Below are 72,089 nucleotides of genomic sequence, written 5' to 3' on the forward strand. Positions count from 1 at the left end.
GTTCCCGCCGGTGAAGGCCCTGCCCCGGCGTGGGAGCTCAACGTGGTGCTGAGCAGGCTCATGGGGCCGCCATTCGAGCCTCTGCACTCGGCACCACTGAAGTAACTATCATGGAAGACAGCGTTTCTTGTGGCCATCAGCTCCGCACGACGAGTGGGAGGGATCCAGGCCCTCTCCTGCAAACCACCCTACCTGACATTCCACGAGACGAGGGTGGTGCTGAGGACGCAACCCTCCTTCATGCCAAAGGTGCCGTCGGACTTCCATCTCAATGAGCCCTTGGTGTTACCTGTTTTCTTCCCGTCGCCTTCGTCGCCGGCCGAGAGGACTTTGCACTTGCTGGATGTGGCTAGAGCGCTGAAGTTCTACATGGACCGCACGAAGAGTTTTCGGAAGACATCACAGCTGTTTGTGACTTTGGACCCGTGAACCAAGGGAAGGCCCTCTCGAAGGCTTCCATTTCCAGATGGCTCTCCAGCTGCATCATGCACTGTCACTGGTTGGCAAACCGACCGTTGCCCAGCCGTCCGAGAGCCCATTCAACCAGAGCGATTGCTGTCACCACGCCGTTCCTGTCTGGTGTGCCCTTGCTGGACATCTGCAAGGCTGCTACGTGGATGTCGACGCACACCTTCACGAGATTCTACTGCGTCGACTGGGATTCCAGGGAGGAGTCCAGAGTCGGCCAGGCAGTGCTGCGCAACCTGTTCGTCTGAAGGTGGGCCCGGTAAGGGGGTAAGAGATGCTTAATGTTGAGTTGATGTAATTGCTTAATGTTGAGCCTTGCCACCTCCAGTGGTTGTGCATGTGTGTACTGCTATGTATTCTTGTATTCATGAGCATGTGAATCCATGCCAGATCCCATGTTGGAGAAGGAACAAGTTACTTACCTGTAACTGTTGTTCACCAGCATGGGTCTGGCATGGATTCACATGCGAACCCTCCCTCCTACCCCTCTGTGGCTCTTCTCTTGGTCCTACTGCCACTTTACGTGCTACCAAATCTGAAGATGGCTGCCAGAGGAGGGGCTTAGGTAGAGGGCAGTCATTGGCTGGGGGCAGTATGACCCAGAGACCAGTGATTGGTTATTAGGAGAAAGACAGTTCAAAAACGAAACTGAAACTTATTTTTTCTTTACCGAGGATTCCCAGCCTGATGACGGGGAATATTTGTGAGCATGTGAATCCATTTCAGACCCATGCTGGAGAACAACAGTTGCAGTTAAGTAACTTGTTCCTTTCTTCATCTGCGAGTTAAGAGCAGGAAGGAAGTGGCAGGGCTAAGAAGATGGGTGGTGCTTGGGCCAGGTGACCTCGATCCAATTGAACCTGCTCCCCATCTGCAAAGGAAAAGAGGCTGGAGGGCTCCTTAAGTAGGGAAAAAGAGCGTCAACCAGGAAGACACCAGGTGGGCGGGGCTTGCTAAGTGGGGAAAAAGAGTGCCAACTTGCAAGGTGTCAGGTGGGCCGGGCTTAGGCCAGGTGACCTAGATCCACTTACACCTGCTCCCCATCTGCAGGTGTAATTTGAGTCACAAATGTATTCCAACTCATCCTGAGAGTTTCCCATAACATTTCAAGTCTAGTTCAAAACTCCTGCAATAATTATATTGCCATTGGTAGTTAAGGCCATCCATTGTAAAATATATTAGGTAAGATTGTCAAGAAACAGTCGCAATTTACATTTACCAGTGTGCCATTAGATGTTAATCAGTAAAATGTGTCCGGTTTGCGAGGCTGGCAACATTTCTAGGATGGCAGCTAACACACCCCTCAGAATACTACACTCTTTCTTAATTGAAATAACCACACTAGATTTAATGGATGTAATTAATCCCCCTGAAGGGCGATCCAGTCTGCCCGTTAACGCAGGTTGGAAGGCAGTAGCATAACCATTGAAGAGGGGACAGCTTTCCTGTAATAAAATGACCATGTGAGCCTTAAGGGTATGCCAAGAGACTGATTTGTGAACAGGTGTTCCAAGAAGCTATATTTAGGGGACCCAAAGGACTCACTAAGTAATCATTCCAATAGGAGCCTGGACAGTCTTCTTTTTCAATGTGAGGTTGTTTTTTGATTTATGACATGAGGACGCAGAGGTTCTTGGTTTTTGGCAGATGGAAAAGGCCCCATAAAATTTTCCAAATTATTTGTATCCCCATACCTTTCAGGATACTATGCGCTTTTCCCTGAAGAAGTACCTTATTTAACATAAAACCTACTGGCTCCTGATGGCGTTCGTCCTGCTAGCTTGCAGCATCCTTAGGAGAGACGTGAGAGGTTCAAAGTTGTGTCAAGTTCAGGTTGTGTCAGGTTCAAGGTCTGACAGCCAATCAAGTTCTTCCATCTACGTAGAGAAGAGCAAATGTCCTCAGTAACAGAACCACACTCCACATAAATGTTTTAGGTACCGTGCGGTAAGTCAGCTGATGCCAGCCTCTTTTGTTTAGCTTTAGCATTTTGCTTTCACTGGGTTGATAGAAACAGGCGTAGGGGTGGCTATGGTAAAATGATGTTTCTTAAGAATTTCCTGGATGTTGTGACGATTCACGGGATCACGTCACTTCTCCCAAGAGGAGAGCCCTTACCTATGAGGCTGACAATCCACCTAGGGGCGGCGGAAAGCGGGACCTCAGAGGGAGATACTCCCCTCAGGGGGACAAGGACTCCCATTACGTGATGGAACTCCCCAACCCCCTTGCCTGTGAGACCAAGAAATCCTTGAGGACCTCCAAAAACCAAACTGAAAGCACTACTGTTTGTTACTGCAATATTCCTTCCTTTCCTCACTTAAGTCTTAATACTACCAAGACTAGGAGGAAAATGCAGAGTGATGCAGATTGGCACCTGGAATCACTTGTGTATAGTCACCATACAAATGACCAATAAATAAATGCGAACTACTCCTTTTCCAAGTCTAGACAGTGCTGAAAAGAGGTGGTCCCAAGGAGGCATGAAGAATACTCCATTGATACAAACGAAGGACTATGGCATTCTGCTGGGGAGGACCCAGATACAGAACATAAAAAGCAAGAAGGGGGTCAATGAGAAGAGAACCCAGAATGAATCCTGTCAGCCATGGTAGGTTCAAATCTGGGAATGAGGAAGTATGCATGAGAAACTGGTCCTCTGTCATGCGGACATCCTGGATGGGTCGGCAGAGCACTCTGTAGTTGGACGGAGACCCGACCCAAGCAGAAGCTTTAGAGAGGCCAACAGTGGTGTGACCTCGGGGTGGTGGACCATACAATCCTTCAACTACACTGACACCGAAAGGTCAAGAAACCCACTGAGACAGCACAGTGCAGCGGGAAGCAGAGAGAGAGAAAGAGAGAGAGAGACGCAAAGAATGTTCGACAAGAGCGAGCAAGACTAATGCCCCGGGAAGAACCGGTGACCTGCCCCCACCAGAGAGAAGCTAACATGAGCCACGGGAGCCCTTGAAGGGGTTTGGGAAAGAGTGAAGAGTGCTTCGGTAGTAATCTCCCTCGTCACAGTAATCACAAGAAAGATACAAAGAGTGAAGAGTGCTTTGGGTGTAATCTCCCTTGTCACAGTAGTTGCAAGAAAGATACCAAGAGTGAAGAGTATCTTGGGAGTAATCTCCTGTGTCACAGTAGTTACAAGAAAGATACCAAGAGTGAAAAGTCCCTCGGGAGTAATCTCCCTCATCACAATAATTACAGAAGAGACACCAAGAGTGAAGAGTGCCTCGGGAGTACTCTCCCTTGTCACACTACCTGCAAGGGAGATATCAAGAATAAAAATTATTATGGGAGTAGTCTCCCTCATGAGAGGGTTTGTGGAAAAAGCCAAGGACATTATGGGAGTGATCTCCCTTGTTGTAATGGCCAATAGGAGCATAAGGAAAGTCCAGCAATATATATAACGCTGAGAAAGAAAAACCTTTGGACATTTACCTAAGCCCAAAGAAGCTCTTGGGAGGAATTACAATTACTTATCAGAACTGTTATAAGAGACTATCAGAAGTCAGCCCTTAAGGCTGAACCAGTTGGACCGGGAGAAGGGAGTCATTCTCCTGGCTTTATTTCTGTTTGCTCAATACATCTGATTAGTGGTAACAGGTCCGAGTAGGATAGTTGGACAGAGGACAGATTCTTTAGTTTGACAACCACCCTGACGACAAGCACCTGAGTTAAAATTCAGTTAGGTAGGACAACCTTTCTAGTTATGGGGAAAGACTGCTCCTTTGCAAACCGGATCAAGAAACGACTACCAAACATAATCACACCAAGATAATCCAATGTAATTTAATAAATGCATGGTCAATGTCCAAACACTCAACCGAAATATACGACCGCTTATCAGACAGAGGCATCAACATCCTATTTGTAACCGAAACATGGCTAGACGACAACTACAAGATCACCCTTAACAACTGCCTGCCTGAAAACTTCAAATGTATCCAAGCAAACAGGAAAACCAAAAGAGGGGGGTCGGGGGCCTGGCAATCATACACAAGGAACAACTGGCTATCAAACTGGAAGACCCATTAAACACTGATAAATGCGAATCCTTAATACTGCGTCTAACAGTATACCCCAAAATAAACCTGAAATTCATACTGATATACAGACCACCAACCTACGATGCAACCTGTGTAGACGCCTTCACGGAAGCAATCACCATCCTAGCCATCAAACACAATCATCTGATCATCCTCGGAGATTACAACATCTGGTTTGATGAAGAAACCACAACCACACAGAAATCCTTAACCGACCAACTAGTAGCAATGAATATACAACAACTAGTGAAAGGAGCAACACACTCAGTAGGCCATACACTTGATGCAATCATCGCCAACGATAAACTCATTACCATGGAACACCCAATTCAAATACTGTAGAGCATCCACCTCATCATTCCATTCATAATCACAATGGCCATTCCAATAAACATACAACAAGACAAACCGCCGACCACCATGAAAAGAAATTGGAGAACCATCAAAAATTCCAACTTAACCGAACTCCTGGAACTTAGCAAACCACAAGCATCAATAATGGAAGAAGCAGACCTGGACACAAAAGTTGCTTTACTCCTTATATTCATCTTAACAACTCTAGACGACATCGCCAAAGAAAAAAATGTCGCTCCATCACGGAAAAAAACCACGGCAAAATAGTTCACCCCACTACTCAGCGCCATGAAAATAAAAAAATGAAAACTAGAATCAGAATGGAGTATCAACAACCACTCTGCTAACAAAGTGAAATTTCTGCAACATATTCACTCGTACAAAAAGGAAATTCAAAAAGCGAAGAGGGAACACTACGACAACCGAATCTTCCAAGCACCAAACACCCAAAAAGAACTCTTCAAAATCATAAACGAAATAACAACAACAACACGCCACCCCATGGATGAAACTATGCAATGACATAGGAGAACCCTTCAAAAAGATCACTACCATCCAACAAACCATACAAAGCAGACCACGCGATCACATCATAGACCCCACACATCCTCAGGAGGAACACACAAACAAACTACGAAGCTTCCCCGAAATATCAGTGGAGACTTTCGTCGAACTGGTAAATCAAAGCAACAAATCAGGCTCTCTGGAAGACCCTTGCCCCCCGGACATATACAAATCAATCCTCAAACAAGGAACTCCCATGGAATACCACAGAAACGTCCTCCACCTTTCAATCTCAACAGGTAAAGTACCACAGGCTTTTAAATCTGCGTACATCAGGCCGCTACTCAAAGACACAACAGGAAACGTAGAGGACTTAGCCAACTACAGATCCATCTCCAATATCCCATACATAGCCAAACTGCTAGAAACGTACGTTTGCAAAACAACCCAATAATTTTTAGAATAACACTGCCCACTAGACCTGGCACAAGTTGGATTCAGACCAATGAGAGGAACAGTATTAGCTCTCCTCTCAATATGGGAGGACCTAAAAACTAACGCAGACTCGGACTACAGCACCTCCCTCATACTACTTGACCTATCCGCAGCATTTGACACTGTCAACCATGACATCCTCATTACAAGATTAGAAGGACTGGGAATAACAGACACCGCCCTACTATGGATGAAATCCTTCCTAACAAACAGAATGGAAACCGTATGGATGAAACCTTTTCAATTCAACCCAAGAGACACCACATGCTGAGTACCACATGGCTCATCCTTCTCCCCGCTCTTATTGAACATCTACGTATATCTATTAATCAAAATCATCGAAGGACATGCCCTCACCTGCTACAACTATGCCGATGACACACAAATGATCTTCAAAATACAAGACACCCGGGAAGAAAACACAACACTAGAGCTTTGCCTCCGGGATACATTTAACTGGATGAACTTGAACCACCTCAAAATCAACCCAGGTAAAACTGAGATAATGATCGTCACAAAAAACGGAGGAGACAGTAACTACATTCCCTGGCCAAAAGAACTCGGCTCGACCCCAATGCCATCATCGATTGTAAAAAACCTAGGGGTCCCGATGGACAACATCCTCACTCTAGAGCCACAAGTAATCATTCTACTCAAGAAATGCTTCTTTCTCCTACGAGCGGCAAAAAGGATCCTACCGTTCCTGTCATTCGCCAACAAAACTCTCACCATCATCGCTCTGGTCATGTCCAGAGTAGATTATGCCAACAGCCTATACCCAGGCATGCCTGAAAGACTTCTAATAAAACTACAACGCATACAAAATGCGGCGGCCAGAATCCTTCTCAAACTACTGCGTCGAGAACACATCACACCTGCGCTAAAAATACTGCACTGGCTACCAATAAAACAACAAATAAAATTCGAATCCATGTGCATCACGCACAGAGAAATACACAACCAAGGTGCAGAATTCCTGAGACAAACTACGCCTACACCAGCCGGCAAGAGCGCTCAGATCAAGCAACGTCATACGCCTAGAACCGAAACCCTATAACAAAAGAAAACCTGGAGGATCCACGTTTTCTCACCAGGCACTGAAAACTTGGAATGACCTACCAAAGAATATACGGAACACACAAAACCACCTAGCATTCAGGAAACTACTCAATTCCTGGCTCTTCACCACGTAACTAGAAGACCACCCACAAGAACATCCACACCGCTTATCGACAATTAATAAAGAGACCGACCTCGACCCCCACAAAACAACTGAACTCGATCAGAATGCACCCGATGACAGTCCATAAAATATCTCAAGAGATAGTCACAAAAGGAGGACACTACAGACCAAACACATAGACCAAGACGAAAACACTCAGTCGACTCACCCACAGCATCACAACACTTCCCACTATGAAAGCTCAGGCAGACATTCTCACTTAGATGGTAGGATAAGAAGAGAACCCTACTCCTGCTCCACCACCCGAGGGGAGAACAGACACTCCAACCTCACTATACATCACTCACTAAAATACTACAGTAGACTTAGCTCATTAGAACGCAACAGGGAATGCGTCGCGAAAAACAAACAAATCACTGTCAGCTGTGGGCCTCCCTCTCGCCATGCGGGAATCTCGATTCGAACTGTATTTTGGGACTGCACTGAATTATTCAATTGTCTCCGAAGTCCAGCAAAGTAGGTTGCTATGTTCAGTTGCTCAGTTGGGTGTGGGCCTCTCCCTCACTGTGTGGGTCTCTCAAGTCTAGCCGTTTCTGCACTAGGCAGGAATCCCGAGGCCCAGGCATTCAGCCATGCTGTGATTGGCTGAAAAGCATTTAACCCACTAACCAAAAAGCTCTAAACTTTCTACATACTTATCTCACTCAAACTAACACAATCACCTCTCGCACCGCAATCCGCATGCACTTCACCACAACACATCAACCGCACCAACAGCACACGAGGACTGATATTAACTGATACTCGCACCAGAAGCTCAGCACCCGGTGTATACCGAGTTGAAGCTGCCAACAGAACACCACTCCTCTCACTATCCCACTCCCTCTTCACCCTACTAACCCATCCCACCTTCTCGTTTAACAGATCCGCCAGAGTGCCTGGGTACCAAAGCTGTTGGTGACGGTGAACGGTACAAATATCTTTAACATTTAACATTTATTATTTGAATAACACCTTGAGTTTGAAATGCCACCCCTTTGTCCGACTCCTTCTTCTGACTTACCACAATGCCCTCCGGTTTCCTTTCTTAGCTTTGATGTTTTTGCTGTTCTTCGATAAAGTTTGTCGAGACTTTTTGTGGTTCTGTGTAAAATGAAGGCATCATGAAGTAGACACAGACAACACGTTCAGAATTACTTCTCAAACATTTTAACTTAAAAGTCAGGATGGAATAAGGCCTAACTTGCCCTATGCTAAGGTGGGATTTCCCTACCTAAAGAAAACTAAGGCTAGTCAGTGTTAAGAAGTCCTAATCGAATGTCCGTCTGTGTCCAAAACCTATAACTTGCCCTCATAACTAACTGTATAGAACGTGTAGGGATCTCAGCATTAACATGAATAGTGTGCAAAATAAAGTTAGGAGCTTCTTCCAGCTCTTGGCTTATGATCAGCTTCCCCTTCCGCAAGTTCGAACAGTTCACAAGATTTTGGGGTTTCGTTCCCCAAGAGTTCAACTCTTCCAGCTTTCAGAAAAACAACACAGTTCCTTTGGACATTCACAGCTCTTTTGACATCAGTTCATGACAACATAATTCCATGTGATATTTCCCAGCTCTCCTGACACCAGTTCTGGTCACTGGACCACATATGTAGTCCTGTTTCTTGTCTTCAAAATCACATACAAAGTTGTTGCAAACCACAAGGTTCTTTGTGTATATTCATTGGCTTTTTCATAAAGATGGGTACTTGGTCTAGGCGCAGTTGTCGGACCACACAGTCCACCCATTACATGTCACGCCATTACATGTCAAACAACCAAAACCCCTTTTTGACTGCTTCCATCAACAATTAGTCACTGCTTCCATTTGACAGTGATGTTTAGTTGATTCCCCAGTGCCATACACCTCTGACACTGTACTCTGGCTTGGTTGTCCACCATACACTTTGTTACACTTTGCTGTATTCCTCTGGCGCTTGCCAATACAGGTTTCATCTTAACCTGCAATTCCTGATGCCCTTTTTGCTTTGGAACAATACTTGGTTTCTCATCTGATACCTTTCTTGGTATTCTCTTGACTTTTGTCAATACTTGTTTTCCATACAATATGTGTATCTTCTGTGGTATCTGCCACAAGTATCACTCTTCTTTCACTCCATTCTCAAGAGCTCAACTTGCTTTTTACTCTGTGCTGCATTCAAAACATGCTTACAAAAACGTTCAGTTTGTTCGGTATACAAAGTACTTGTTATGGCATTCAAAAGTACTTTCAATCACTTTCAGTTCATTCAGCATTCGAAAAGGACTTTATTACAAGTTACCGGAGTGCCCTGGTATGAGTATTTCCCTGTTTTACACTCACCGGTTGCACACAGCAGCTCCCTTCCGCTTGTTGTCCTTCGCGATGGGCCTCTCAGCTTTCTGGCTTCCCCAAGATTAATTCTCCCTTGCGGCAGCTACAGAGAGCATTGCTCGCTCTCCTGTTTTCCTGCGGCGGCTGCGGTTCGTGGCAGTGCACAACTTCTGCTGCGCGGACGCACTCAGGAGGGTAGCAGGACCTCCAGAGTCTTCTTGCTGCACCATACCTTGTGGCTCTAACCCATCTGCGCTACTTGTTGGAGCCACCGCTAAAGGTTTCATATTTGTTCGTCTTCATTAGCATATTCGTTCAGAGACTTGCCATCTCTAGTGGTGCGTTTTTAAATTTTAGCCTGAAGCTAGAGTGGAGCTCTTTACCCGAGTTCATAAGGTCCAATTTCTTTTTCAGGGCAAGTAAAAGAACGTCATGCAAGTTAACTTCAGTGTTAATGTTTTCATATAAGCTGACGAATTATGATAGCGCACAATTAAGCGTTGTCAGTGTTGTATGATTAATGTCACCCTTAGTATTTTGCTGCAACATTGAAGTAAAATCACCTCGATAAGAGATAAGATGAGAGGGTATTGAGCAAGAATCTGAATCACTGCTTTCAAAATCAGAGGGGTATTGAAAATAGGAGGGGTATTGAAATATGAGTCATCTTTAGCTTTAATCATTTGGTCACTTACGAAGACTTGAGAGTCCTGGTCAGAACAAAAGGATGTCCCCGCTACTTCCTCAGTTCGAGTGCCAGTCGGATCATGAAAGTAATGTGAAATTATCTCAGTGGGTACCAGAGCAGAAAAAAAGTTAGTTATTTTCTAAGCTTTCTTTGTTTTTGCCGGGAGATTTTCAAATGGCGGAGACACTTGCCTCGAATGAATATGGCTTTCTACCAGCGATTCCGGCGGTGGAAGTGCCGTGCCAAATCCTGAAGCGCTTTTTCAGCATTCATGTTATCTTGATTAGACTTGGTTCTTAAATTGTACATATGTGGAGAATATATTGACGACACTCACTGGCAACGTCTGTCAGCAGTCTAAAAGTAGTGCAAACAGCACTCGTTTGCACTCCCCTGCAGCGCTCTGCGCTGGAAGAGTGGTTTACGGGGGATTGGGCGCCCCTTCAAAGAAAATCCATCGGCAAACAACAGCCGAAAAGAAAAGTGTGTTCCACAGTGCTAACAGCACTCATCGGCACTCTGCTGCAGCACTCCACCTGGGAAGAGTGGTTTTCACTAGACAGGGTGCCCCTCCAAAGAAACTCCATCAGGAAAGAACACTCTACAAGAAAAGTGTCCTGCACAGTGCTGATAGCACTCATCGGCACTCTGCTGCAGCACTCCACCTGGGAAGAGTGGTTTTCACTAGACAGGGTGCCCCTCCAAAGAAACTCCATCAGGAAACAACACTCTACAAGAAAAGTGTCCTGCACAGTGCTGATAGCACTCATCGGCACTCTGCTGCAGCACTCCACCTGGGAAGAGTGGTTTTCACTAGACAGGGTGCCCCTCCAAAGAAACTCCATCAGGAAACAACACTCTACAAGAAAAGTGTGTTCCACAGTGCTAACAGCACTCATCGGCACTCTGCTGCAGCACTCCACCTGGGAAGAGTGGTTTTCACTAGACAGGGTGCCCCTCCAAAGAAACTCCATCAGGAAACAACACTCTACAAGAAAAGTGTGTTCCACAGTGCTAACAGCACTCATCGGCACTCTGCTGCAGCACTCCACCTGGGAAGAGTGGTTTTCACTAGACAGGGTGCCCCTCCAAAGAAACTCCATCAGGAAACAACACTCTACAAGAAAAGTGTCCTGCACAGTGCTGATAGCACTCATCGGCACTCTGCTGCAGCACTCCACCTGGGAAGAGTGGTTTTCACTAGACAGGGAGCCCCTCCAAAGAAACTCCATCAGGAAACAAAACTCTACAAGAAAAGTGTCCTGCACAGTGCTGATAGCACTCATCTGCATGCAGCGGAGTGTGATGCGCTTGGAATTTATGCAAGGGAATAATATAAAAACATTTGGCATGGCCTCACTTTGTTGAATATCTAGAACAGAATTTCATGTCCAGATATATTTAATAGGTTGTATGTGGTGCAGAGAGGAGACATTAGTGGATAGAAGAGGATACTCCTGGCACATTAATTATTATTTGAAGGAAATAAGCTGGATAGGACATTTTTAGGATAATGGAATGGTATCTCATAGCTAATGAAATTATTTTTTTGTCTAATCTTTTTATTGAAGATTATACATATATTCCTAACAATAACCAAAACCAATCCATAACCAAGTCATAAGAATTCATATACATGGTAACAACTTAAAATATGTTACCTATAAGTAATTGTCTAATGACTCTATATCTTGTCATATTTCTAATAATTGGCATTTAAAAACAAAGTTAAAAAAGCTAATGCAAATTGTGCATTGGTTTCATGTCAACATATGTGGAATTATGATGGTACAATATATTAAAAGTTTGTATTAACCAAATATATAATTAAAAAAGATAGGGGGATGAATGAGGATTGCACCCTTTCTTCACTCCTCTTCTTTCTAGTGAAAAAGCCCTTTGTACTATTAAAAACAGATGACCTCCTCAGAGATTTAGGAACCTGAAGGTCTCTGGATGATCGAGAATGGTCATTGTATTAGAAATTGACAGTGCTCTGACCTGAGGTTCAATTGGGGTACATGCCCTATTTGCTGGGTACAGGGCAGCAATGAAGCTTTGGGGCCTAACTGACCCCACGCCTGAGCAACAGTAAATTTATACTCTAGATTTTTTTTAATACATTGAATTGACTTTTGTAATGTATGCATTTTTATTCTGTTAACGGTTTATGGATAATTTGTTTCCGAATAAACTTTTATGATGATGATGAAAAACATTCCAGTATTTGGACATGCGTATTTTCCAATCTTAAGATCGATTCCTCGCTCTGAGTCTCCTGTTTTGTCAGGGCTGCGCAGGTATGTATGGCAAGGGGAGTACTTTCTGTTGTATCTGGTGGATAGGGTGGCCCTATTATAAATGGTGCTGCTCACTGGGTTGTTATACGTAGGCGGATTTGGCAGGAGCACGGTCCTAGGGCGACAATAGCCACACTCTGAAAGTAATTCTGAAAAATAGGTGTGGGATTCCAGACATTCCCTTTATAACTGGTTGACACCATTTGTGGTTGCTAAGTAATGGACCTCGCTTGAAAGGAATCCTCTTGTGACTAGGATGTGGAGGGAGTGCATGGGACCGTGGGCTGCAGTCCCGGTCAGGGAGTGGGTCAGGGAGTGGTCCAGGAGAGCACACCAGCCATGACAGTGATGGCCAAGAATTCAATGCAAGCCCCCATCTCTGTTGGCTCGGGCGGTGGGAGAACACGATTGCCTGAGATGAAGAAGCATAAGGGAATTAAGACATGGCGGGATAATGCATCGCTAATGATCGGTGATGCAATTAAAGGGCAGAGTAAGACGTTTATCCAGCATGGGGTCTGGCATGGATTCACATGCTCATGAATATTCCCTGTCGTCAGGGCGGGAATCCTCGGTATAGAAAAAATCAGTATCAGTTTTGTTTCTGATCTGTCTTTCTCAGTAGTAACCAATCACTGGTCTGTGGATCATACTGCCCCCAGCCAATGACTGCCCTCTCCCTAAGCCCCTCCCCGGCAGCCATCCTCAGATTTTTACCGCACGTTCAAGTGTTGGGAGTCCTCGTGCTTAGATCTCGAGCTTTTGCTGCGTTTTCGCGCTTTTTTCAGGAGATTTTCTCATTTTTTCGGTTAAAAGAGCCTCAAGCTCCACCGTTTCTACTTCCGATCAACAGGGATCCGTTTTGGAGTTTTCTACGCCCCTCAAGGGTGAAGATTTCGTCGAGTTACGCTTTTGGAGGATTCCAGAAGTTCCGAGGCCTACCCCGGACATGGCCGAGGAGAGAGGGAGCTTGACGCCCGGGAAGCTATTCAGGACCTGCCCTGGATGCCAGATTCAGCACGTTTTCAAGGAGGACGAGCATTCGTTATGCCTCTACTGTCTCCATGAGGACAAGACGCACAAGGAAAAGGACTGCGCGTTTTGTGGAAACATGTCGGAGCGGACCATGAAGGATCGCCACCTCCGTCTCGCCAACTGGCTGGAAGGTAAGAGCCCGCCAGGCGAGAAGAAGAAGAAGAAATCCGAGCGGTCTTCTAAGTCCTGTGAGGGTGCTCCGGCGACGGGGGCCCAACAAAAGGCTAAGCACTGCGAGTCCGTGGGCACCGGGAGCGCCGAACGGTCGGGCTCCTTGGCTGCCAGGCAGGGCGCACCCTCCCCGGCGCCATCGACCACGAGCCAACGCTCTGGCTCGGGTAAGAGGAAGTCCGAGAACCAGGCGAAGCTTCTGGAGAGGCCCTGGTCGATCTTGAAGACTCCGGCAGAGGGGGAGCGAGGGTCGGACCCTCCCCCGAAGGTGAAGGCCCCGGGCGTACAGAAGGTGACGTTGGCCGTGATTCACCCTGCTAGGACCTCGATTGGGGATGCCGCTGCGGCCCTGGCTCATCCTGTGGAGGCTACACCAGTGGAGGCGCCCTCAGGTACCAGAGTCTCCCTGCCACCGCGGAGGGAGTCGTCTTTCAGGTCCATCGAGAAGTCCCCACGAAGTCCTTGTTGGAAAAAGGGGGGGAGGGGGCGGTGGCCGTCGTGGATACGGACACGACCTCTGAAGAGGAGCTCATCCAAGTCGTGGAGGAGACACAGCCCATCGGGAGGGATCCCGACGAGGGCGACGACGAGGGCGACGGTGACGCAGACGAGGCTCCTCAAGAGCCCTCGCGCCCGTCGTTTCCGGCGCTGCAGGACACCTCGGCGGCCATTTTGTCAGCCATCCAGTCCTTATGCTCGGAGATAAGGACTAGGTTGCCCCTTCCCCCGACGGAGGAGCCTGAGCCAGACCCGATGGAGGATCCGGAGCCAGGACCTTCGGGGAGCCCACCGCCTAAGAGGAGGAGGGCGCATCCTAGGCCTCCTCTCCCGCCTCTGCGGCCTTCTCTGCCTTCCCCCCGGTCCACTACCCACGGGGATGATGCAGGCATGGACACGACTACGACGGGTACGGATGACGACAGAGGCGACGACGGGACATGTCCCTCCTCGCCCCCTGCCCGGGCGTCCCCGCCCGACGAGATTGGATCCTTCCATGCAATGATCTCCAGGGCATCCGAGCTCTTTCAGCTCTGCCCCGAGGAAAAGAAGAAGGAGGGGTTCCTTTACCAGCGGCGCGAGGCTAAAAGGAAGACGGTCCTCGCCGTACCGCTTCTTGATGACATCTGGGATGAGGGGCTCGCCCTCCTCAAGAACCCTGCCACGGCTCCTGCGAAGAGGGACCGGTACGAGAAGAAGTACCGGGTCCCCGACGCTGCCCCTTTGTGCCTTAGAGCGCAACCTACCCCGGACTCGGTCGTCTCGGCGGCGGCCAAGAAGAAAGCGGGGGGGGCTTCGGCCTCGACTTCAAACTCCCCTCCGGACGGCGAGGGTACGAAACTGGATGCGATGGGACGACGGGTCATCTCATCTGCAGCGACGACCATCAAGGCGGCCAACGCCCTGGCCATCGTAGCCTGCTACGACAGGGAGTTGTGGTTTAAGATCGCCCCTCTGTTGGACTTCCTTCCGGATGCCAAGAGGGCTGAGGCCCTGGAAATCTTGCAGGAAGGTGAGATTGCCTCGGACCACGCCATTACGGTGGCTACGGACATCGCCGACACCGGTTTCCGTCATTTGGGCAACGGCGTTTGCCTGAGACGACGAGGATGGCTCAGGGCGGCGGATTTCCGCCAGGACGTTCAGACCAAGGTTTTGGACATGCCCTTCGATGGGAACAACCTTTTTGGCAAGGCGGTTGATGAATCCCTTCAGGCGATCAAGATGGACACGGAGACGGCCCGTGCACTGCGGGTGCTCCAACAGCGACGGCCGTCCTTTCGGAGCTCCGGAGGCAGACAGGGTGCCTCCAAGGGAGCCGGCAGCAGCTCCTCTACTTACCGTCAAGCGGTAAGGTCTTCGTCGCAGGAGGCCTACAGGGGACGCGGCAAGTCAGGTGGATCCCGCCGTCGTCGCCAAGGTGGTCAAGGAGGCAAAGCGGCCTCCAAGCAGGATTGAACCGTCCGTCGGGTGGGGCCCCCGCCGAAGCACCCCGGTGGGAGGCCGGCTGACTAAGTTCGTCGGCGTGTGGGAGTCCAGGGTGCTGGACGCCTTGGCCCTGGGGCACGCCCTCGAGTTCCCGAAGAGGTGCCCCCGCATTCCTCGCGTGGCCAGGAAGGAAAATCACGTCCCTCAACTGCTGTTGGAAGTACGGGCGATGCTCAGGAAAGGTGCCATCGAGCTCGTCCCGAAGAGGCTTCGGGGCTCCGGAGTTTACTCAAGATACTTCCTCGTGAGGAAGAAGACAGGAGGATGGCGTCCCATCCTGGACCTGCGACGGCTAAACAAATACATCAAGGCACAGAAGTTCCGGATGGTCACCCTCCAGCACATGCTGGGACAGCTGGAGGAGGGCGATTTCCTGTCGTCGTTGGATTTGGAGGATGCTTACTTCCACATCCCTATTCTAAAGAGGCACAGAAAGTTCCTCAGGTTCGTGGTCAAAGGGCGGCACTACCAGTTCAAGGCCCTCCCGTTCGGATTAAAATTGGCGCCCAGGGTGTTCACCAAGTGCCTAGCACCGGTGGCGGCGCGGCTGCGCCTGCAGGGGATCCACGTCTACCCCTACCTGGACGACTGGCTCATACGGGCAAGGACAAGGTAGCTTGCCGTGGAACACACTGCAAAGTCCGTCCAGCTGCTCACGGACCTAGGGTTCTCCATCAACTTTCCAAAATCCCACCTGGTCCTGTCGCAAGTCGCCCTGTTTCTGGGAGCACAGCTCGACACAGTGGCGCGGCGGGCCTCACCGTCAGAGGAAAGGATAAGGACCATCCTAGGAAAGGTGCAACATCTACTGGCCACGGACGTGGCCAAAGTGAGGTCTATCAAGTCCCTCCTCGGAATGATGTCCTCCTGCATTTATCTGGTGCCCCATTGCAGACTTCGGATGCGGCCCTTGCAAGAATTCCTCGACGCCCACTGGATCCAGACGACGGGCAGCTTCGAGGACAGGATCTCGCTCGACGAAACGTTCCGTCAGGCGATACGATGGTGGGGTGTCCGCGCCCATCTGACAGCGGGAACAGGCTTCCTAGCCCCGGCCCACCAGGTGACGGTGACGACAGACGCCTCCCTGGAAGGTTGGGGAGTGCACACCGGGGGCCTCCACGCGAGAGGCCTTTGGTGCTCGGAGGAGAAGACTCTCCACATCAACATCTTGGAGCTCCGCGCAGTGTTCTGGGCCCTCAGGTCATTCCTTCCGTCCCTCAAGGGCAAGGTGGTGAGGATCTTCACCGACAACACCACCACGATGTTTTACATTTGGAAGCAGGGCAGAACCAGATCCCCTGCCCTGTCCAAGGAAGCCCAGGATCTGTGGCATTGGGCCATCGCACAAGGGATGTTTCTGGTACCCTTTCATCTGGCAGGGATAAAAAATACCATCGCCGACTCACTCAGCAGGGAGCTGCGCTCGTGCCACGAGTGGGAACTGCGCCAGGATCAAGTGGACCGACTCTTCCGATGATGGGGCGAACCCCAGATCGATCTCTTCGCGACGGCGGCGAACTCCAAGTGCCGGAGGTTCGCCAGCAGGTTTCCCCAACCGAAGAGCATGGGCGATGCTTTCTCGTTCCCCTGGGACGGCCTGTTCCTTTATGCATTCCCGCTGTTGCCGTTGCTACTCCGGCTCGTCAACCAGCTCAAGAGGTCCCGGTGCAGGATGATCCTCGTCGCACCGGCGTGGCCGAGGCAGATCTGGTTGCCGGACCTTCTGGACTTGTCAGCGTCCACACCAGTCAAGCTAACGACGGACGCGGATCTTCTCTCCAGAGAAGGAGGCGCCATTCTGCATCACGAACAAGAGTCCCTGAACTTGCAGGCCTGGCTCCTGCAGCACTAGAGTTTGGAGGATACGACATCCCGGCCGACTGCAGAGAGGTTCTTGCAAAGGCCAGGGCATCCTCAACTCTCAAGTGCTACGGACACAAATGGAAGAGGTTCTCTGTCTGGTGCCGAGCACAGAAGATTAACCCTCTGCGGATTACGGCCCCTCAAGTATTGCCGTACCTACTGTCTTTGGCCAAGGCTGGCCTATCTCACGCTTCCATCAAGGTACATCTGGCTGCCGTCTCACGTTACACCAGAACTACAGGACGGGCGTCCTTGTGGTCTCATCGTCTGGTGAAGGAATTTATGAAAGGACTGTTCCGATCATTCCCGCCGGTAAAGGCCCCTGCCCCGGTGTGGGAGCTCAACGTGGTACTAACTAGGCTCATGGGGGCCCCATTCGAGCCTCTGCATTCAGTACCGTTGAAGTTTCTGTCGTGGAAGACAGCATTCCTCGTGGCCATCACCTCTGCACGACGAGTGGGAGAGATCCAGGCCCTGTCTTGCAAGCCTCCATACTTGACTTTTCACGACACGAGGGTGGTGCTGAGGACGCACCCCTCCTTCATGCCCAAGGTGCCGTCGGACTTCCACCTCAACGAGCCCTTGGTGTTGCCAGTTTTCTTCCCGTCGCTATCGTCGCCGGCTGAGAGGACTCTGCACTCGCTAGATGTGGCTAGAGCGCTGAAGTTCTACGTGGACCGCACGAAGAGTTTCCGGAAGACATCACAGCTGTTTGTGAACTTTGGACCTGTGAATCAAGGGAAGGCTCTCTCGAAGACTTCCATTTCCAGATGGCTCTCCGGCTGCATCATGCACTGTCACCGGTTGGCAAACTGACCGCTGCCCGGCCATCCGAGAGCCCATTCGACCAGAGCGATCGCTGCTACTACGGCGTTCCTGTCTGGTGTGCCCCTGCTCGACATCTGCAGGGCTGCTACGTGGAGGTCGACGCACACCTTCACGAGATTCTACTGCGTCGACCGGGATTCCAGGGAGGAGTCCAGAGTCGGCCAGGCAGTGCTGCGCAACCTGTTCGCCTAAGGTGAGCCTGGTGAGGAGGTAAGATTTGCTTAATGTTGAGTTGTTGTATTGCTTGATATTGAGCCTTGTGCCACCTCCCGTGGTTGTGCATGTGTATACTGCTATGTATTCTTATATTCATGAGCATGTGAATCCATGCCAGACCCCATGCTGGAGAAGGAACAAGTTACTTACCTGTAACTGTTGTTCTCCAGCATGGGTCTGGCATGGATTCACATGCGAACCCTCCCGCCTACCCCTCTGTGGCTCTTCACTTGGTCATACTGCCACTTCACGTGCTACCAAATCTGAGGATGGCTGCCAGGGGAGGGGCTTAGGGAGAGGGCAGTCATTGGCTGGGGGCAGTATGACCCAGAGACCAGTGATTGGTTACTACTGAGAAAGACAGATCAGAAACGAAACTGATACTGATTTTTTCTATACTGAGGATTCCCGGCCTGACGACGGGGAATATTCATGAGCATGTGAATCCATGCCAGACCCATGCTGGAGAACAACAGTTACAGGTAAGTAACTTGTTCCATATTGCTGTGTTCCAATTACACAATGGTCTTGTGGTCCAGATGGGTAAACAATTGGATTTGCAGGAGGTCACTCACAATGAGGCAATGTTGTGTATGGGCACAGGCAGGCAGAACCGAGTTCCATCTCTGAGTTGGGATCCCACACCTTAGATAGATTAAAGAATATGTGGGAGGTAGATCTTGGGCAATGTGATAGGGGTGATTGGCGCAACCCTCTCGTGACACTGCTGGCTATCCTCTCCCGACTCTATTAAATGCAATTAAAATTCCTTCTGCTTATGATGTACAGTGAGAGACATCACACTACCTGTGATAGTGGAGTAGAAGATGGCAGCAAATCCCGAAGCAGTTTTTGCTTCGCGTATGGGCGGGAGTAAAGGCAAACCCATATACTATGTCCTTTCTGGGTACCTCTCGGTTTCCCCATTCCCTTTCTCACGTTCAGAGATGGTGAGGAAAGGGGGTACTTGCGTTTGACAGGGTAGCTGGGCCTTCCTGGCTAAAACGCTGACGTCATTTGGATTTTGTCCTAGATTTTCAACCAAGATCTTTGCCAATTTTGCTCACCTCTCAATGAGCATCAATGTCTCGTTCACACCCCCAATCGCAATATCCAGAGGTACCCTCCCTCCCCCAGGGATGCCCATTCCTCCATTCCATTTTGCGCTTTCATTGGAGTCATTTGCACAAGGGTCAGAACGAAGAGAGAACGAAGAATAAAATTTGAAATCTGCAAGGGGGTGGGTGGGATAGGTGTAGCCAGACCCATAATATCTCATTATATGCACATGACATTTTACTAGCCTAACAGAAGTCCCACAGGTCCCTTTCAGCTTTGATGCCCGAATTGGAAGTCTTTGAGAAAGTGGCAGGATACAAAATGGATCCTACAAAGTCCCTTGGACTAAATATCTCCCTAACACGAAATATGGCGACGGGCCTCGAAGGGAAATTTCATTTCAGATAGAAGACCACTCCGTGCCTGGAATATCTGGGAATCCATATACCGCCCTTGCTCAGCAATTTGCAACAAGCCAATGTTGAGCCACTCCTAAGAGGCCTTACGAATAACATGAAGAGGGGTCTTCACAAGAAAACTCCAGGATAGGCTGCATTATGGCCGTGAAAATGATCCTGATTGTCCAATTTTGTCTCCCTCTCCTCCCCACTCTCCTCACCTGATCGGTAATCCCCCAACTCTTCTGTATTGAGATGCCGACGTGAGCAGAAGTCTCTCTTCGTAGCCGAAGACACTTGTCTACCACGAGAGGAAGCCACAGTGAATGCTTGAAACAAGCAGTCCTGGGACTCCTCTCCCGTAGCAGGCGACAAGGGAAAAAGCCTTGACGGCAGAAAAAACCCTTGAAAGGAACGAGGCCAAACCGGAGTCTTCCAAGGAGATTGATGGTACGTCGGCTCCAGTGGTTGCAGAAGAGTGGGTAATCGGCTACTGAGGCTTGGAGGAGGTAGACGTGAGCTGATAGGGGCAGAGACAAGGAAGCCCTCGCCTCGCAAGAATGAGTAGCGAGAGAGACTCGAGCCGGCGGCCTGAGAGAGCCGCGGGAGCTGAAAGAAAGCCAAAGTGAAACTAAGGAGAGGAGAGAGAGAGGGGAAAAAGCCTTGCCAGAAGCTAGGAGAGGCGAAGGGAAAAGCACGGACCAAACCGCGATAAGGAGAAAACTAGCGTTCTCACCCAAAAGCAGGAAGCAAAAGCTACGGGGTTGCAACGCAGCGATCGCTGGGAGTGAGAGGCTGAAATACCTCCCAGCGACCGCCATGTTGCCGGAGAACTAGACCGCGGCTGCACGTAAGCGAAAGCAACGTGCTGGAACTACGGTCTGCGCCGGAGCCTCCAATGCGGAAGTATCCGCCAATCGGCCCGGCTGCGTATGACACTGATCCCTAGATTGCTGTACACCTGTCTGGGAGCACCTATACAATATCCCAATAAATCTATTTCCTGGTTGCAGCAAAATATTCTGTGGTTCATATAGCCGAGGAAGCACGAAAGAATTGCGGCAAAAATAATGTTGCGAAGAACAGGACAGGGGGGCCTGGGACTACCAGATGTTAAAAGATACATCTGGGCTACTCAAAAATTACGGATTTTCCAATTGAATAATAATAATTGTCGTCTGCTTTGGGTAGACCTTGCACAAGGGGCCCTGGAAATACAAATAGATACATAACCACACCTGAGGGCAGCGGCTAGATCATTCTGCGGATCCCCTTTAACGTCAACCCAGGCAACACGTTATTACTGGGACTCAGCCAATAAACTATGGAATAAGGAACGCAACCCAGGACCATTTCCCCCATCCTGGACAACCCAGATTTATCCCCACGATGGCGCAATCCATCCTTCGTAGAGAGTGGGAGAAGGGAGTGATGAAGCAATTAAGCCAACTAGTCAGACAATCAACCCCGCTAAACTACAAAGAATGTAAAGCCACATTTTCCCTTAGAGAAAAACAAAGATTTCAGTACACTCAAGTTCGTTACTGGGTTTGAAACCCACAAGTAAAAGCCGGGGAGCATGCCAACCGTCACCACTAGAACTTACTTCCTTAAAAACGAATTTCCAACATCTACAAATTGCTCAATAGATGAGACCCCACAGAGGCTCATTAATACAAGAAAAGTTGGGAAAAAGACTTTGGCACTCAAATTAGTCCTATGTCCTGGACCCATATTTGGACCAGAGCCAGCAGATGATCTCAGTGTATTACTAATCAGGTTTGCTTTCGCTAGTATCTCTCCCGCGGACGGATGCACATGATGTGGCCAAAGCAATCCCCAACATTTTGGAGAGAATGCGAAGTGGGCACGATGACCCACGCTTGGTGGTTCTGTCCCAAAGCATAGATTTTCTGCAAGGAAATGTTATCCAGAATAAAAGATATAGTCAGAATATCACTACCTATGGAGCCTTTGGTAGTGTTGCTGGCAGATGTTCTCGAAGGGAGCTACCCGATGTCTTGGAAATCCACTGAATGAATTGCCCAGCTCCTAAAAGCAGCCAAACCTCTTGTAGCTAGAAACTGGAAATGCCGGTGGGGCCCCTTCTTAAACATGTGGTGCGCGAAAGTCTGGGAAACAATATCACTAGAGAAAAGGACTACATTATGGTTAAGTCAATTTGACAAATAGGTTCAAGTACGGTGGCCCCTTTGCCTCATATTATGCAGAAAATCCTAAACACATTAAGCAAAGCTTGCCTCTACGCTCACTTCAAGCTGTTTTGAATATTAAATTCATTATTGCAAGGAACCTTTCACTACAAGATGTTATACCAGACCAAACCCTGGACATTTTTCAAAGAAGTAATGTTTACGACAGACACCCAATGACGAAGTTAGAAAATTAAGATATTGATTATGTTTGACTATAGACACATTTGTAAACAGGTGATCTAGTGTGTGAAACTTAAAATATATAATTATTCATACTATTGTTGTTAAGAACATTTTCAAAATAAAGGTATGCAAAAAAGAAAGGGAGTGCCTAGAGTTGTGGTTTTTGAGAAAATATTGCAGAGGAATTCTGAATGCACCCCAGACATGCACAAGTAGATCTGGGGAGGTTGAAAGGGGTTACAGTAAATGTGAGACCACTGAGATGATACAGAATGAACAATGGTAAGGGTTTGCTCTGCACACTCTCAGGCAAAGACAGAGGGTTGCTTCTGCAATCTGGTCACCAGATTATTCAGTGAAATTTCACTCTCTACGCTTCCCCGGATTAATTTGCACGATAATGGTTGCAGTAGCATATAGAATCCACTTCTCGTCACTCTTTGGAATATTTCCAATGTTGTTTATATATAAAACAAATACGGAATATGGACCCTGAGGTGCATAGCCAGCCATAAAAACAGTGACACCGTAGGGTAATGCTTTGACTAGAGTAGAAAAGAGGTAAGCGAAAAAGGGGCACCTGGCTATTCCCTGACCTTTCCAGGTACTACAAAGCAAATAGACAATTGGTCAGGGCTGCCCCGGTTTTGTAACAGACAACACTGAAAATGTAGATAGTGTTGAGACAATTTGGTGAATTTGACATACAGGGTAGTGTTGTGAAACTAACATATTTCTAACAAAAACCAAACAATGGGCCTCATTACACGGTAGGTGCTAAACCATGGTGCTATTAGCACCATGGTTCATGCCGGTAATTTACTGATTCCGCCATGGCGGAATGGGGAATTACCACCCCATTCCGAGGTTGGCGGGGCGGTAATTCCCCATGCCGCCATGGCCCTTCCCCATTCCCATTTTTGCCCCATAGGGCATAATGGGAATGGGGAAGGCGCTAATTACGGTACCGCAAATAGCGGTACCGTAATTAGCACCAAGGTCCCTTTGCGGGTCCCTACTTTAACGGCTGGTCTACACCAGCCGTTAAGGTCGGGTCCCGCAAAGGGACCTCGTAGTAAGGCGGTAAGGGTTAACGGTCACCGGTAGCATTACCCGTGACCGTTAACCCTTACCGCCTTCCGTGTAATGAGGCCCAATGTGTTGAACAGATTGATACATTTCAAACAATACAGTGATTGACAACGTGTAGCCCCTTGCATGTTCAAAGGGACTGTAATAGAGTAATCTTGAATAAACATCAAACTTTGTATGCCCACTGGACATAATTAAACATTCAGAGTCGATAAAATAGTGCTGTTGCCTTCTCTGGCTCTATGCTCCTTAAAGGATAACCAACCCTTGTGCTCCGTTCTCGATGTTCGTTTGCCTTCTCTTGATTGCCTGGGTTTTGACGTTGGATTGCTTGTTTCTCTTCTTGTTTTTCCCTTGGATTGTTTGCCTGGATTACTTGGAGTGTGACCTGAGATTGCCTGGGTTTGCCTTTTGGATTGTCCCTGGATTGGGTGTTTTGGATTACCTGGAACTTGATTCTGGACTGCCTTGTTTTTCCCCCGGATTTGTTTGCCTTTATTCTGCCTGGAACTTACCTGGGTTGCCTTGCTGCTATTTCAGAATTCTCCTTTTGTTGGGTTCCTTGTCTTGTTCCTCGCTTCCTGAGTTTTCTGAGGGGTTTCCACTGTTGTGTTTACCTCTCCCTTAGGTAAGCTTGGATCTGGGAGTGGGAAGGAGGAGTAGTGGGAGCCTGGGAACCATCTCATCTTGGATGTCTTTGTATGGACCTTACGGGGCACGCTTTCAACCCCGGTTGGTTATTTTCCCGGGGATGGCTGTGTGGCCAGGAAGATTTCTCACCCATCGGTAGAGGTTCAGACTCCTAGATACTTCTGTGACAGATTAAAGTGCCTCTATTACCTCATTGGTAATTGATGCTATTCAGAGCCTTCACCAACCCTTGCCCCTTGATGAGGAATGTGGTGATGCCCCAGTGGCGGCCTTACCTGCCTTTTGGGGTCTTGACCCCCTCGGGTAGGATACCTGCTGCTCCGGATGCTCCACTCTCAGGTCCCAGTTCACACTCACCCATCCCTTTCTGTTGGATTCACTGCAACGCTTTTTGGGAGAACCCAAGGCCTTTCGTACCTTTTTGAACCAATACAAATTGCATTTTCTCTGCAGACCATCAGCCTTCCCGGATGTCACCTCAAAGGTGGCTTTTGTTCTCTCATATCTGGTGAGGGATGCTGCAATGTGGGCAAATGCTCTCTTATAGGCTAATGATCCTAGTTTATATGATTTTTACTTACTTGTGGATCAAACAACAAAGGTATTTGATACCAAACATAAAGCCCAGTCCTCGGATATGGAATTCCTTGAATTTAGTCAAGGCCGCAGAACCCTGTTGGAATACGTTGCACGTTTCAATCAAATGGCCCCAGAAACACAATTTCCATAAAGTAGGAAAGCCACAGTCTTCTGTCATGGTTTAACCAACCCCTTTAAAGACGCCTTGGCAATGGTTCCCAAGGTTCCAAATATGTGTCCAGGGTTTTTGGATCTAGTCCTACAGTTAGATGCATGCCAGATCGAATATAAGGGAGAGCGGTGCCTGTCTACTTATTCTTCCTCTGCAGATGCCAAACCTTCCCCAGGGTCTTCTATTCAGTCAGCTCCAGAACCTTCGCAGATTTGTGGTATCAATAGCTCACTGACTCATGAAGAAAGGGAACGGCGTAGAAATTCAGACCTTTGTTTCTACAGAGGAAAGGCTGGCCATTTCATACGTGACTGCCCGAAAAGACCCAAGAAGAAGTCGGTAAACTCCCTGTCTCGCTCCTAGAAGAGGCTTCTCTGGAAACCCCTCTCTCAGAATGACCTACTTATGCTACCTCCAACCCTTCCATGTATGTTGAACTGCAGGTTACCCTCAAATTCCGAGGACTAGAACCCATTCAAACCACTGTGATGGTGGATTCTGGTGTGACCGGCAATTATATGGATATCATCTTTGGCTCGAAACACAGAATCCCTGTGTCTATCAAGACCATCCCAGAACCAGTGCGGGCGGTGGATGGATCTGCTCTGGTATCTGGATCTAGTGAAAGAACAGACCAACAAGCCGCTTATGATGTGTCATGATGGCCATACTGATTACATCACGTTCTACCTCATGGCCGCTCCACATTTCGGTCTGATCCCTGTGATGCCTTGGCTGCATACACATAACCCCTTCATGGATTGGGTTATGGGGGAAGTTGCTTTCATCTCTGAGCACTGTTTGACTCATTGTTTCTCCACTAAACCCACTAATCCTGCCTTAGATTTCGCTACCAGTGTTCACATGGTAGGTTTAGTAGAGATCGTTATACCGATAGAATACAGAACTTTTCTGGACCTCTTTTACACAGGGAAGGCCCAAACCCTGCCTCCCCACAGGCTGTATGATTGCCCATTGATTTACTGGCAGGAACCAAACTCTCTAACAATCGTATATACTCATTCAAACCAGTAGAAAACATGGTATTAAGAGAGTACATTCACTCAGATTTCCAGAATGTGTTTCTTCGTTCTTCTAGGTTCACAGTTGCCTCTTCATTGTTCTTTGTGCCTAAGAGAGAGGGAGGCCTGCCTATGGCCCTGCATAGACTACCGTATGCTTAATATCATAACAATTAAGATGTGATATCCCAATCCGGTTATTTCAGTCTTACTGGATCAACTCCTCTGCAGTGATATTGACCAAACTTGACCTCCGAGATGCTTACAACCTCGTGAGGATAAGGGAGGGTGATGAGTGGACGACTGCGTTCTGTACCAAATATGGGCTTTTTGAGAATTTGGTGATGCCCTCTCTTCTATACAATGCTCCGGTCACCTTCCAGCATTTCATGAATTACGTCTTCCGTGACATCTTAGACCATCCCAGAGGGTCGACATCATCGTCTATCCAGATGATATTTTAATCTTCTCTTAATCTGTTTTAGAACACATCTCAAATGTATGCAATGTGTTAAAGTGTCTACGAGACCATTATTTATTTGCCAAGGCAGATAAATCCCTCTTTCATGAATCTCGTATTGAATTCCTGGGCTATGTGCTGTCTCCGGATGGCGTCCATATGAGTGATGCCAAGGTCAAGGCAGTACTACAATGACCCACTCTGGCTTTCCGGAAGGCCTTGCAAACCTTTCTTGGTTTCGAACATTTTTATCGACTATTTATACAGAACCTTTCTTCTATTGACCTTCCATTGACCTTGTTCACCAGTACCTCCAAAACTATTTTGGCTGTCTCCAGAAGCGCAACGAGCCTTCGAACTACTTAAGGAAACCTTCGCATCAGCCCTGGTACTACAATACCCTAACCCGTAGGCACCCTTTCTGGTAGAGGCAGATGCTTCGACCTTCGCAGTGGGAGCAGTACTATTGCAAACTTGTCCTACTTCAGGAACACTCAATCCAGTAGCCTTTTACTCTCAAAAACTGTTACCAGCAGAAACTACTTATACTATAACAGAGAAAGAGTTACTGGCGATCAAGACGGTCTTTATATAATGACATCGCCATCTGTTAGGTGCATCCTTCCATGTGACCATATACACCCATCATCGGAATTTGCAGGTCATGGCAAGTGTAGCCTGTATCAATGCTTGTTTATTCCACTGGCACCAGTTATTTGCAGCTGTCAACTTCTCCTGTAAATATAGACCTGGCACCAGAAATGGTAAGGCTAACACACTATCTTGTAGCCTGGAGCGCAGCCCGCAACCTCATAACCAAACCGTGGCTGTTCCACAGCAAACCTTTATATGCGCATGCAATCCGTCTTTGACTTTACTAGGGAAACTGAAAACCTGGACTAGCACACTCACTCGACAGGGATACAGGAAAAGAAGATGCTTCTCTGTGAGGGGCTTGCATACATTCAATGACTTCTTTACCTGCCTATGCCTGATACTAGAACGGAAGCGATAGTTCTTTGCCATGGCACGCGTTTCTCTGCCCATCCCTGTCAGAATAAGACTCAAGACTTACTGATGCAATGGTGCTCCTGGCCTACCTTGCACGAAGATGTAATTCCACTACGTCAGCAATTGGGCAATATGCGCTCAGGGCAAAACCCAGCGAGGAAAGTCGGTAGCTGCGTTACAGTTGATGTCAGTTCCTAACCTCCCATAGATGTTGATTTCCAAGGATTTCATTGTGGAACTTCCCAAAATTGTGGGCATGCTAACAGTTTGGATTGTGGTCGACACCTTGACCAAGTTGGCTCATTTTATTCCCTGTGTACGTCTTCCCACCACTATTGGATTGGTTGACCTGTTCCTACCGCCTACACGGTTTTCTGGAGGGCATGATATAAGAGAGGGGCACTCAATTCACCTCTCACTTTAGGCAGGAATTGATGTCCCGTCTTGGAGTAGAGGTGAGATTATCCCCTGTTTTTGACAGATGGTCAGAACGAAAGAACTAACCAGTTGCTGGAACAATATCTGCGTTAATTTTGCCTACAATATCACAACTCTTGGCTTTCCTTGCTCCACATGGCAGACTTCGCATACAGCAACAGCGTACACTCCACCACTGGGGTTTAACCTTTTTTTGTCCTCTATGGGAGACATCCCAAGATTTTTTCCTTATCAACTCCTGTATCGATCACTGTCCCTGCTGTGACCAGTTGCCTAAAACACCATTCTGGCATTTTGGCAGATATACGAACACACCAGCTTCAGGAGCAACTATGTGCTAAGATGTACGCAGATCAGCAAAGGAAACCGACACCCGCCCTACCATGGTGCGGACAAAGTATGGTTGTCTGCAAAGCATCTCCCTGTCTTCAATCATCAATCCGGTTTCAGTTTGCCGATCTATACCTTAGCAATTGAAAATGTTTATTTGTATTTATTTTATTTGTATAGCGTGCCTGGCCCAAAGGCATCTGTGCACATTTCTTAGGTTACATGTTGTTGCAATGACATAGGATATATCGATAGAACATCAGCGAAAAAACAGAATATACAAACCAGAACAAACTTATAGGATCATTACATAAAGCATACTTACAGGATAATTACAATGTATTTACATAGAATATGCAATTAGGATACTAGTAGGCAGGTTTGAGAGTCATTAGTTGGTGGATTAGTGGCTAATGAGACCTGTGGTTTGCATGTCTTGATCAATAAGCCACAATTTCGCTTTGCTTTTGAAGGTGTGGAAGGAGGGTTCTAATCTAAGAGGGTTAGGGAGTGAGTTCCAAAGTTTGGAGGCAAGGACAGGGAAACTGGTCCTGCCAGCTTTCTGGAACTTGAATCTAGGAAGGGAAAGACAATGAGCTTGGGCAGCTCTCTAAGGACGGCATGAGTCGTGAGGTATGAACCGGCGCACCAGATAGTTGGGCGCATGGTTAGCAAGACATTTGTGCGTAAGAGCAAGTGATTTGAGGGAAACTGTTTGGGCTACTGAGAGCCAGTGTAGACTGCATCTGGTTTCAGATATGTGCTGATTCCTAGGAATATTCTGTGCTGCCCTGATGGCATTATTTTGGGTAACCTGCAGCTTGCAGAGATTTTGTTGACTTGTCCCTAAGTAGAGTGCATTACAATAGTCGAGTTTTCACATGATAAGGATAATGGCAAGTGTAATTCAGTTGGAGGTGGAGAGGAATGGACGGCAGGCTGTGATAAGTGTGCACGTATAAGCGGATGCTGAGTTTACAGCATTCGTTTGTCTAGAGAGTGATAGTGTGGAATCAAGGTAGATGCCAAGGGTTTTAGTATCGTTGGATACTTTGATGGTGTTGCCATCAATGATGAAGGATTTGAAGATGGGATCTAATTTGTTGAGTCGGTGGTGAGAGCCCAGAATGCGGAGCTCTGTATTTTCATCATTGAGACAGAGGTCATGTTGAGCCATCCAGGCCTGGATGACAAGATAGACATCCTTTAATGCTTTAGTTTCCAAGGTGTGGTCTCCTGTGATAGGGATGAGTATCTGGGTGTCATCTGCATAGTTCTTGTAGGTGACACCCAGACGGTCAAGAATATCGAAGAGAGGTTTCATGAACACATTGTAGAGTCTGGGTGAAACACAGGATCCCTGGGGAACCCCGCAAGGGACTGGTGAAGGATTAGCAGAGGCAGATGGGGAAAAGACCCTCATGGATCTATTGGCCAGGAGTTAATCCATGTGGTAGCTTTGTCTGAAAAGTGGGCTGCTGATTTTAGGTGCCGGCAGATAATTTGGTGGTTAACCAAGTCAAAGGCGGCTGATAAATCAAGTAAAAGTAGGCGGGCCAGTTTGCCGTTGTCTTTTAAATCCTCAATTTGGGTTTTTAAATCGATGAGGGCAGTTTCGGTTCTGTGTATAGGACGGAAACCGGATTTTCTGAGACCGAGTAGTTTGTTAGTTTCCAGGTAGTCCTGGAACTGCAGGTAGGCTTCTCAGTCCAAGACTTGTAGTAAAAAGGGAATGGTCCTGATAGGCCTGTAATTAGTGGGTATGCTGGGGTCTAATGCTAGTTTTTTAAGAAGGGGGATGACCCACGCATCCTTAAGGTTATCAGGGACTATGCCTGAGATGAATGAGGCATTGATAAAGGCAGTTATAAATGGGGCCAGTCCGTGGGTGGCCTCCTTGATGATAGGAGCGGGGCACGAGTCACCTTGGCAGTTGGAAGGTTTGAGTTTGCTAATAATGTTTTCTACCTCTAGGATAGTTAAAGGCATAAAGCTGAACGGTGTGTGTGTGAGGTATAGGGGCAGTATTCCCAGTGTGGAAACTAAGTTGCGAGTCAGACTATAGGCTGTTTTTTTTTGCGTTAATTTTGGATTGCAGTGTAGTGATTTTGTCGAGGAGCACCTTTTGTATATTAGAGCACCATGTACTATCTTTTCTACATGTGTCAGGGGAGATAGATGGTGATTCAAGTTCTTTAAGTAGCTTAAAGCGCTCTTTAGTATTGGATTCAGCTTACGTGATGTGCTTGTTATAGGTCTCTTTTTTTGGGCTTGAAAGATGGCCTCTTTATAGATGAGAGAAGCTATAATGAGGCTGTCCTTGTTAGCATCAGAGGGATGACTTTTCCAAAAGGCTTTCAAGTTTCTCTTTTCTTTGCGTAACACTCTAAGCTGTGGAGTGAACCAAGAGTTGAGGTGTGCACAGGGTTTGGGTTTCCACAATTTAATTGGGGCTATGGAATGTATTGCTTTGAGCATGGTGTGATTGAATGTATCGACTAGGACGGTGGGGTCTGTCCATGACAGTGAGGCATTGTTGAGTATGGGTAGGATGAGGGGGAGATGTTTCTCTCTTGTTATGTTTATTTCTAGTGTTTGTTGCAGGTGCAATGTCCTGACTAGGACATTGATCATTGGCTTTAATGTTGAAGGAGATTGTGTGGTGGTCAGACCAAACGCACAGTGAGTTAGCCACCAGATTGATGCTGAAGTTCAGGTCGACCAGCCAATCAAGGGTTCTCCCTTTGTTATGGGTGGGTTTGAGAATGCGGTGGGAAAAGCCCGTATCGGAGAGTGCGCTGGCGATGTCCAGAGCTTTGAGGCCGTTAAGGTCGCAGAGACCCAAATTGAAATCTCTTAGCAGGATCATTTGCGAGTTGGTCTTGGTTTTATCAGCGAGGATGGAGGTAATATCATCTGCAAAGGTGGTGATAGATCCTGGGGGCCTGTAGATGAGATGCAGGGTGGCAGTTTGGTTAGGTGAGATAGGTAGCTTGACCGTCAGTAACTCGGCAGAGGCAATTTGTTGAATGGGGGTGGCTCTGAGACCTAGGGAGATTTTGTGAATAATGGCAACACCTCCTCCTTTAGTTGGTTGGTGTTACGGTCACATCTAATGATGGCATTTCCGCTGGGGATGGCCAGGGAAAGTAAGGGGCCTGAGGCTGCGTGAAGCCAGGTCTCAGTAATAGCAATGAAGTCTAGTTCATGCAGTGAGATATAGTCAGCAATGTCCAATGCATGTGCAGGGAGGGACCTAGTGTTAACAAGGGCGCCTTTAATCCGGGTCTCTTTGGGTATAGGAGTTTTAGACGTGATGCTGTTGGTAGTGCCTACAGGAAAGGAGTTAGTAAGGCCTGCTGCCTTGGGGCTGTAAGAAATGAAGCATGTAGTACTCAAGGATTTCAGGGTAGTGTTGCAAGTGTGTGCAAGGCGGGCTACGCAGGAGAATCTGGAACCTAGTCTGATGTTCCTGAGGAGCACAGAGCAGGGTTGATTGGGGGTAGGTTTGGCTGCAAAGTGTTCCAGCCATAAGGCAGGGACATTCAGGCAGGGATTAATAGGTGGTGTCACGGATATAGGGCCTCATTCCGAGATTGGAGGTAGCCATGGCGCTATTTGCGCCATGGCTGCCTCCAATACCGGGTCCGGCACCGGTCTTGTTCAGTGTGGACTTACCGGTGCATTCCGACCATGGAGGGACCGGTAAGTCCTCATTGAACAAACCATTCCCCATTCCCATTGAGCCCCATGGGGCTCAATGGGAATGGGGAGGGCGCTAATAACGGGCTCGCGAATGGCAAGCCTGTTATTAGCGCCCTGGTCCCTTAGCGGGACCCGTAAAGGACGTGTAGTCCGACCACACGTCCCTTATGGTTCCCGCTAAGGGACCTCGGAATTGGGCAGTAGGGGATTTCCAGCACCAGTCTCCTTACCGGTGCCGGTAATCCCTTACCGACCAATTCATAATGACCCCCATAGTCTTGGTACTGGTGCTGTGCAGCATGCTGTTGGGCAAGAGTTGGGATGGAGGGTGTGCTCTTGGGTGTGGCAGCCTAAGAGAGCCCAGAGTGCTGGCATGACCCAGCATGGTAATGATGGGATTCTCAATGATGGTAAACTGGGTAGGGGGCACACTGCTGTCATGGGAGGGTGTTCCAACCAGAAATGTGGTAGAATAGTGTATCAAAAGGAAGTAACAAAGTACATGGGGCATGGACATAGTGAGGTGAGCTCTATGCAGTGTGAAGCCGATGAAGCCAGATGGGCAATGTAACAGTGTGCTGCGTGTAGGTTCAAGTGTGAGAAACAGTAATCATGAATACAATCCAAAGGTGCACCAAAGTGTACTGAGAGGTGAGTAGCTAAGGTGTTTACAACTTTGCAAAAAAGGAAGTTATAGGCAGTGTAACGTATATTATAGGCAGTAGTAAATAGGGCAACGTTCTAGCAAGCAGTAGAGATAGAACGACATAGTAGGGAGCATGCTAATAGTGCTCGAGCTGATGCAATTAATGCAGGAACTCAGGACAGCGTTCGTGCTGCTATGTGCTGACACGCAGTTGGGACTGCGGATCGGGTAACAATTAATATGCGGTTCCGGAAGCACCTCAAGCCCTTCCTCTTTGCTTCTGCTTTCTCTCCTCCTCTCCCCTGCTGAACTCCTGACTGAAACTGCACTGGTCACTTGGCGACCCTCTGATCTCGGGCCCAGGTCCCCTCCCCTGCTAGCTTCACACCTGTACTGCCTCCCGGGCAACCCTGCACTTGGGGGCTGTTTTTTTATCCTTACATTCCCCTCCAGCTCTTGACACTTGATGTCTGCACTTACCCCTGCACTTGCCACAAACTGGCCGCACTTTTTACTTATCGTTTTTATTCATTTTGTATTTATTTACTGTTGATCCTATATATTGCACTGCCCCCTCTCCTTTCCCCACACTAATACCTTTCCACCCCCCTGCAATTGCGCGATCTCAATGTTACCTGGCCTAGTAAGATAGTTGTCTTTGTCTTCCCTCTGTTCCCCCTCCCTTGCCTCGTCACACCTTGATACAGTTGTGTATAGGCGCGTTATAAATGCCATATCATATCACTGTTGTGTTTACCTCTCCCTCATGTAACCTTGGATCTGGAAGTGGGAGGGAGGAGCAGTGGGAGCCTGGGAACCATCCTGTCCTTTTTTCTGTTTTGCAACTTCCTGCAGAGGGACCTTTTGTCACCCCTCTATTGTACATTGTCTGATATATAGGCTTCATTTGGTTTTGTCTTTCCGGCTTAACTGTGCATTAAGGAATAGGCGTGTGTGCATTCGGGGCAGGACATGCTTTTTTTCCATGGCGCTCAATATTTCAACAAAAATGCAATCATTAAAAAAAAGTGGTGAAAATACCCCTGCAGCGAAAAGGTCGCCCAGAAAAAAGTAGTAAAAAAATAAAGCTGAAAAGCAGCCAACAGTGCAGTGCTGCTAGGGTTTAGTGAGTGTTAGGAAAGATTTCTCTTTAGAGCACCCTTGCCTCCATTTTTATGGACCCCCAAACATTGTTATTTTCTAATCTGACCCGTTCTTTTTGCAGTGAAGCCTCCAGCTTCACCACACTGGCTTTTGCTCATTTGTCACGGGGGAACTGACATGTCCTTCAGGCTGTCAGTCTTAGTCTTATTACTTTGTTATCACTTTTGGTATCTTTTTTATCATTGTACAATACATCTTAAAATGCAGTACAATGGGGTAAACGTTTTGGTTTGCCCTTGACTAACGCTCAGAGGATTTCTGGTTACTTTAGGTGTGCTAAAGGGATGAGCTGGTGGGATTTTCTGGTGTATTTTACTTTAGCCTTACCACGGGGGGTGGGGGGGTGGGGGGGGGGGTGTGTGTGTGTGTGTGTGTGTGTGTGTGTGTGTGTGTGTGTGTGTGTGTGTGTGTGTGTGTGTGTGTGTGTGTGTGTGTGTGTGTGTGTGTGTGTGTGTGTGTGTGTGTGTGTGTGTGTGTGTGTGTGTGTGTGTGTGTGGCAATATTTTGGATCTTACCTGCTTTTTTAATAAGAAGAGGACCCCTGCACCCATTCTTCAGAGATCCTGGAAGAAACCGGAATGAGCCAAGGATCCTGTCCAGCTGCAAGACGTGTAAGGAGACTGTGGACCCACTGGAAGAAGGCCAGGTGACCAACTTCTGCTGCTGTCCTTGAAGAGCCTGTCTTGTAGGTGACCTTCAGCAGTCCTGCGAAGGAGGCGTGACCCTTGCAGTGGAGGGAACATCCATTCTCTATGTCAGCTCAGAGTCCTGCGAAGAAGAACCCTCAGAAGTGCCCCTGTATCACCCAGTGGCTGACTAGCTCAGAGTTCAGGCTACCGTGCTGGAGACATCTCCATTCTGCATTGAAGCCTGGAACCTGGGGAATCGATAGCTGGTGCTTCAGGACTCATCTCTGCCAAATCCTGTGGTTCCAGCATCAAGGTGGCCGAGATAAGAGGCAAAGTATAACCGCGGGAAGTGGGTCCCCCTGCGTCACTGTGCATTGGTGGCCATCATCCAAAACAGCTTTCCTGCATCCGGTCCTGTGCTCAAACCTTCAACCCCTGGGCATCAAAGACCGTAGCTGAAGGTGGGGAAAGAGACCTTGGAACCTCCTCAGATGACCTGTCAAGTCCCAAGAAAAATTGGAGTGTGGGTGTGAGTTGTAACAGTACTTATCTGCACCCCTATCTCCCTTTTAAACATTTGGAAACTTTTAGAAACTATTTTAACAGTTTGGCACGCAGCCATTCCGAAAGTGGGGAACACTTTTATAAGCTAGGATAAATTGTCCTCTACCCCTTGGAACTCTTCATTGGACCCCAGAAGCCCTACGCTTATTTGTTCCCGTCTCACAAAACGGTGTGGAACTTTGGTGAACGTTTGGGCACAAGCCCCTATACATCTTAGTGATGGACTTTTAAAGTTAGTGTTGTATCTCTGTGGACCTGTCGTACTGCATACTAATGATTACATTCCATTGCAGGGATGTGTTATGTATTTTGCCCTACTCCAGTGATTGTATATATGTATCATTCATTTAGTCGTGTGTGGTAATATTACATGCTAGTAGACATTTTTCATAATGTTATATGGCCGTAAATAAATAAGTATTTTTATAACTGATTGTCTAAGAGTGTTCCTTCACATTTCACTGTGTGTACTCATTTAGGACCCCTTACAGGCTCACCGCCTCTTGAGACTTAGCCTTGACCACTCACATTGCTACCTTGAACTGGTTTGGCTACAGTTCCCGGAGTTGTCCTTGTCACTAAACTAGGTTGGCCTTCTATACATCTGTCCACCAGGCCAGAGTATAGAAAGTGGGATTGTGATTGCCTGGGTTAGGGTTAGGACAGGGGATAGGGTAACGATAGGTTATGATAGGTTTAGCTCTAATAGATTAATGGTTTTGTGTAAGTGTTAAAGAAAGGGACAGGGAGTTTTGAGAAGGCTGGTGATGTGGCACAGTATAAGGTCGAGGGTAAGCCTACTGGTTAGGGCAGAGTAAGCATTAGAATTAGAATTATTTGTCATTATATAGTGCTTTTATCCAAAGCCTCTTACCTAAAAAATGTTATATACAATTATTACCCAAACGAAATTAGTACTCAATGTTGTTGACCTTGGAAGGAGGAAAGACACAGTCGACCTTGTCGGGATTCAAACCTACGACCTACAGATCACACACAGATTGCAGTAGCAAGCACAGAAACCAGTGATCTATCCTGCTGGCTAAGGGCAAGTGTTCGAGTTATTATTAGGGCAAGGCTATGACATTTTTGGCGAGCTGGTAAAGGGGTTGGAGTTAGGTTCACTGTTCATTTTCTATTTCTTTGGCGTTGTGTATTCAGTGGCATGCAAATAAAATGCTTCAGTGTGCTGAAGGGTTAGTGTTGGGTATGGGTCAGGGTAGAATAGGGGTTGGCATTAGAGTTAGGGCAAGGTTTAGGAATGGAGTTAGGGTGAGTGTTGAGGTTTTATTAGACGTTTGGGTCATTGTTAGGGTTAGCATCTTGTACATTTCTGTATTTAAAAACTGCTTTTTAGCGACCTTATTACTGGCAACATTTCCACACTTTGCATTGCTCGTTTTGAATGACTATTTTCTTGAAACAACTTTTTGCTGCCTACTTATTCACATGACTATTTTTTCCTCTGGACATATTCATATACACCCCTTTTTTTACCCTACAGCACATGAGTGAATAGGGAAATGCAGAGTCCATCGCTCGTGCTATTATAGGATCAAAACTAAATTACTGTTGCAGCCTATTAGCAGGTTCTAGCAAAAAGACCATAAACCGTCTCCAGGTGATTCAAAACGGAGCGGTTAGAGTGGTTTCTGGACTTCCACACAGGGCACGTGTATCTGAGGCACGTCGAGCATTGTGCATTGGCTGCCCGTGGATTCACGAATATCCTTCAGACTCCTGGTCATTACCTTTAAATGTCTCAAGGGCAATATGCCCACCTACCTACAAAGGTATATAGGAACAAAACCCTGCCTTAGAAATCTTTGTTCCAATAATCAGAACCTGCTTCACCAGCCCAAAGTCAAAACCAAGAAAGCACAATGGGGCGCCTTCGCTTTTGCAGCGCCGGCTCTCTGGAACACCCTGCCAGCTCATCTGAGAAACTCGGTAGCCCTGAGTAACTTCAAGAAGGGCCTTAAAACCTTCCTTTTCAAATAGTAGTCCTCGCACTTTTTAGTACCATCCCCCTTGGTTACGGATCTCCCGGTTTTTCCAAGTCTTTTTTTGTCTCGTCTGCGCCCTCACACCCATGGGTCTATGGTTGCGCAATATACATGCAATAAAGTAAAGTGTCTTTGTGTTGGGGTTGCAGATGCTTTTGTGCTTTTGTGCTTAAAAAGTGAATATCTCCAGTTTAGCTGATCCGAATTTTACAAATGTTCCATTGGCCCTATTGCATGTGAACAAACCAGCATGTGTGTGTCGGTGTGCTCCAGGCTGCAGATATTTTTATCTGGCGAGCTGTATACTCTTCATCTCGTTCTGGCCTTTCAACCATACTGCACATAAACAAATAGGTGCCGTTGAATATGTGGGGTGCGGGCTGTAAATATTGCTGTGGGTTGCGTAGTGTAGTCTTCATTGCACTCTGTCCCTTCGGCCATACAGCGCAAAAACAAATGGGTGCATGTGCTTTGGGAGCTGCGGATGTTTCTGTGCATTGCAAAATGTATTCTTTTTCTCGCGCGCGTGTGTCAGCGTGTGTGTGTGTCGGTGTGTGTGTGTGTGTACGCGCGCGCGTGTGTCGGTGTGTGTGTCTGTGTGTCGGTGTGTGTGTATGTGCGCGCGCGTGTGTCGGGGTGTGTGTGTGTCGGTGTGTGAGTGTATTTGTTTCCGTGCGTTAACCAAAATAAAAGTAGTTCTATTCAAAATTGGAAAATCTAACCGTTTGGACCTGTGTATAGATATTAGATAGGCTTTTGACAGGCATTGAAATCATAAGTTCAGGTATTCCCGCGATTTCTTCTTGTTGCCATCTTATGGCAAGGCAGTGCCTGTAGAGCAGTCAGAGGAGTAGCCAGGATTGTCTAACAAGTGGGGCCTGAAGCTAAAGTAGTTCGACCCACTGCAGTGGCATTAAGATCTGTACATGCCCACACAGCGCTGCTAATTGGGCATTTGCAGATTGTGGGTGGACCTAGCCCGCTATGCCTCTGAGAGCAGTGCATAGAAACAGCCTTTCCAGTGCCTACGCAAACCCCCAAACCACTTCGCCTATGCAGCCTGGTGTGTTCACAATGTCCATTATAGAAATCAGTGTGCAGCCCAAAAGTACTGCTTTCGCATCTGCTGATTCTGAGGGAGACGCTCTGCCATATTGGTTTGAGTAGGATTGTTCCTAGGTTAGCTACTTGTTATCTTTGGTTGGTGGTTGACTTTGGTTTGTGTCTTTCTTTTCTTCTTACAGATCGCAATTTAACAAAAGGACTTGCTGTCTCCGAAAGCCCTGCTGCCGATAGAAACCCACAGTCAAACTGTCTCGCGCTCTGAAACACTTGTGTACCAGCGCGATAGAAATAAAATACCAATATCAACACACAGAGCCCTGTCTTTCTCGTGCAAGAAGAAATGATAGAAATGGGCATATGGCAACTGTGGTGAAATGATTACGCAGTACAGCAATAGGTAGTGGCCAAAGCGCCTACTGAGCCCCACACTACTACTAAGCCAGCAGTGAGCCCAACCATGAAGGTGAAACAGACACAGCCGAACAGGCATACCTCCTTCCTCTCTTTTGGTAATGTGGGCCGAAAGCAAGGTATGCTCTCCAGGAGGGGTGCGTACAGGGCCAGAAGCAATCTAAACAAAAATAGTACAGTGGTACCCAAATAACTGAATGTCCAACCAAGTTTCTATACACATTTGATATTTAATTAAACAAACAAAAATACACACAGCTAATAAGAAAACTATGTTTGGCCCAACCCAGTAAGGGAAAAGACAGAGAAAGCAGATTTTAAAATAAAAGCGCATTCTTGGCTTGTAGAAATCAGTACTGAGGCAAAGGATGTCTGCAGCAAATGTTAAAATGTATGAACGTGTCTTTCAAAAGTTAGAGCTAGGGTTCTTAAGGGTCACTAGGCTCCTATATGGCAGACTGGGCAAAAGGCCTTTTCAAATACCTTATGTTCTTGTCTTTGATGCTGAACAGCGTCGAGCCATGCTTTTTTGTCAAAGCAGGAGTAGGGCACTTTCTGCACCGAGCTGGGTTGAGTAAGGGAGTGGCAGCAATGGGCTCCAAGGATTCATTGCTGTTCGGCAATGGTGACCGCTTGTAGTTCGAAGCGTCGGCATGTTGGAAGACTCTGCAGCCTCAGGTGCGTAGAATTGGAGACTTCCCTTCGGCAGCGAGCAGGCTTGGCTGGCTCAACCTGGTGGCGGGGTAATGCAGTGGCATCTGCTTGGAGCACGAATGGGCTAGTAACCAGATAGGCAGTGTGGAGTTGGGGACGCTAGCAGATTTGGAGGATCTCACCTCCTAGACTGCAGAGCTTCGGTGTCGAGCAAAACTCTGAGATGTGAAGGTGGTTAAAGGTCAAAGATGACTTTGGTGATTCCCTTGCCTTGCCGCAGCTTGAAGCATTTGTAGAGGTCTGTCACCTCCAGTAAGCAGGATTCTGGGTACCATTGTCTTAGATGCAGCGGGCCTTGTCCAGCCAGCTGGTTATCCTAAATAGGCCCTTGGGATGGCTAGGGAGAAGAGCTTTCCTCTCCTACAAGCTCTCTGTTTTCACTTCTCCGGTGGAGGATTTTAGAGGAAACCATCAGTGAATCCTTCTTCAAGCACTGTCTAAAGATAAATCAATTAAGGGGAGGGTCGCGCACCGCCCCTTATATAGGCAAAATGCTTCAATGGATTAGTTCAGAGCAAGCCTGTTGTTGAGGATCCAATCCAGCCTGCTGAAGCAAGTGTCCTTTTCCTGCTGATGACATGCCCAGAGTGTCATGTCTGCAGCAAGTGGGGAGGGGGATAAGATATTTAAGGTCCCTAGACCTAAAATAAAATGGTGAACTAAAGCTTTCCTCTGGCCATACTAATTCCGCCCGTTTCCTATATCTGCCTATTTCAAAAGGACTCCTACAGTCAGCACCCTGGACTGTCTTTGTAGTACCAGTTCCCAGAGAAAACATCCCCTGTTCCCTGGAGGAAGATGTTGACCCTCCTCAGGACGATCAAACAGAACCTTCCTGGGCTGGACCCAGCATTGTTGTTCTGGGTACACCAAGGCGAAATAGCTCATACACAGCGGGCCTGTTATGAATGAGTCACTACTCATCAAGCTGACAATAATATGACATTGAATGCTTGTGGCTGTATAGCCGTGTAATCTCAGTAGCCACCATGTCATAAGTAAACATCAATGGTATTTAGATAATGCCACCAGGCTGCTGGGGTACACAATTATAATATTTTGACCCAGAGATCTCGACAATTAAAAAGCCTCCTTTGTCTTTTGGAACTTTGAGTTGCAGCAGCTGTGATCAGGAATACAGATTGGACTTTTGAACCTGCCCTACTGCCACTACAGGGCAGCTGCTGGGGATGTCAGGAGACAGTCACACAATGTACATGTGTGTATTGTGTACCATGTTTTCTGGCATGGAGCAGTATGAAAGTAGGATATGATTAGCAGATGTCACTTTCAGGAATATAATTACCTGCATCATTTTATTGTTTAAAATTTAAAAAGCTCAGGTCATCCCACCCTCACCAGATGGCATTATCTGACACCTACACAAGTTCAATGTTTGACATTGAAAAGAAAAATTTGATTTGTGTCAGATGGGCTGAAATGAGTGGGGGTGCATTTCTTGTGAAAATACTTCCACTGCACACCATAAAAGACTTCAGTGTTCTAGGACACCTCATCAACACCACCCTGACCCTGGACCATTCCAAGCTCCAACAGACCACTGTCGCAATAGTTAACAAGAGAATAGGTAGTACCTACCTCAGTTTCACACACGAAGGAAAGGCTCACACATACCTATCACTCTATACAATACTCACTAGGATATAGCTGGATCTGCGCCGCACCATCACACACCATAGCGAGACAGCCTATAAGGAATCAGCAACAACCCCACCTACAGGGATACAGCTCAAACGGGACCAGAAGTATCAGAATCAGGATACAGACCCCACTAACCCAACCTTCAAATCTCTGCATACTCAACCCAGATAAAACTCACACAACCATTTCTCTCCCTGCAATCCGCCATGCTTTACCACACCGCATCAACAACACATAAACAGCACCTACAGCACAGGAGATCTTGCCCAATCTGATACTTCCACTTAAGCCCAGCACTCGGTGTATACCGAGCTGAAGCCGCCAACAGCACACCACCTCTCCCACTCTCCTACTCCCGCTCCACCCGACTAACCCTACCTACCACCCTTCTTGTTTACAGATCCGCCAGAGCTCCTGGGGACCAATTCATTGGTGACGGTACACTGTATAAGTACCTTTAACATAACATAACATATCACACCCCAGAATCTACTGACTCCCCTCAAATCTGGGGATAGTTGGGGGTTTGAATGCAAGATGTTCCCTCTTCCAATTGATGTATTTGAATGCATGACACTGTCCTCTTGCCATATATCGCATTGGGTACTTATCAATGCTTTGGAACTCCCTTTAAAGCAAGTAAGTTGTACGTCTTTAGCAGAGACTAACAGTCTCACCTCTGGGATGGACCACACCGGGCATGGTGGACCAGTCTTCCTTGAGAATCAAACTGCTATTGCTGTGCTTATTGGCCTGTGTACCTCCACATCCGACAGAGTTCTGCAGGGATAGGAGCTTGCCCTGCAGATGTTGGTCTTTGCAACACTATGTGCTCGTCCCTTTATTTACAGTGACCCAATTTGACACTCTTGCCCTTACATGGACAAACAATGTGCTTCTGTGAAGGGTCTTCAACTAAGCATTTGTCTTGGGGAATTTTCTACATCCTGGCTCTGATACCTCGCCCAATGAAAGTTGGAGTCTCCGGTACTATACATAGAACAGCTGTTAAAACCTGCAATGTCAGGTTTGTGATCAGGGTTACTTGACATGAACTTTCATTTGTTGAAAAGGACTCTGACATTCTCATACCTGTATGGAACAAATGGTTTCCTAAATTAAGGAAACCCGCGTCCTCTGCACACTATCAACAAGGGCCGAGGCCTGTATGTAGTTTTTAAGGTACTAATAGTAGCCTTATTGATTTTTACAAAAGGTAAGTAACACTTTTGGTAGTTTTGTTTGTTTTACAATGACAGCAAATTTCTCTGAAATGTCCCAATTAATGCTTGAAAATTCATGTGTTTATCAAAAAACAGTCATTTATTCAAATTATTTACACAAAACATTCAATATATGATCTGGCCCAACGCGTTTCGAGTATTAACTTTCACTCTTCATCAGGGGCAAAGTGTTCTGTATTCTTTATACATGATTAAATCACTAGAGAAAAAATACATTTAAATGAATGATCCAGTATTCATGATTCATTCCAATACATATTAATCTTCATATGTGCATTAAAGGAAAAATAGAGTTCTAAAATAACTAAAGAAAAGCACATTATAATGTTTCTATGTACATCATTGCTTCATTCTTTGGACTCAGGTTCAGTTTCACTGCTCCAAGAGGCAAGGACATTGTAGCAATTAGCCAGTGTTTGGTGCCTATATAGGTCAATGACAAACCTCTCTTTTCATGAATAGAGCATGTTTTAAGAAAAAAACATTAAAAAAACTCAGAGGTTCCTATTGGTGGTTAATATATACATTTGCTTGTATTCAATATGTTGGAGCATAGTAATCTAATAGACTCATTGGTTCCTAATATATGCAAAAATAATAATATGGTGGCTAGAAGAGCACTTACTTCTAAAGATATAAAGAGGAGGTATCCACGGGTAGGGAGCTCCATTCGAAGCTGGAAGACAAAGTGGTGGAGGATCCTAATTCTTTTAAACCTATACTAAATGATAGATTTAAAGTGATGTAATATAATGGCCAGATTGAGAGGGGCTATTAAGCGGTCATAAACTTACTTGAAAAAGTAATTAATAGCTCCACAGACAGGCATCAACTGTATCTCTGTGGGATGCTTATCTCTCTCTGGAGGTGAAAAGATATATTGATAGAATATGTAATATAAATACATTCAGGGAAAAGGTGAATATTGGCCATAAGGCACAACGTGACAGAGCAAAGTGATAGAGGCTTTGGAGCCTTACTTACAAGAAAAAGCTGCAGAAATCCAAATAAGGGGGCTCAGCTGGGGCTGTGGCAGGAAACACTCCATCCACTTCCGAATGAAAAACAGAACCGGATCGAGTATTTATGGTCACGGGCAACGTCATCCACGCACTCGCGTGATGACGTCACAGCGTTTCCACTTAATGCAACAATGGCCGCGGGTGATGTCACCCGTGCACGCGCATAACGAGGCCACCCCGTGGCCATTTTGTATGTTTGTAAACATTCGCGAGTGTGCGAAAATATAACTGATGACTAAAATGGTAAAACGTGTGTAAAAGTTAAATATAAAAACTACATACAGGCCTCGGCCCTTGTTGATAGTGTGAAGGGGACGCGGGTTTCCTTAATTTAGGATACCATGTGTTCCATGTGTATTTTCCAGCCTAGATACCAGGGCTGAGCACTTCTCCCCTGCACCTCTAATAATACTTACCTTTTCAACCAATTACTTTGAGTTCAATTCCCCAATATATCTAAACACAAAATTGAATCAGGTGTGCATGGTGCTTAACATTTTTTCCTTGTTACGTTTCCCCTAGGGGTTGGTATCTTTAAAAAAACCCACCTGCACCCTAATAACTATAATGTCATTTTCAACGATCAGTGCACTCACAGACAAATCAGCTACCACTTTGGCTTTCACTGATGAAGAAGCGACGAGAATTTTAGGTCTAATTAAGGATACAAGCAAAGAAGCTCCCATTGAGGAAAACCCAGATTGCTTGATACAAAAGCTTGAACGACTAATTAGACGGGAGATTTCACAAAAACTTCACGCGACTACATTTGCACAATATTATAAAACAAAATGTATTCCTAGAGGACTGAGAGTTTATCTCAGACCTACACTGTGCAAGGAAGACAAGGACTTTGTAACTAGGTGGGAGCACATTTTAAACAAATGCTCTTTGGATTTAATTTTATTGACAATAGAGTTTATCTCAGACCTAGATTGTGCAAGGAAAACAAGGACTTTGTAACTAGGTGGGAGCACATTTTAAACAAATGCTCTTTGGATTTAATTTTATTGACAATTGAGGAATTAGCAAAATCAGTGAATAATCTACAACAAGAAATAGATGAGGTATCAACTCAACTCTCGAAATTAAAAACAAAAACTTGGAGTTGGAAAAAATCTTAGAAGACACCAACACAAAACTTGAGAGTTATAAAAAAGACATTGAACAACGGAAAATCAGGAAATTTAGAAGGGATACACTGGACTACGCAAGAGATATTGTCTACACCTGGCAGGAGTTTTACTCCAACAACAGGACTCCCCAGAATAGACCACCAAGAAAATCTCACCAGCCAAATAACAATACTGACAGCAGCGAAGTTACAAGTGGAGAACTGGAAGAAAGACCCACGATCAGTCCAGATACTCCGGCTTCACAAACTACAGAAGAACCAACAGCAGGACCATCATCACATACTCCACAAACTCCTTTTTTAGGAGTCACAAGACAAGAAGAGGAAAAAAGAAAACTTCGGCAGAAAAAGAAATAAACCAACATTTAATTATCAATATCTCCTTCAAACCATTGACTACAACACAACTAGAGACATTGAATTTAGGAATCTCATTCATACCCACTACCAACACCTCTTTTTTTGAAGAGGAAGTAAATCTTTTCAAATTAATACGCAAAATGGAACTGAAAGTGTTTTTTAACAACATTGAAGACAACCTGAACCCAGTAACCAAACGCAAATACTTAGAACTAAAGAACAAAAGTACTTTTCACCCACAAGTGAATCATCCATTAATCAATCTGTTCAAACAGAAGACTACTAAACACTTAAGACGGCTTAAATACGAACCATCAAGAACCAGGAATATTCGTAAACATTGTCAATTAATGCTGATTGAACAACTAGCAGAAGACAACACCCTGACCTTAAAACAAGCAGACCAAGGGGGTACCCTGGTTCTAATGGATACCATTCTATACAACGCGGGATGCTTGAAACTCCTTAATGACATCAGGACCTACTTACCACCAGATGGTGACCCGATTCTAAGGATCAAAAGTCTCATTAAAAACGCAGTAGACAAAGCCACAGATATGGATTGGATCAGTGAGAAAACAGCTGATTTCCACACACAGAAACATCCTGTCACTCCCGTTTTTTACGACCTACCCAAAATTCATAAAAACAAAGAACATCCTCCTTTCCGACCTATTGTTGCTGGGACAGACAGTGTGTTTCAACCACTAGCAATTTATCTTGATACTGCATTACAACCTTTTGTGCAAAAAAAGAATACTTATTTAAAAGACACGACCCATTTTTTTAACATAATCAACACACTTAACCTAACAGAGGAAGAACACATTTTATTTACCATGGACGTGAATAGTCTGTACACTTCAATTCCTCTTCCTCACAAAGAAGGCATAGAAGCTATGGAATGGTTTTTACTCTTGAACCAAGAAGTACAGATACAAAAAACCTTTGCCATAGAGCTAATCAACATCATACTTTATAATAACTATTTTAGATACAACGGCCAATACTATTTGTAAATCTCTGGAACATCGATGGGCTCATCAGTGGCCACGGCATATGCAAATATTTTCATGCACCAATTTGAGACTAAATTTGTACTAGAAAACCCACAATGGAGAGACAAAGTGAAATGTTGGAGACGCTATATAGATGATATCTTCGGGATATGGTATGAAACTGAAAACAAACTAGTGAAATTCTGGGAATCTCTGAACAGTTACAACAACAGGATTGGTTTCACTATAGAGATTGGCAGACCAGATGTCAACTTCCTAGATGTCACAAACGAACGATCAGGGACAGCACTTAAGACTAAGATATACAGAAAACCAACAGATGTTAACAGTTGCCTTCACCACAGCAGTTTCCAACCTAAAGATCTAAAAGAAAACCTACCTTACAGCCAATTGTTAAGACTCAAGAGGATAACATCAGACCAAGCTACATTACAGAATGAATATGACATCATGAAACAGAGATTCTTATGAAGAGGGTACCCGGCAGAAACACTGGACAAGGCAATTATAAGGACTAATTCACAAGAAAGAGAAGAACTCCTCCGAGGGAACACTAGGAAAGAAAGTAAAAGCCTAATATACACACTAAAGTACTCAAGTCAAAGTTTCTAAGTAAAACGGCTTATCCACAAGAATTGGGACCTCATAAGAACAGACAATACCCTAAAAGAACTCTTTCCAGACCCCCCCAAGATGGCATACAAACGGGGCAGAAACGTTAGAGACCAACTCATTAGAGCGGAAAAACAAAAAAAAAACCTTGCAAACTACTCTTATCAAACAGAAAACAGGAATATTTGCCTCCCTACATTGCCAACATTGCAATAACATTATAAAAGGGGATCATGTGAGACACCCAAATACAGGCAAAAAAATAACTTTGAGACAATATGCAACATGCAATACTAAAAATGTGATTTATGCGATACGCTATCCCTGTGGAATGTATTACGTTGGAAAAACGAATCGGAAAGTGAAAGAAAGGTAGACAGAACATAAGTCCAACATAAGAACAAAGAATGTAAAGTCACCAGTCTACAGACACTACCGAGACCAAAAACACAACATCTCACAAATGAGAATGGTGATCTTGGAAGTAGTCCACCCATTACCAAGAGGAGGTGATCTTCCAAAACTGTTAGCACAAAGAGAACTTTACTGGATCCAAAAATTAGACGCTATGTTCCCTCTTGGGATGAATGAGGAGTACTACTTAGGTCAATTTTTGTAAACATACCTCAGAGCATGGACACGGGATCCCTCATTTTTCTGATGACCTTTTGTTCTAATGACTATTTCTCAAAAAATATTTTTGACTATTCTATGTTTGATTAAAATCAGATCTATTACTGGACAACATTAAAACCCAATATAATAAATCTTGATATTAGATTCACAAGAGGGTATTTGAAATACAAGATAACTAACAATTTCATGACTATGCGATAAGAATGTACACCCCTTAGTGGGTCAGCCAAGGGTTAAATCATTTACTCTATGCACAGCACATGCAATTGTTTTAATGCTATGGTTTTAATGTACAGGTGCCCTGTTTTTTGTTCAATGACAAACAGCTTTTTATCATCACACCAATTCCTCCTATACGTCTAAGGACAAATATATTACATCGAAGGTTCCAATAAGCAATTCTTTAATAACCAACTTTTTTTCTCTTTTATTCTCTTTTATCTAGCCCATCTACTCATCCACTTTTTAAACCGTTTTTTTATCGTTTTTTTATCTTCTTTTATATTTACACAGTTGTTCTATTTCCCCTCTTTTTTCCATCACTGTGCTCTATTTTACATTTTACATCCATATTTATATATTTTACTTTTACACACGTTTTACCATTCTAGTCATCAGTTATATTTTCGCACACTCGCAAATGTTTACAAACATACAAAATGGCCACGGGGGGCCTCGTTATGCGCATGCGCGGTTGACATCACCCGCGGCCATTGTTGCATTAAGTGGAAACGCTGTGACGTCATCACGCGAGTACGCGGATGACGTCGCCCGCGATCATAAATACTCGATCCGGTTCCGTTTTTCATTCGGAAGTGGATGGAGTGTTTCCTGCCACAGCCCCAGCTGAGCCCCCTTATTTGGATTTCTGCAGCTTTTTCTTGTAAGTAAGGCTGCAAAGCCTCTATCACTTTGCTCTGTCACGTTGTGCCTCATGGCCAATATTCACCTTTTCCCTGAATGTATTTATATTACATATTCTCTCGATATATCTTTTCACCTCCAGAGAGAGATAAGCATCCCACAGAGATACAGTTGATGCCTGTCTGTGGAGCTATTAATTACTTTTTCAAGTAAGTTTATGACCGCTTAATAGCCCCTCTCACTCTGGCCATTATATTGCATCACTTTAAATCTATCATTTATTATAGGTTTAAAAGAATTAGGATCCTCCACCACTTTGTCATCCAGCTTCGAATGGAGCTCCCTACCCGTGGATACCTCCTCTTTATATCTTTAGAAGTAAGTGCTGTTCTAGCCACCATATTATTATTTTTGCATATATTAGGAACCAATGGGTCTATTAGATTACTATGCTCCAACATATTGAATACAAGCAAATGTATATATTAACCACCAATAGGAACCTCTGAGTTTTGTAATGTTTTTTTCTTAAAACATGTTCTATTCATGAAAAGAGAGGTTTGTCATTGACCTATATAGGCACCAAATGCTGGCTAATTGCTACAATGTCCTTTCCTCTTGGAGCAGTGAAACTGAACATGAGTCCAAAGAATGAAGCAATGATGTACATAGAAACATTATAATGTGATTTTCTTTAGTTATTTTAGAACTCTATTTTTCCTTTAATGCACATATGAAGATTAATATGTATTGGAATGAATCATGAATACTGGTTCATTAATTTAAATTTATTTTTTCTCTAGTGATTTAATCATGTATAAAGAATACAGAACACTTTGCCCCTGATGAAGAGTGAAAGTTAATACTCGAAACGCGTTGGGCCAGATCATATATTGAATGTTTTTGTGTAAAAAATTTGAATAAATGACTGTTTTTTTATAAATACATGAATTGTCAAGCATTAATTGGGACATTTCAAAGAAATTTGCTGTCATTGCAAAACAAACAAAACTACCAAAAGTGTTACTTACCTTTTGTAAAAATCAATAAGGCTACTATTAGTACCTTAAAAACTACATACAGGCCTCGGCCCTTGTTGATAGTGTGCAGGGGACGCGGGTTTCCTTAATTTAGGAAACCATTTGTTCCGTGTATATTTTCCAGCCTAGATACCAAGGCTGAGCACTTCTCCCCTGCACCTCTAATAATACTTACCTTTTCAACCAATTACTTTGAGTTCAATTCCCCAATATATATAAGCACAAAATTGAATCAGGTGTGCATGGTGGTTAACATTTTTTCCTTATTCTCATACCTGTAACCAGCTTGTACTGAAGTTTAAGCTACCTAGAACATGTCGGAAAAGGTCCAGAGCAGAGTTAGAAAACATTATGAATAATAGTTTTCTAGGTTTTATCTTTAAAAATGTTAACGTTGGAATTCCTTTCTTTTTTTAAAGTATTTGCGCTGCAGTGTGTAGCACATAAGCGCTTTCTCATAAATGATCACCTTATGATTGGTGTATTTAAAGACATGACAAGCCGCCCCCATAGATTGTGCTGTCTCAGGGGCAGTATTTGTGGAGGATGATTCATGCAACTAGCCTAATGGTTGTTTCATTCATTTCAATGGTTGTTTCCTCATGTCAGGTGTTCCTACTGCTCCCTAGCAGAGTAGTAGGATTATTCACCGCAGAAGCCAAGACATTAGCCTACAAGCCTGCTTTTGCACCCCACTTTTCTACTCCCTTGAGCTCTTATGTTGAGTCTTGGGGAGTGCAGAGTCAGCCTGAGCAGGGTCCTGCTATATGGCCCTGAAAAGATCTACTAATACGTCTGTCATCTCTGGATCTGCCCCGCTTGGTAACTGCCTCCTTTAGGGGTGCAAAATGAAGGTGAATAATTGTATCTCTCACTGCTCTAACCCCTACATGCAGGCTGGAGATAGTAGCGCATGCCTGAGGCAGTAGGGAAATTCAACCTTCAACGCCACCCGGGTATTGGGTTGGGAAGTGGGGGCGATTGTCCCAGGTTCCCAAGAGGTTTCGGTATCAGGTAATAAAAACGCAGCAAAAATGTCGTGAAAATGTTGTGGTTTGACCCACTAAAGGTGTACCCCATTATACCATTTAAGGGGAACAGGGGTTGCAGGGGTGTCCCCCGCTCCCCTTAAATGGTATAATGGGTCTGGGGGTTGCCGGGGTGTCCCCCGCATCCTTTACATGATTGTGGCCGCAAAACCACAGCATTTCTGCCGCGATTTTAAGACATGGAACCGGGGTTTCGAATGCAGCAGAGGCCCAAGACTGTGTTGTAGATGCCTGGGGAGATTATAGGGGACAGTGGGCGCCAATACTAGCTGTAGTAGGGGTAGGTTATATTGAGATTGGGTGCAGACTATACTAGACACAGGGTGCCATCTTTGAAAACAGCAGCCATCTTTGAATCAAGGCCTGAACCGGTGCTGCAGCCAGGGCAGTAGGCACGAGCGTGGAGCTTGGGCGGTAGTGGGGAAGGCCAAATTCCTGAGTCCGCCATATCCCTCATTGCCTCATGCTGTTAGTGCATGTAACCTACAAAGAATGTGCCCTGCGCACCATGAGGGGGCCAGGAGTTTCCTGCAAGCAGCTATTCCACGGGAAGGAGGGCACGAGCCTCTGACCTACTTCGCCCCAAACTTTAAGTTATAGTGACCAGATACCCCCTGCCCCAAGACCCTAACACTGCAGAATACCTGCCAGCCCAAGACCCCAGACCGTAAAACTGGTTGAACACCCATTTGTTATAAAGATCACAGCAGAATATCCAAGCCCCCTGTGATTTATGCTGCGAGGTGCCAGGGAGGAAAAGTAACACATTTAAAGCCGAGGGTGGGAAGACCTGGAACGGCGCTGACGCGTCTGGGATCAAGCTGGGGTTTGCCAGATAGGGTGACCTCGAATGTAGCCTCTGCACCCATGTCTGCAGTACCGAGTGCACATTAGGCCACGGATAAGGTGTGCTCCAAGTTTCATCCTTAATTGGCAATTACGGAGCCCAGCACCTGATGACGCAGTGAGAAGTACCCCACGTGGAAGAAGATGGACAGGGGGAGCTGGAACCAATGGCCTGGCATCCCTTATGGAGCCGGTAGCCTATGTATAGGGTCTCACCATCCAACCATTCGGATTTGTAACCTATGTAACTGATGATGAGGTGCCCTTTTAATGTGTTGCTTGTCTTGATTTTGCCAGAGCGCTTGTGGCAGCAGAGTTCTTTGCTATCGCGTACTTGTCTTTTATGTGAAAAAGCATTGTTCTCCTTACAAGAGGTGTACTGGGCTGTTTTCCCTAGTGGGTTGTGTATCTTCTGGTGGGAGCGTGGATGGGCTTCTCTACATTTTTGGTGACCCAAACATGGTCCCAGATTTTTCCGCACAAGACAGGGGTTTCCAGGCCAAATCTCTGGAGGGGCCGCACCCACCTGCATTGACCATTCCCAAACGTGCATCCCACAGTGGTGTACAGGAGCCGTTTTTAAAGAATTCCTGTCTGCTTTTTGGAGCGGGTGCGGCCTCTAGGAGGGTGCAGGCCGTTACTGGGACCATTTGACGGAGGATCTCAGCTAACACACGGATGTAAGTACACCTCTTGTGGGCGACAACAACGAGAGGGTGTATTAAAAGGGAAGAGGGAGAACGGGGACACGGTGTGGGTGTAGTGTGTAGAAGAGGGAGCGAGAGTGAATAGTGAGCTGGTGTGCGAGCGGATTGAGGATTGTGTTAAGGCATGTGCCAGTTTTTGTAGGTTTGGCTTTATTGATGTATAAATATTGTTATCAGAATATGAGGCGAGAAACAGAAATGTGGGATCTTTTATGAGCTAGGAGAGAAGGTGGCACCATATTTTATATATGTGATAAGAGGATACCAAACTAGGGGCTCCATATAATTAGATAGCTGGGATTCCTGTGCCCAATATATTCCAGGTGGAGGAATGTGATGAAGTAGTTGTTGCTTTAGTTTGTTATCTTAGTTTGCTGTTTTAGTGTATTCAATATTATTTGTGTAGCCAGTGGAGGCCGAGGGAGGGCCTGTGGAAGTAGTACGAGTGTGGAATGTGAGGGATGAGAGAGTGTGTGCAGGGGCAGAAGTGGAGACGGGGTCAACTGGGGAACGGTGACGGGGAACTAGTAGTGACATTTATGACAAATTGTGCCCGATTTATCACAAAAGGCAATTGAACGTAACAATCATCAATATGAGGGAAATGCCTCCATTGGAATACATGTATAGCGCTTTGCCATTGTATAGGGACAACATTGAAAATACCACAAGCAGTGGTTGGCGGAGACAAAGGGAGGGATGCCCCTCCCATGGCTAGAACAGGGTATAAACGACAGAGGGATATTGGAACACGTGTCCACGTTCCTAGCGGCCCAGTACAAAGGTAAAAAGCTTCAGAGGAGGGAAGATTTTTTTAGTCTTGTGGAAAATGGTGGAAGACATAGAGGATAATGATGAGTACAGGCCCAAGAGTGGCGACAGCCCTACTCCAAGCAGCAGGACAGCCCTTGACTAGAGGAGGGCTTTACCCACTCACTACCCACCAAGCCACAGGGTACACAACCCCAACATATGTGGCACCCTCCATGGCGCCACCCCATATCACACGGACCACGCGACACCTAATACCACAATACAGTGAGATACCAAGCCGCAGAAGGACTTGGAGGGTGCACTAGAAGCGGCGCAAGCGGAACTAGCCATGTTGAGTGCTAGGGGAGAGCAAATCAGCATGTGGGCTGGATGAATGGGGGACCAGAGATATTTTGTTTAGGTTGGACAGTACCACCATAAAAGTCGTGCATTTTGAGAAGGGAAAAAGTAGAGACCAAGGAGCGGAGAGTGTAGGTTATGAGACAGTAAGGTCGGACAGGGATGCAGGCAGGGATTTACTGAATAGAGAATGGGACACCATGGATGAGTTAGATAATGAAGAAGAGGTGCAGGAGGTGCTAGAAACTACTCCATGGGTAGCAAGCGTGTGGCCCAAAACAGTTGGGGAACAGGGTTGGTCAGATAGCAGTGGCTTGGAAAAAGGTAAGTAGTAAACGGAAAGTAAAGCAAGGAATGGACACACAGCTGTTGCTGCTACACAAGGCCCCGGGAGCGTACATATCCTGACACGCTAGACTTACAAGCCATTATGAAATACGCAATGGGGGGGATGATAAAGATGCCACGCAGTACATTTTGAAAGTGCAGGAGATGTGCAGAGTGAAGATGGGAGACCAGTAGGCCCGCTCAGTTCCTCTTTTCTATTTTGTCAACAAAAGTGGATTGCCCAAAGAGTTACAAAAAGCGCTCAAAAAGATAGTGGGAATTGAGGGAAAGGGGTGGGCCAAAATACAAACTATAATTATACACCATTGTAAGAGAATTAAAAAGGCTGCATGCTGAGGAAAGCAAAACTGGTACCAAGGAAATTAGCTAAAATAGCAGTTAAAGGGGTGGTAGCAGCAGTAACACAGACTTCGCAGATCAGGCAGCAGCATGGAAGGGCGTAACAATGGCAGCGTTTTGGTCAGGAGGGGAAGAAGGGCAGTAGGGCAGTGGTTTACAACCATCACATCTAGAGTGATAACAAGGAGGTCAGGAAGAGGAGGGTTCTAAGTGGGTAACAGGGGCAGATGGGAGTTTGGAGGTATGGGACCAAGAGGGGGGGCCTGGGGCCAGTGCAGTGTTGGACGTGCGGAAAATGGGGACACTTCGCCAGAGAATGCAGGAGCAGAACAGGGGCAGGATACAATCCATATGCCCCTGCAGGCCCAGTGCAACAACCACAACCAGTTCAATTCCTGCTCCTGATGGCCACGTCTATCCCATACGAAATACACCAGGCATACACACAGCTACCTCACGGCCCCCACAAGCACAGTTGTCTGCCCCACCCAATACCTAAATGCAAGTTACCCCAAAAACACCAATTGTACTGGGGACCCGTGCCTACAGCCAACGCTGTCCTAAATGGAACAGTGGTCCCATACAGGGGGGTGAGTGTGATGGGAGGAAATGCTTTCATGGCCCCGGTATCAGCGAGGGAGACTTCCCACGATCAGATGAAACTCTCAACAGGCAAGGCTTCTCTGGGGCTGTCGCCAAAGTTCCATACACAGAAGAGGTAGCAATCAAATTAGGAGGGAAAGTTGTGCGTGCACTCTTACTATATTCAGAAACCTCCCCAGTAAATTTGCTCAGACGTGATCTCCTGAGCAAACTGAACATGATCATCTCCTTGGGGGAGATGGTGGTTCATGGCATCCCAGTCGACCCTGATCTGTTTGTAAAGGGGATTACAGTTTTACTTGACGCAGTGCCCCAGATTGGTAAGGCTTGTTGGTGGGTACCATCTTATTTCACTTTCAGGCCTTATGTGACCCCAGAACTTTTGGCAGGGACGATACTTTCATTGGATTTGCAAGGTCTAGTGGTATCTGCAAAGAGAATTGTTGTGATTTGAACTGACTCTGATAGGTGCGAGTGGCACACTGTCTTGTGTATCGACCCCACTGTGCCCCGGAAGGAAGTAACAGATGCAGAGTTGTTTGAAGATCGGCTTGATGATGGCGAGATCGTACTGGCTATTTGCATTCCTTGTGAAATTATGGTGCAGTATTGTAGGGTGCAATGTTGTTTGATGGCCCTTGTTGCCCCCCTGTTAAGGTAAGGGTCTCGAGGGTGCTGCGTACCGATTTGTCTGGTTGAAGATCTTGGATTGGCTGCCAGACTGTCTGCTGAAACACTGGTGAAGTGATGACGCAGAGAACCGGCCCGACTCCAACCCAGGAAAGACACCGTGTTGAAAGTGAACCACCTCCCAACGCCACAATGCGCTTTCCCCTGATTTACGTGACGTCAGGACAGTGCAAGTGCTGGCAGGGGAAGCGTTGCTGTTATACATAGTCCAAAAGTAGTTGTTGTTGGATCTGCTAGGCAGTAAGTCTGGAAATAGTAGCGGCCGTTGAACTGCAATCCTCAAAACTGAAGAGAGATGCAGACAGGTGTAGCAGAGGATCCAGAGTCTCCCAGGCTTGGCAGAGGGCAGGCGAGGCAAGGGACCAGACAGAGGCACTGGGTGGCCAGAGGATAAAAGAATCACATTATTCTACCGGGGTCTACGAGGAGAACTTAAAGATGTCTTGGCCCAAGTTGTAAATCCGCCCCAAGAATGCACCGAATATATAGACTTAGTGGTCCAATTGGATCACAGGCTCCAAAACCGAAAAGCGGATCGGTCCAAGTTTGAAACCCGGGTGTTGGTCAAGACCCACGTCACTCCCAAGGGTGCCGATGTCTCCTTTAACCCAAAAGGAACGTGAAAGGAGGCGGCAGTTAAAATTATGTCTTTATTGTGGGAACTCTGGACACTTTCTACGAGATTGCCCGGCAAGAACGCCCAAGAAGGTGGTAGGAGCCGCTGATAAAAACCATGAAGACTCTGTTTCGGGAAACGACTCCGCCCGACAAGCGTAGGGGTCCGCTTGCCGAGCTTGAAAACTAACTCTCAGACCTCGCATTTCATTGTGCCAATGGTTCTCGTAGATCCGGAACAGCCTAAGCGGTTGCATGCAATAAAGGCATACATCGATAGTGGGGCTATAGGAAACTATGTGGATCGTGAATTGGTCTCTAGGATTAACCTCCCTCTGCGTCCAAAAACCAGCAAAGATGTCATCACCACAGTCGATGGAACTGAAATTGCCTCAGGACCGCTAACACATTCCACTACTGAGGTGACTCTTATTGGTCCGGACGGCCATCGGGAGGCAGTTGTGTTTGACGTAATCAGGGCCCCACAGTTTCAGGTTATTCTTGGAATTCCTTGGTTAGAGACACATAATCCTCGAATTGACTGGCGAGCAAGGAGAATAACCTTCCCGGATTGTGCACAAACCTGCTACCCAGAAAATCTGAAGATTAGTCTAGCATCTGTAACCTCTGTCTCCATGCAACTACCTCCGGAATACCAAGACTTTCAGGACGTCTTCCAAAAGGAACAGGCCAACACGTTACCCCCCCACAGATCGTACGATTGCCAAATCGATCTGGTGCCCGGTGCACAACCCCCTTGTAGCAGGATTTATGCCCTTACTGAACCTGAGAACCGGCATTTGAGACAATATTTAGATCAATACCTAGCCAATGGTTTAATTCGCCCGTCAAAGTCCCCGGCATCCTCGGCTTTGTTCTTCGTGCCCAAAAAAGAAGGCGACCTTAGAACTTGTATCGACTACCGCGCATTGAACCAGATAACGGTTAAAAACCGTTACCCTCTGCCTTTGATCCCTGAACTCATTGACCAGGTGAAGGACGCTTGCATATAAACCAAGTTAGATCTCCGGGGGGCTTATCATCTGGTGCGAGTAAAAGAAGGCGACGAATGGAAAACGGCCTTCCATACAAAATATGGTTTATTCGAATACCAGGTGATGCCTTTTGGGTTGTGCAACGCATCTGCTGCCTTCCATTTCTTCATGAACGATGTCCTTCGGGAACTTATCGATGTTTGTGTTGTCGTATATATCGATGACATTCTTGTGTACTCCTCTTCGGAATCTGATCACAGAAAGCATGTCCGGGCCGTCCTTGAGAAATTGCGCCATCACAAACTGTTTGCTAAGCTGGAGAAGTGTGTTTTCCATACCACCGAGGTGGAGTTTCTTGGATTCATCCTGACACCTAATGGGGTCCGAATGGACTCACGGAAAGTGGAGGCCATCCTCAAATGGCCATCTCCTAGCTCGGTAAAAGGGGTCCAAAGCATGCTTGGTTTTGCCAATTTTTATCGCAGATTTATTCCGGAATTTTCACGTGTAGGACAACCCATCACTGCACTCTTGCGGAAAAATAAACGTTTCGAATGGACCAAGGAAGCCGAACAGGCCTTTCAGGAATTGAAAGCTAAATTCACGTCTGCACCTATTTTGAAGCACCCGCGTCCCGATCTCCCATACATAGTCGAAACTGACGCGTCCAGTTTAGCCATGGGATCTGTCCTGCCTCAGAGAGACCCTGAAACCAACCAACTGCATCCTGTAGCATTTTGGTCCAGAAAGTTCTCATTGCCTGAGGTAAATTATGCAATTACCAATAAGGAATTATTAGCCATTAAGTCCGCCTTTAAGGCTTGGCGGCATTATCTTCTTGGCGCCAGGCACACCATCACCGTGATCACTGATCACCGAAGTTTACAATATTTAAAGACTGCCAAGGCTCAATCATCACGTCATCTCCGATGGGCTTTGTTCTTTGCTGAGTTTGATTTCGTAATCACTTACCGTCCCGGCTGTAAGAATGGCAAAGCAGACGCACTATCTAGAATAGGAATGGGAGAAATAGACACTAATTCAGAACCTGTGCCAATCATTCCCAAACAAAGAATTTTGGGATTAACCTCCTTACAAACCTTTGAAGACATTCAAGCACGAGTAAAACAACTCCTGGACTCTACCGCCTTGCAGGATTGGATCCAAAGGGGGTCTTACTTTTCGGTCAACAATGGCCTACCTTACTTCCAAGGACGCTTATTTCTGCCAGAAAAGGAATTACAAGAACTGGTTATTTCCCATCATCATGATACCCTGATGGAAGGACATCCTGGCATTGCCAAAACGGAGGAACAAATTAAACGACAATTCTGGTGGCCTTCCTGGCGAAAGGATATTAAATCTTTTGTGATGTCCTGTGGAGTTTGCGCCCAAAACAAAGGCCAAAAGACAAAACCCGCCGGTCTTCTTCAGCCTTTAGATATTCCACCAGCGCCTTGGCACACCTTGTCACTAGATTTTATCACGGACCTGCCCCCTTGTAATGGATACAATACTATTCTGGTTGTGGTTCTAAAATGGCTCATTTTATTCCGTTGAAAGGATTACCTTCAGCTTCTGTCCTTGCTAAGAAATCCCTCGAAAATATCATCCGCTTGCATGGATTCCCGTCCATATTAGTCTCCGACCGGGGAAGCCAGTTTATTTCACATTTTTGGAAAAGGGGTTGTCAACTGGCACAAATCGACGTAAGACTCTCAACCAGCCATCACCCACAGACCGATGGTCAGACGGAGAGAACGAACCAGACCCTTGAACAATACCTACGGTGTATGTTGCACCAATCGGAGGGTAATTGGAAGGATTTGTTATGGGTGGCCGAATATGCATACAATAACTCGGTGCACTCTGGAACTGGACAAAGCCCCTTTTACACCCTATATGGACATCACCCTCGTACTTCAGACCTGGACTTTCCTCTGAGCCTTGAAATGCCTGCAGTAGACCATTTGCATTCCACTATAACTCAAGCATTCAAGAATGCAAGTGCCCATTTGCAACAAGCGAAAGAGAAATACAAGAAAAATGCAGATCTGCATCGGAAGGAGGCGCCTTCATACCAAATAGGAGACCAAGTATGGTTGGCTACCAAACATTTATTGCTCAAGGGACCTCGAACTTTTAACCCAAGATATTTGGGCCCTTATTCGATCAAAGCTATCATTAATCCAGTGGCAGTCAAGCTCGATCTGCCAGCTAACATTTTGGATTCTAAAATTTCAAAATCAAAACTTTTCTATCTAATTGATTGGAAAGGATACGGGCCTCAGGAAAGGTCTTGGGAACCCAGCGACCACGTACATGCACCTCGGCTGGTAAAAAAGTTCCATCGGGATTTCCCAAACAAACCGAAACCTCCAGAGGGAACGACCTTGGGAGGGAGTGCTGTCATGATGCCTACCCCCGGAGCACCAGGACAGGCCCAGTACCCCCGGGAGCAGGCATCATGCCCTCGGGTAAAAGCCCAGCGGCCCCTAATAGGGGCTCTTTGGACTTTGTCCTGGCGCCTTTGGCGCCAGGCTCATGTTGGTCATCAGTCCTGGCGCCATAGGCGCCAGGGTCATAAAAGAGGGTGTTTGGTGCACTTACCTGACGCAGACCATGCTGCATGAAGCCTCAAGCCAAATGAGGCTTAGGAGGGACTATTTTATCAAAGGAACTATTTTACTTGGGTGGGGACCGTGGAAGAATACTTACCTGGAACTTCTTCCAAGGCTATTTAAACCACGCCCGGACTGCCACACGTGCTTCGTGTTGCTCTGCATCTAGCAGCTGAACGCTCACCGTGCCTGCTCCTGCATCTTGCCTCCAGCCACGCCCGCCTCGATCTTGGGATACCTGAAGGGAAGGAAGGGAAGAGAAAAGGTGAAAACCAAGAACTTAATCTAACTTCCTACCTGTGTCCGGAACCATCACGCCAGCGATCCTGAAGATAGACATTCTTTAAAAGCATTGCGCTACTTGTTGCAGCGCCGCGCATCACTCACCTGCCTCGTGGGCTCTTCACTATCCACTGCGACCTTCTGGGCATTCCGCCACATCTCTGCACCTGCAGGGGAGAAGAAGAGACAAAACGTGAACAGGAGGAACAAATGAGGAAAGCCTGATTTTCCGTCACAAGACTTACCTGGCCATATTTGACGGAACCACTCCTCATTTCGGGTCGGCGCCACTTCTTGGCCTGGTACCGCACCCCGGCTCCTAAGGGGAAAAAAAGAAAGACATTACTAGAGGGATTCAAAGACATTTAAAGGGATCATTTTATCACAAACTCCCCTGAGTTTATCTCCGGCAATATCCCTCGAAGCATCACTTCCACTCTGCACCTGAAAATAAGGACAGATCGCAGGTTAAGAAAAGCAAACAAAGAGAAGACTCTACTCTGGAACTTTTTAAACTGCATACTTACGGCATTTCGCCTTCCGAAACCAGTGAAGTAACTGGTCAAATACGCACCCCTGCACCAGAAGCAGGATGGAGAGCTCATCCATTCAAACATTAAGGTGAGCCTTGATTGGGGATTTCGGAGGTGGTCAGAGAAGAGCAAAGGGGAGGTGGGAAGCAATCACAATACTCTGCAGACAGTTAATCCCCTTTCTCCACCTACAGAAAGATTTTTCTACGGGCCAGACAAGCCAGATTTGGGGGTCCAGTTCAGTCGGTGTTTCGAATCCTGCGCATCACGCTTGAAGAGGTCACAGCAATCCAGACCAGGTCAGCGCCTCCGTGGGAGCCAGGTGAGCGTTACACGCAAGCTGTGTCGTTCCCAGGTGCCGGTGTCCCCAGAACGAGGCTTGGAGAGCAAGCTCCAGCTGCTCCGAGTGCTCTGTGAACCGTGCATGCGCAGAGGGCGGAACACGATCACCCGTGCATGCGCAGGGGAGCACGATCACGAAACCCCGAAGCACCAGGGTACACGGCACACCAAGCGCAAAAGCGCGGGTAGACCCCCCAAGATGGAACAAGCCGGGAAGGGATGGAGACCCGGAGCCCCAGGTTTCCAGGGAAACCGAAGGTAAAATTCACCAACAAGACGGGGAGCGTGCACATTACTGCGTGGTTCCCAAGTGCGATCGCAAGCTGGGTACCCCCTTCCAATCCACCAGCAATTGGAGCACACCCCGACGTATGCGTGAACCACAGATCTCCTGGACCTCAAATTCGGGGGACCCCCTGCACCTGGATAGAAGTGGGAGGGGGGCAAGCACGTCCAAAGACGTCAGCCACAAAAGGCTTCAGGAAGGAGACATGAAAAACTGGGTGTATCTGCCAGGAAGGGGGTAACTGTAGGCGAAAAGCCACAGCGGACAAGCGTTTTATGATCTTGAACGGTCCATTGTAACGGGGAGCCAGTTTGGTAGGTAGATTTCATACTGGCAGGTTTTTTGAGGATAACCAAACCAGATTCACCACCCGGAAATCAGGTTCCGGGGTCCGACCCCTGTGGGCCTGCTTATTCATGCGCTCCTATGCCTCTATCAGGGCTCCACGTGCCAACTCATGTTGCCTCTGTATGGTGGTGACCAACTAATCAGCAGACGGAACAGCACTGGGTAACACAGGACGAAAAGGCATCATTTTTCAGATGTTGTCCAGTAGACCAGTAGAACGGACTGACCCCGATGGAGGCATGGACAGTATTGTTATAGGAAGCCTCTGCCAGATCTAGATGTGTTTTCCAGTTTGACTTAGTGGCATTAGCATAGCATATAAGAGTCTTCCAGAGTCTAGTTTGGTCTTTCGGTTTAGCCGTTGATATGTGGATGATAACCTGAACTTAATGCTCTGTGGATGCCAAGGTGACCACATAATTTGCTCCAGAAAGAGGAAAGGAACTGAGATCCCCGATCGGAAATGATCTTTTCTAGCAATCCATGAAGCCGGTAAACATCATGTAAGAAGGCCAAGGCCATCTGGGCTGCAGTAGGTATTTTGATGAAAGGAATGAAATGTGTTGTCTTGGTATAACAATCCACCACGACCAATATGCAGGTGTAGCCTTCTGAAGGCGGAAGTTCGACAATGAAGTCGGTGGCGATGGTGTGCCATGTATAAGGTGGTATTTCAATGGGACGCAACAACCCCAAGGGCGTCGTCCTAGGTGTCTTGGTCTAGGTGCAGACAGGACAGCTCTCAACGTATAATTTGATGTCTCTTGCCCAACAAGGCCACCAAAACTGTCTGGATACCAGTTCATGGGTGGCTTTGATGCCACGATGCCCACCTACTTGTGAATCGTGGAAACCCTGGAGTATGTTGGCGGAGAGTGCCTATGGGGATGTACAACCTGTTCCAAAAGAAAAGCAAACCATTGCGTTCTGTGACAAATCTCGTTTCTGAAGATCTGTGCGTCCCGGGTCCATTAAGGTCTCATTCAGAATAGTCTGGAGATAAGGGGATAGTGTAAACAAAAAATGTTTGAGCGAAATCAATGGCATATCCCGACTTAGGTTCTCATCTTCCTTTTCCAGAGAATGAGACAGGGTGTCTGCTTTCAGATTAGATGCACTTGCAATGTACGTTATGTGGAACTCATAATGGGAGAAGAAGAAGGCCCAGTGGGCCTGGCGGGCAGTTCGACACTGTAAGGAACGCAGATACTGCAGGTTGCGATCATCTGTACGTACTTCCAGGGGATAATGTCCCCCAAGTAAGTGGTGCCTCCATTCCTCAAATGCAGTCTTTATGGCCAGCAATTCTCTTTCGCTAAACGCATCATTTCTTTCACTGGAAGAGAGTTTGCGGGAGAAGTAAGCCACTGGGTGTTCGATGGTAGTTTCAGGGTCTTTCTGCAGGAGGACGGCACCGACAGCAAAATCCAAAGCGTCAGCCTCAACGATGTATGGCAACTCGTCATGTGGGTGACGCAGAAAATGGGCCGTACTGAATGCTGTTTTCAGGGTGTCAAAAGCTGAGGAGGCCTGCGAGTCCCAAAGGAACGATACCTTGTTGCTGGTCAGCCATGTTAGAGGGGCAGTAACATGAGAGAAGTGGGGAATAAAATGCCTGTAAAAATTGGCAAACCCCAAGAACCGCTGGAGAGACTTCACATTGTGAAGTTGTTTCCAATCCCGGATGGCTCGAACCTTTTCAGAATCCATGTATATGCCTGAACTACTGATCACATAGCCTAGGAACTCCATGTTCTCCTCATGAAAGGAACACTTCTCGGTCTTGGCGAACAACTGATTTTGTGACAAGTGTTGGAGCACCTCACGGACGTGTCCTATATGTTCATCCAAGGTGCTGGAAAAGATCAGAATGTCATCCAAGTAAACCCAGACTGATATGCCTATCAGATCGCCAAAGATGTTATCCATAAGGCGCTGGAAGACGGCCGGGGCATTACATAAGCCAAACGGCATCACCCTATATTCATAATGCCCAAAAGGAGTCTTGAAGGCCATTTTCCACTCATCACCTTCTTTGATCCGGACCAGATGGTAGGCTCCATGGAGATCAAGTTTGGTAAAGATTCGGGCTGAATGTAATGTTTTGGGGATGCTACGGATCAAGGGCAACGGGTACCGGTCCTTCTGGGTAATGTTGTTCAGTTGACTGTAGTCAATACATGGACGTAATGTTCCCTCCTTCTTCTTGACGAAAAACAATGGGAACCCCACAGGAGATTTAGAAGGCACAATGTATCCTTTCTTTCATGCATTCAGCCAGGTAGTCCTGTAGTACTTGTCTTTCGGTCTGGGTCAAAGCATACACCTTCCCATGAGGAATCTCAGCGCCAGGAACCAAGTCGATAGAGCAATCGAGAGATCAGTGAGGTGGCAAGGTTATGTCTCCAGGCTCAGAAAACACGTGTTGATAGTCAGCATATGCTTGCAGGACTTGAGATACAGAACACAAGCCAGACGAATTGCTGCCGGATTCAAGGGAAGTAGAAGTGATAGAATCTTGAAATGTGCCAGGCAAACAGCAATGCCTAAAACAAAATGCGGAGGTGAATGCCAATGTACGAGTCTCCCAATTGATTGCAGGATTATGACGCAAAAGCCAGGGTAACCCCAGAACCACTTGATATGTGGGAGATTTGATCACATCAAGAGCAATCCGTTCCTTGCGTATGGGAGCGTATGGGACCCGAAGACAGAGGTGTCCCATCGATGACCTCTACGGGCAAAGCATTGCTTCTGGAAAACAGTGGTATTCCCTTCGTTGCAGCAGACACTTCATCGATGTAATTCCCAGAGGCCCTGCAATCCAACAGGCCTTGAACCTCCAGAGATCTGTAAGCCATTTTAATTAGATCTTCAAAATCATTAAGATGGCCGGTTGCATCGGTTAGTGTACGGAACAAGAACTGGAAAGGGCTGGAAGCGTGGTAGGACCTGTCGTTGCCTTTCCTGTACACGACAGGCCCTCTAGTTTCCCCCCTTCTTTGGGGGACGTAGGGTACAAGTGCCCAGATAATGGCCGGCAGCCCCACAGTACAAACAAAACCGTAGGTTTCTCCCGTGTTTCTTCTCTTCTTCTGACAAAGGACCCCTTATGGCACCCAACTGCATGGGTTCAGGGCCAGGATCCATAGACCCAAACGTATCAGCTGGAAGACTTGGAATTCTGGGGTTCGATCTCTCAAACCGACGTCTCTCACCTCTTCGTTCCGCCAATCTCTGGTCTATCAGGATTACCTGTTCAATGAGACGTTGGAGAGTTTCAGGCTCAGGAATGTGCAGCAATTCGTCCTTGTACTCTTCTCTCAGGCCACGGCGAAACAGTGTTTTCTGGGTTATTTCTTGCCATTGTGAATTGGTTGCTAGTTGACAGAAATGGCTAATGTAAGCGATTATATCAGTGTTTCCCTGTTTGATGTCCATCAGTTGATTCTGTGCTGCGGAGGCCAATTTTGGAGACTGAAAAACCTCTAGGAATGCCTTTCCAAAGGCCATAAAATCATTTAGAATGGGGCTGTTGGTAGCAACCAGAGGTGAAGCCCAAGTAAGAGCGTTTCCGGCTAGATTGCCCAAGATGTAACCAATCTTGGCTTTGTCGTTGTTGAAATAAGTGGATCTGAAGAGAAAATGTATCCTGCAATGGTTACAGAATTCTGCCACACGTCAAGGATCACAATCAAACTTAATCAGTTCAGTATGAGCCATAGTACTTTCTGCTCGTGGGGCGACCCCGGCCCCCTGCGTCACCAACTGTTGTAATGCCTGATTTTCCTGGTGCAACGCAGTCATCTCAGCACAAAGGTCCCGTAACTCATCTCGAAGATCTTGATCTTCCTCCATCTCGGAATCTGAAAGCAGGCATCTCAATCTGTTAAGGTAAGCGTCTTGAGGGTGCTGCGTACCTGTTTGTCTGGTTGAAGATCTTGGATTGGCTGCCAGACTGTCTGCTGAAACACTGGTGAAGTGATGACGCTGAGAACCGGCCCGACTCCAACCCAGGAAAGACACCGGGTTGAAGATGAACCAGCTCCCAATGCCACAATGCACTTTCCCCTGATTTATGTGACGTCAGGACAGTGCAGGCACTGGCAGGGGAAGCGTTGCCGTTATACGTAGTCCAAAAGTAGTTGTTGTTGGATCTGGTAGGGAGTAAGACTTGAAATAGTAGCGGCCGTTGAACTGCAATCCTCAAAACTGAAGAGAGATGCAGACAGGTGTAGCAGAGGATCCAGAGTCTCCCAGGCTCGGCAGAGGGCAGGCGAGGCAAGGGACCAGACAGAGGCACTGAGGCAAGGAAACCCAACTCTAAGACAAGAGATAAGTACCCTGGCAGGGGAAAGGGAACAACCCAGGGCAGCAGAGGGAGCAAAAGAGAGGGAAGGAACAGAAGGGAGCGCCTACCCCCAAGGGACTAGAAGAGAACAAGGGGAAACCAAGGATCAGGATCGCAAGCCAAGAACCCACAAGTCAGGAGCCCTAAGAGGGAACAAGGACAGGAACAGGACCAAGGCTTACAGGGATTACAAGATCGAAGACACGATCAGGTAACCAACCATGTTGAGACGCGACTAGCAGTCTGCTTCTGCTCCTTTTATAGGACAACCAGCACTTGGGAGGCTTGTAACGCAAGCTGTGTCATTCCCAGGTGCCGGTGTCCCCAGAACGAGGCTTGGAGAGCAAGGTCCAGCTGCTCCGAGTGCCTTGTGAACCGTGCATGCGCGGAGGGCGGAACACGGTCGCCCGTGCATGCGCAGGGGAGCACGATCACGAAACCCCGAAGCACCAGGGTACACGGCACCCCAAGCACGAAAGCGTGGGTAAACCCGCCAAGATGGAACAAGCCAGGAAGGGATGGAGACCCGGAGCCCCAGGTTTCCAGGGAAACCGAAGGTAAAATTCACGAACAAGACAGGGAGCGTGCACATTATTGCGTGGTTCCCAAGTGCGATCGCAAGCTGGGTACCCCTTCCAATCCACCAGGAATTGGAGCACACCCCGACGTATGCGTGAATCACATATCTCCTGGACCTCAAATTCGGGGACCCCCTGCACCTGGATAGAAGCGGGACGGGGGCAAGCACATCCAAAGACGTCTGCCACAAAAGGCTTCAGGAGGGAGACATGAAAAACTGGGTGTATCTGCCAAGAAGGGGGTAACTGTAGGCGAAAAGCCACAGCGGACAAGCGTTTTATGATCTTGAACGGTCCATAGTAACGGGGAGCCAGTTTGGTAGGTAGATTTCATACCGGCAGGTTTTTTGAGGATAACCAAACCAGATTCCCCACCCGGAAATCAGGTTCCGGGGTCCGACCCCTGTCGGCCTGCTTATTCATGCGCTCCTATGCCTCTGTCAGGGCTCCACGTGCCAACTCATGTTGCCTCTGTATGGTGGTGACCAACTGATCAGCAGATGGATCAGCACTGCGTAACACAGGACGAAAAGGCATCATTTTCGGATGTTGTCCAGTAGAGCAGTAGAACGGACTCACCCTGATGGAGGCATGGACAGTATTGTTAGAGGAAGCCTCTGCCAGATCTAGATGTGTTTTCCAGTTTGACTTAGTGGCATTACCATAGCATCTAAGAGTCTTCCAGAGTCTGGTTTGGTCTTTCGGTTTGGCCGTTGATATGTGGATGATAACCTGAACTTAATGCTCTGTGGATGCCAAGGTGACCACATACTTTGCTCCAGAAAGAGCAAAGGAACTGAGATCCCCGATCGGAAATGATCTTTTCTAGCAATCCATGAAGCCGGCAAACATCATGTAAGAAGGCCAAAGCCATCTGGGCTGCAGTAGGTATTTTGATGCAAGGAATGAAATGTGTTGTCTTGGTATAATAATCCACCACAACCATTATGCAGGTGTATCCTTCTGAAGGCGGAAGTTCGACAATGAAGTCGGTGGCGATGGTGTGCCATGTATAAGGTGGTATTTCAATGGGACGCAACAACCCCAAGGGCCTCCTCCTAGGTGTCTTGGTCTGGGCGCAGACAGGACAGCTCTCAACGTATAATTTGATGTCTCTTGCCCAACCAGGCCACCAAAACTGTCTGGATACCAGATCATGGGTAGCTTTGATGCCACGATGCCCACCTACTTGTGAATCGTGGAAACCATGGAGTATGTTGGCGGAGAGTGCCTATGGGGATGTACAACCTGTTCCGAAAGAAAAGCAAACCATTGTGTTCTGTGACAAATCTCTTTTCTGAAGATCTGTGCGTCCCGGGTCCATTAAGGTCTAATTCAGAATAGTCTGGAGATAAGGGGATAGTGTAAACAAAAAATGTTTGAGCGAAATCAGTGGCGTATCCCGACTTAGGTTCTCATCTTCCTTTTCCAGAGAACGAGACAGGGCGTCTGCTTTCAGATTAGATGCACTTGGAATGTACGTTATGTGGAACTCATAATGGGAGAAGAAGAAGGCCCACTGGGCCTGGCGGGCAGTTCAACACTGTAAGGAACACAGATACTGCAGGTTGCGATCATCTGTACGTACTCCCACGGGATAATGTCCCCCAAGTAAGTGGTGCCTCCATTCCTCAAATGCAGTCTTTATGGCCAGCAATTCTCTTTCGATAACCGCATAATTTCTTTCACTGGAAGAGAGTTTGCGGGAGAAGTAAGCCACCGGGTGTTCGATGGTAGTTTCAGTGTCTTTCTGCAGGAGGACGGCACCGACAGCAAAATCCAAAGCGTCAGCCTCAACGATGTATGGCAATTCGTCATGTGGGTGAAGCAGAATAGGGGCCGTACTGAATGCTGTTTTCAGGGTGTCAAATGCTGAGGAGGCCTGTGAGCCCCAAAGGAACGATACCTTTTGCTGGTCAGTCATGTTAGAGGGGCAGTAACATGAGAGAAGTGGGGAATAAAATGCCTGTAAAAATTGGCAAACTCCAAGAACCGGTGGAGAGACTTTACATTGTGAGGTTGTTTACAATCCCGGATGGCTCAAACCTTTTCAGAATCCATGTGTATGCCTGAACTACTGATCACATAGCCTATGAACTCCATGTTCTCCTCGTGAAAGGAACACTTCTCGGCCCTGGCGAACAACTGATTTTGTGACAAACGTTGGAGCACCTCACGGACGCGTCCTATATGTTCATCCAAGGTGCTGGAAAAGATCAGAATGTCTTCCAAGTAAACCCAGACTGATATGCCTATCAGATCGCCAAAGATGTTATCCATAAGGCGCTGGAAGACGGCCGGGGAATTACATAAGCCAAACGGCATCACCCTATATTCATAATGCCCAAAAGGAGTCTTGAAGGCCATTTTCCACTCATCACCTTCTTTGATCTGGACCAGATGGTAGGCTCCATGGAGATCAAGTTTGGTAAAGATTCGGGCTGAATGTAATGTTTTGAGGATGCTACGGATCAAGGGCAACGGGTACCGGCCCTTCTGGGTAATGTTGTTCAGTTTACTGTAGTCAATACATGGACATAATGTTCCTTCCTTCTTCTTGACGAAAAACATTGAGAACCCCACAGGAGATTTAGAAGGCACAATGTATCCTTTCTTCATGCATTCAGCCAGGTAGCCCTGTAGTACTTGTCTTTCGGTCTGGGTCAAAGCATACACCTTCCCATGAGGAATCTCAGCACCAGGAACCAAGTCGATTGAGCAATCGAGAGATCAATGAGGTGGCAAGGTTATGTCTCCAGGCTCAGAAAACACGTGTTGATAGTCAGCATATGCCTACGGGACTTGAGATACAGAACAGAGGCCAGACGAATTGCTGCCGGATTCAAGGGAAGTAGAAGTGATAGAATCTTGAGACGTGCCAGGCAAACAGCAATGCCTAAAACAAAATGCGGAGGTGAATGCCAATGTACGAGTCTCCCAATTGATTGCAGGATTATGACGCAAAAGCCAGGGTAACCCCAGAACCACTTGATATGTGGGAGATTTGATCACATCAAGAGCAATCCATTCCTTGCGTTCCTCAATCTGAAGAAACAATCCCACTGTGTGCAAACGGATGGGACCCGAAGACAGATGTGTCCCATCGATGACCTCGACGGGCAAAGCATTGCTTCTGGAAAACTGTGGTATTCCCTTCGTTGCAGCAGACACTTCCTCAATGTAATTCCCAGAGCCCCGCAATCCAACAGGCCATGAACCTCCAGAGATCTGTTAAGCCATTTTAATTAGATCTTCAAAATCATTAAGATGGCCGGTTGCATCGGTTAGTGTACGGAACAAGAACTGTAAAGGACTGGAAGCGTAGTTGGACCTGTCGTTACCTTTCCTGTACACGACAGGCCCTCTAGTTTCCCACCTTCTTTGGGGGACGTAGGGGACAAGTGCCCAGATAATGGCCGGCAGCCCCACAGTGCAAACAAAACCATAGGTTTCTCCTGCGTTTCTTCTCTTCTTTTTACAAAAGGACCCCTTATGGCACCCAACTGCATGGGTTCAGGACCAGGATCCATATACCCAAACGTACCGGCTGGAACACTTGGAATTCTGGGGTTCGATCTCTCAAACCGACGTCTCTCACCTCTTCCTTCCGCCAATCTCTGGTCTATCAGGATTACCTGTCCAATGAGACGTTGAAGAGTTTCTGGCTCAGGAATGTGCAGCAATTCGTCCTTGTACTCTTCTCTCAGGCCACAGCGAAACAGTGTTTTCTGGGTTATTTCTTGCCATTGTGAATCGGTTGCTAGTTGACAGAAATGGCTAATGTAAGCGATTATATCAGTGTTTCCCTGTTTGATGTCCATCAGTTGACTCTGTGCTGCCGAGGCCAATTTGGGAGACTGAAAAACCTCTAGGAATGCCTTTCCAAAGACCACAAAATCATTTAGAATGGGGCTGTTGGTAGCAACCAGAGGTGAAGCCCAGACAAGAGCGTTTCCGGCAAGATTGTCCAAGATGTAACCGATCTTGGCTTTGTTGTTGTTGAAATAAGTGGATCTGAAGAGAAAATGTATCCTGCAATGGTTACAGAATTCTGCCACACTTCGAGGATCACCATCAAACTTGATCGGTGCAGTATGAGCCATAGTACTTTCTGCTCGTGGGGCGACCCCGGCCCCCTGCGTCACCAACTGTTGTAATGCCTGATTTTCCTGGTGCAACGCAGTCATCTAAAGGTCCCATAACTCATCTCGAAGATCTTGATCTTCCCCCATCTCAGAATCTGAAGGCAGGCATCTCAATCTGTTAAGGTAAGCGTCTTGAGGGTGCTGCGTACCTGGTTGTCTGGTTGAAGATCTTGGATTTGCTGCCAGACTGTCTACTGAAACACTGGTGAAGTGATGACGCTGAGAACCGGCCCGACTCCAACCCAGGAAAGACATCGGGTTGAAGGTGAACCAGCTCCCAATGCCACAATGCGCTTTCCCCTGATTTATGTGACGTCGGGACAGTGCAAGCACTGGCAGGGGAAGCGTTGCTGTTATACGTAGTCCAAAAGTAGTTGTTGTTGGATCTGGTAGGCAGTAAGACTGGAAATAGTAGTGGCCGTTGAACTGCAATCCACAAAACTAAAGAGAAATGTAGACAGGTGTAGCATAGGATCCATAGTCTCCCAGGCTGGGCAGAGGGTAGGCGAGGCAACGGACCAGACAGAGGCACTGAGGCAAGGAAGCCCAACTCTAAGACAAGAGACAAGTACTCAGGCAGGGGAAAGGGAACAACCCAGGGCAGCAGAGGTAGCAAAAGAGAGGGAAGGAACAGAAGGGAGCCTCTACCCCCAAGGGACTAGAAGAGAACAAGGGGAAACTAAGGATCAGGAGAGCAAGGCAAGGACCCACAAGTCAGGAGCCCTAAGAGGGAACAAGGAAAGGAACAGGACCAAGGCTGACAGGGATTACAGGAGCGAAGACACAATCAGGTAACCAAATGCGTTTAGGCGTGAGTAGTAGACTGCTTCTGCTCCTTTTATAGGACAACCAGCACCTGGGAGACTTGTAACGCAAGCCGTGTCATTCCCAGGTGCCAGTGTCCCCAGATTGAGGCTTGGAGAGCAAGCTCCAGCCACTCTGAGTGCCCAGTGAACCGCGCATGCGCTGAGGGCGGAACACGGTCACCCGTGCATGCGCAGGGGAGCACGATCACGAAACCCCTAAGCACCAGGGTACGCAGCACCCCAAGTGCGAAAGCGCGGGTAGACCCGCCAAGATGGAACAAGCCAGGAAGGGATGGAGTACCCCGGTCTCCGAGTAAGTGGCGTGACACACGCCCACTTTCACTGACAAAGACGCAGAGCAGGTCCTGAGTGACTATGGACTGCCAGCGCCCACGATGTGGGACTGTTGCAGGGGGTGACACCCATAAAAATAACACTCAAGCCAGGTGCAGTGCTGCCCCGAGTAAAACGATCTCTCCTGTCAAGAGAAGTGATGGAAGGCATATGAGACACCATCACTGCGCTGCTCGATCAGGGTTTTATTGCACCATCCACCTCCCCGCACAACACGGCCATATATCCGATAAAAAAGGCAAAAGGGGGGAATTGGAGAATGATCCAGGAGCTCTGCCCCCTAGATGATATTGTACAGGCAGAATTTCCTTTAGTGCCTAACCCTGCGACCATCTTGTGCAGCATCCCCAAACACACCACACATTTCACCGTAGTGGATTTGAAACATTCCTTCTTTTCCATACCCCTGCATCCAGACTCACAGTATCTTACTGCGTTTACGCATAGCAGGTTATTGTGAATCCCCAGTATCTTTAACTGAATCTTACATGCTGACCTGGGAAATATTCAAGTGCCTAGTACCATCATTCAATATGTAGACGATCTGCTAGTGTGCAGCGACAGTGAACAACAGTGCAGAAATGACTTGATCACTCCCTTGTAGCTGTTAGCACATATGAGATACAAAGTTGACAAGGCTAAACTGCAGTATTGTCTCCAAAACACACTTTATTTGGGAGAACTGATATCTGTTTATGGGAAAAAGATTATACCAGAACGTGCTGCATCAGTGCGCAGTGCCCCACAGCCCAGGACAGTTAATGAAATGCATAAGTTCATGGGACTGTGTAATTATTGCAGGGCATGGATTCTAGATGATGCTACATACACTAGGCCTCTATTGCAAGGCATTAAAGAGGCACAAAAAATTAGCAAAACGATTGTGTGGACAGAGGAAATGCTTGCAAGTTTTAATGACCTGAAATAGGTTATTTGCACCGCACCAGTACTAACAACCCCTGATTACACCCAAGAATTCTATCTGTTTTCCCATTTGAGTGCGCAAATGCTGACCGCGGTACTCATGCAAAAAAACACTATGTGCGACAAACCATTGGCCTATTACCGTGATGGGCTAGATCTGGTGATGCAGAGCCAGTTCTCTTGCAAACAGGCACTTGCTGCTGCAGCATTTGCAATTAAGAAAATCTCCACAATTGTAATGCAGTGTTCAGTAACACTGTACATAGAGCATACAGTATTTGCCATCTTCAAGCGATCCAAATCCACTTTAGCCACGCAGCAGGGATCTGCATATGAGGTCATCTTGCCCAGTCCACACATACACATAGTGCGATGCAAAACTGTAAATCCTGTCACTGTGTAACATTTTAGGGGGAGGAGGAGGTAATTCCCAAAGCAAAGGACAGCCCGCTCTAGGGGGGGTTCCACTTCGTTGGCGGGTCATCAACTATTGACCAGGGGACAGACCTGAGACACACTGGTGCGGCAGTTGTCCATCTAGTGGATAGAGAATATGAAGTGATTGTACAAAAGAGACTGCCCATGCATTATTCGGCCCAAGC

The sequence above is a fragment of the Ambystoma mexicanum genome, chromosome 3p (genome assembly GCF_040938575.1).
Source record: "Ambystoma mexicanum isolate Mex_15411 chromosome 3p, UKY_AmexF1_1, whole genome shotgun sequence".
In the NCBI taxonomy this organism is placed as follows: domain Eukaryota; kingdom Metazoa; phylum Chordata; class Amphibia; order Caudata; family Ambystomatidae; genus Ambystoma; species Ambystoma mexicanum.